General features: G+C 42.9%; 2 protein-coding genes across 5 annotated transcripts; one reads left to right on the top strand and one right to left on the bottom strand.

The window, feature by feature from the left end:
• Nucleotides 1-297: 297 nt before the first annotated feature.
• LOC103286032 (nuclear envelope pore membrane protein POM 121C) lies at nt 298-49,924 on the top strand. 2 transcript variants are annotated; one of them, XM_054714850.1, is made up of 13 exons: nt 298-312; nt 31,678-31,893; nt 32,219-32,377; nt 35,918-35,998; nt 37,812-37,983; nt 42,165-42,256; nt 43,088-43,161; nt 43,627-43,751; nt 43,874-43,976; nt 44,212-44,385; nt 45,276-46,925; nt 48,375-48,497; nt 48,946-49,924. In XM_054714850.1, exons 2-13 carry the CDS (start codon nt 31,829-31,831, stop codon nt 49,041-49,043), a joined length of 2,916 nt encoding a protein of 971 aa, XP_054570825.1. In that variant the 5' UTR covers nt 298-312; nt 31,678-31,828; the 3' UTR covers nt 49,044-49,924. The 2 variants fall into 2 exon arrangements, with proteins under 2 accessions (XP_054570825.1, XP_008139689.2); XM_008141467.3 differs by lacking the exon at nt 298-312 and adding an exon at nt 29,697-30,256.
• Nucleotides 49,925-51,173: 1,249 nt separating this feature from the next.
• Nucleotides 51,174-60,207, bottom strand: NSUN5 (NOP2/Sun RNA methyltransferase 5). 3 transcript variants are annotated; one of them, XM_008141469.3, is made up of 11 exons: nt 60,084-60,207; nt 59,870-59,992; nt 59,190-59,364; nt 58,998-59,106; nt 52,976-53,114; nt 52,772-52,887; nt 52,272-52,450; nt 51,860-52,070; nt 51,638-51,778; nt 51,445-51,568; nt 51,174-51,315 (listed from the first exon to the last, which is right to left on the bottom strand). In XM_008141469.3, the coding sequence occupies exons 1-11, from the start codon at nt 60,174-60,176 to the stop codon at nt 51,304-51,306; spliced, it is 1,422 nt and encodes a 473-aa protein (XP_008139691.3). In that variant the 5' UTR covers nt 60,177-60,207; the 3' UTR covers nt 51,174-51,303. The 3 variants fall into 3 exon arrangements, with proteins under 3 accessions (XP_008139691.3, XP_054570826.1, XP_028001124.2); XM_054714851.1 differs by having other exon boundaries at nt 51,445-51,563; XM_028145323.2 differs by having other exon boundaries at nt 51,860-51,948; nt 52,312-52,450.
• Between the last annotated feature and the right edge of the window lie 741 nt (nt 60,208-60,948).

Genomic DNA, 60,948 nt, shown 5'->3' with positions numbered 1-60,948 from the left:
ACCATGCGTTCCTCCTACCCTGGATCAGACTCTGGGTCCCACCCGCAGCGGGGAGCAGCCTCGCCTCGTTGCCCAGCAACCAGCTCCCCTGTGCCTGTCTCGCAGGATCACCCACAGTGACGCTAGATGCGCGAGGTGCACGTCATCAGAGCAACGCGGTTCCCACCTGCTCCAGGCAGGCGGGCTGGCCAGGGAGGTCCGGCCTCGCGCCTGGGCCGGCTCACATTGGGGCCTTGCGGGCCGCAGCCGCTGAAACTGCCTGGTTGTTGGGCCTGACCAGGCCACAGTCTGGAGATGCGCAGTCGCAGTCGGGTAAGCCCTTTCCACGCCCTTAGGTCTCGTAGGCCTCGCACGTCACCCAGACACTTCTGGGCTGGTTACCAGCTTCTTCCAACTCAGATAAAGTGATGAACGCAGTTCCCCACGTAGTAGGTGCGCAGTATTTGTTGCTTAGCATAGCTCCAGTAGTTCATTCTTCGCCTTCGTTGGTTCCTGTGCTCTTGTATGGTGGGTCCCACGAGGCCACTCCTTCTAATGACATCCAACCCCTCCTCTCTGCCTGCTGCTCCTTTCCTGGTTTCTACTCCTCAGCTCAGCACACGCCCCTGTTCTGGGTTTTGTTCTTCCCACTCTTAACAGATGTTGGTCTACTACACCATCTGCTCAATTATCAAGGTTGTTTAGATGGCTCCTAATTGCTCTCCTCTAACAGGACTTATGAGCTCTAGGACTGTGCAGGGCAGTATTATGTGATTTTTTTTTTTTATCCCTCTGACTCTGTCTAAATCTGAAGTCATAATATACACTTCCTCTCTCAGTCTCTCGCCTTCTGTGTGCTCACTAAATTTACCAGAATCACTAAAGCATGAAACTGTCAGATTTGACTCTTAACCACCTCTTCTGCCCCAACATTCTATGAGGTGCCAGGCCCTATAAAGCTGTCTCTATCATTCTGTCCTTTGCCTTCTTACTGCCTTTCTACAGGTCCTTCAGCCTCTGTTCCATTTATTTTCTGTTGTTACTTTTTTTTTTAGAAAGAGAAATATTGATTTGTTGTTCCACTTATTTATGCATTATTTGGCTGATTCTTGTATGTACCCTAATGGGGGAATGGAAACCACAACATTGGCATATCCAAAAAGTGCTCTAACAGGGCTCTCTGTTCCATTTCTTCATTTAGTTTCCTTTCTGCTCCTTAGACTGGATAATTGCAAAGGACCTGTCATCAAGTTTGCCGATCTTTCCTTTTACTTCTCAAATCTGCTGTTGAACCCCTCCAGTGAATTTTTCATTTCATGTTCAGGTAGTTTTCAGTCCAGAATTTCTGGTTGGTTCCTTTCTATAACTCTTTTTATTGGTATTCTCATTTTGTTCATCCATTGTTTCTCTAGTTCATTGTCCACGGTTTACTGAACTCATTGAGCATATATAAGATAGTTGATTTAAAGTTTTTATGTAGTAAGTCTAATGTCTGGGCTTCCTCAGGGATGGTTTCTGTCAACTTTTTTTCCCCTCTGAATAGTCCAAACTATGCTGTTTCTCTCTCTGTTTTATATTTGTTGTTGAGAACTGTACATTCTTTAAAAAAAAAAAATTTCTAATTTATTGATTTGGTGAGAGGAAGGGAGAAAAAAACATCAATTTGTTTTCCACTTATTTATGCATTCATTGGTTGATTCCTGTGTGTTCCCTGACCAGAGATCGAAACTGCAGCCTTGGTGTATCAGGATGACACTCTAACCACCAGGGACGAGAACTGTATATTTCAAGTGTTATAATGTGGTAATTCTCAAAATGTGATTCTTAGTCATTGAGGATTGCTTATTTTTTAAAATTGATATTGAAAGAGAGAGATGGATTTGTTGTTCCACTTTTCTATGCATTCATTGGTTGATTCTTGTATGTATGTGCCCTGACCAGGGATTGAACTCACAACCTTGGCATATTGTGACAATGCTTTAACCAACTGAGCTACCTGGCCAGGGAGGCATTGCTAATTTTTGCTTTTTGAGCGCCGGAGCTGTATATTACTTTTCCAAACTATTTTTGCAAAGTGTGTATTCCTTGTTTTTTTAAATTTTTATAGTTATTTAACTTAATTATATTTCAAAATCTGAGACTGTAAAACAATATTTATACAAACACCTGAGAACTGTTCAACTGGGCACAGCATCTTCACACAATTTGAAAGAAGATTAAAAGTGTAAATTAAAATCTTGTCTCATAACACAAAAGGAATAACACAGATAAAACAGCTCTTTAGATTACATATGCCCAATAAATAGTTGTATTTGTTTATAAATATAAAGGACACTTGGTTTTCTAAAAAGAAAATGTACATTTTGACCCCTGGTGAGCATTTTATTGACATTTACAACAGATCACCAATATAACTAGCACCAGTTCTCATAGCTTATAAACATTATAACAAATGTTATCTATATAATAAAAGCCTAAGCAACTGTTACGGCGAAACAACCAGAACAACCGGTCACTATGATGCGCACTGACCATCAGGGGCAGACACTCAACTCAGGAGCTTCCCCCTGGTGGTCATTGTGCTCCCACAGGGGGAGCACCGTTCAGCCAGAAGCCAGGCTCATGGCTGGCAAGCGCAGCCATGGTGGCAGGAGCCTCTCCCACTTCCGCGGCAGCACTAAGGAGCAGCGAGCTGAGCAGTAAGGAGCCTGCCGCTAAGGAGCAGTGAGCCAAGGGGTAAGGAGTGAGCAGGTGGGTGGTAAGGAGCGAGGGGTCCTGGACTGCAAGAGGACACAGGCTGGGCTGAGGAACACCTCCTCCCTGCCCCCCCTCAGTGCACAAATTTCGTGCACTGGGCCTCTAGTATAATATAACAATGGAATAAATAACAAAATAATAACATATACTGCTTAAAAGTTCTCATTTTAAAATAAAGTCCAAAATGACAAATCAGAACTAATATACCTTCCAAAGTTTAGTAGAATAAAAGAATCAGCAAAAAAAAATTAACTAGAAATATTGCAAAGGATAGAGAACTTTCCTGTAGGAAAACCCTGAAGAGTGAGCTGAGATGTACTAGTGATGATAAATTTTTTTACAGAATAAAAACTTCTCACTATATAATGGTTTAATCTTTACCTCTGTATAAGTGCAAAGTGCCGTTTTTAATTCAAAAAGAAAAGATTTACTTGTGTGTATGCTTTAAATATAGAGTAAAATATAAATATGAAAGAGTATATGAGGAATAAACACAAAATAGAATATACATCTTTTAAAATTTTGGACATAGGCATCTTCACAGAGAGATGTGAGCTATAAATGGCTAGTTAAATATCTGAGCTTAGGCAAAATATTTAAAAAGTTTTAAATAATAGGTATTTAATATAAAAGAATATACAGACTCCACCCAAACCAACCTTGTAATATAAAACCTATTGCATAAAACGATTCTATCTATTTTATAATTTATTTAAAAAAATGGTAAGAACACTTCATGAAAGCTTATAAGGTTGCTTTTTTCTTTAAATAGGAACAAATACAGCATTCAAAGAAATAATAACAAAAAGAAAAATAATTTATATGATTATTCCATTTCAGGAAACTGGTAGAACAAGAATAGAACACTGCAGTAACAGACATAAAATATTTGAGAAAGATGATATCTATAGTTGTATCTTTAAATTCTCTTCTAAAGAAAACTTCTCATGGATTTTATTAGAGAACTTGTCAATCCCTGATACTTTCTCTTTGGGATTTAGCTGTTTTGGTTGTACATATAAATATTAACCGAAAGCAAAGGTGTTTCTCTGTTTCTTACATGAAGTATATTTGTAAACTATGCAATGACAACAACAAAAAACAGGCTGCCAATTTGAATATGCTAATGTTAGCATGTGAAATAGTTTCTAAAGAAGTAGACTGGACTGTGATGTAGTTCTGCAATTCTAGATATAACATATTTTTAGAGGAACCTTCTACAACACAAACATTTCTAAGGACAGCAAAGTGATTTTACAACAAAATGGCATTGGTCTTCCCAGAATTAAGTCCAATCTAAATCTACACAAATATTTCCCTAGCCAGTTTGGCTCAGTTCGATTCCAGTCAAGGGCACATGCCCTGGTTGCGGGCTCGATCCCATTAGGGGGTGTGCAGGAGGCAGCTGATCAATGATTCTCTCTCATCATTAATGTTTCTATCTCCCTCTCCCTTCCTCTCTGAAGTCAATAAAAATATATTAAAAAAATAAATCTACACAAATATTTTTCAAATGTCAACATATTTTTCTCCTTTACACTTTTCGATGCAGTGGCACAACTTCAGAGCTGTCCCTGGCTTAAGCCCATATACTTCATCACTAGTGGCCCGATGCATGAAATTCGTGCACATTAAAAGGGAATTAATTAGAGGAAATCTTTTAATATTGTTATTTGCCCTTTCTCTGTAATAGAAGTGTCCGGCCAGCCCCACCCCCATTGGGCCACACCAAGACCCGGCTGGCTCCACCCCTGTCAAGCCCCGCTAGGCAGGGGACGCAGCCTCCCATCCTGGCGCTGGGGCAGGGGGCGCGGCCTCAGGCCCCCTGGCCCTGGCCCACGCCATGCAGCCTCACCCAGACCCACAGTGCCGAGAGACCCCAGATCTGCCGCACAGCGGGACCCATCAATGCACCTTCTGGTGACTGGTCGTTTGGTCATTACAGATGAAAATAAAGTCATGCACTTAAGCATGCATATTCATTTTCAATGCCTGATTTGTCTACGTTCTCTAAATTGCAAAATAAATAAGATCTTCAGCCAGATAGCATCATAATGCCAAGTTCTTTATATAATGACACATACCATTCTCTCCACTCAGTATGCTCCATTTGAATGGATTAAATGTATGTGACTCATATGAAAGGCACTGCTGCTTGCTCTTAATAGAGGAAGCATTAGCTCATTACCTAATGCCATAAAGTGGTTTAAATGGCATATGCTGGCTTGAAGAACAAAAGGAAAAATAACCACACAAAAAACAATGTTCAGGCTGTGGATGGCAGAATCCTCTCTCTTTCCTTTTGTTTTTTCTGCTTTTCCCATAAACCTATTTGCGTTCTGCCTCAAAATCAACACTGAAGACAAAATCAGATGCTGTAATGTGCATTTTATAATGCCATTTGAGTACAAAGAGGTGTTTTCAATCTTTACCTTTTTTTTTTTTTTTTAAATTAATGCAGCTCAAACTTGCTCCCAACATTCCAGGAGCCAGGCCAACATGGCTGTGCGGACACACCTTTGCTAGGTGCTGTCAGGCTTCAGGGCTGGGGCAGGGAACATGCCAGGTGTTGCTGGAAACAAATCAGCTCTCCTCTCTACATAGCAGGAGTCTTTTCATTATAAAATGCAAAGCAGCAGCTATTTTCCATTACCCCCAACCCCAGCCCTCCTCACCCAGGGGCGTAGGAAGGGGCTGGGAGGATATTTCCTCTTGGCTCTTTGATTTCTCTTATTTAACTGAGCCCAGTGACAGCTGCTTCTCTGAGTGCAATGCCAGCCGGCTCAGGGCTAGCCACACCTGGAAGGCAAGTGGCAGAGCTGACCAGGGGCTTTGACCAAGCCCAAGCGTGAGGGTCACAGCAACCTTGGCAGGTGGGCTGCTCCCAAAGACTCTAAGACCCTCCCAGCTCTGCACCCCAGCTCCCTGCTCTTCCCCTTTCACCCACAGGTGCCACTGGCGTGGTGTGCGCCAAGGCTTAGTGTGCAGATGCTAGGGTTGCAGATTTAAGACGCTCTGCCTCCTCCTGGCACTTTGAGCCATAAGTGCCGGCAGGGACCTTTCCACTCGGTCTTGGTCTTTGGTCACTGCTGAGGTTTTATGGTCTCTCTAAGGCCAGGGAAAGCCAGGACCTTTGACTCTGACCAACACTGTGCCTGCAGCCTGCCTGGGGTACCCCCAGCCCTGGGAAAGCGTGGGGGCTTGGCCGGCCTGGGTGAGGGGCTGTGGGGGGCCACCCCACCCTCAATTGGGGTGGGAGAGGCTGATCAGGGGTGGGGCCGGAGGAGGGGGCTAGGCAGGGCAGCCATCTTGTGACGGCGTTATGGTGTGAGGGTCAGTTTGCATATTACCTCTTTATTATATAGGATAATGTCACTCTTTTCTTAAGTAGTAGCAGAGCTTTCCCATCAAATGTCATATTGCCTGAAGAGGTCCATGAGGGGGATTAGTGTCTGAGGATCTATGTTTCAGAAACAGGATCACTTCCTCTACAGATCAAGTTGAAGGGTCATCAGAGAAGTTTTGTTTTAGCAAACCTGGGTCAGTACCAACTGACGAACTTATAGTAAAGCCAGCCAGGATGCAGAGATGAGGTCATATAGCTGGGGTTCTTCTTTTCCAGCAAAGTTGAGTAAGCCATCATCTCAGGGTTGTGTGCTACACTGGATCTGTCTTGGCCCAGCATGGCTGTAGGTGCTGATGTAGAAGCTCAGGCAACTGAGAAGATACTAGTGTTGCTGCCAGCCCCTGGGCTGGCAAAGCAAGGCATGGAAAAGGAGCCCTGCACTGGATCATTGGCTCTGTAATATGACTGATATGAGTGTGAAGATGGAACAAATCATGGGACTCTGTTTGAGGCAAGGCTCCTGCTCCTGGTAGAGTAACTCCTGATCCTGTCCTGGGAATCCTCTGACTGGTAAGATGTTTCGACAGGGTTGCTCTGGGAATAATTTTCTGGCCTTTCTACTGGCATAGCTGGGCTCTCATTTTCAGGGTAAGACAATGAAGAGGGAAGAGGCTCCCTCTTCACTTTCTGCAATTTGATCTTTCTAGAAAGCAGGTAATTTTAATTTTTGTATGCATATCCAAGTGGGTGGTTTTGCCACATTGATTTAGCACAAAAATAGTACATTTTTGAAACCTTTCCATTAATGACATCAAACTTCTTATCTAGGTTTTGAATAGCTTTGTGGATGATCTGGCAGTTAGAGGGCATTCAGAATTGTTTTTTGTTGTCCTTCATTACAGGATGTGTCAGACAGGATACTTTCCTGCATGTGGATTTCATTACTAGACATCTTTGTGCAACAGGAGCAATTCCACTTCCTCTGAGTTGGGCTGAATTATTTTTAAACTTGCTAGAGGGTTTATGTGTGAAACTGCTTGGTAATCTAGAACTGGTAAACCTTCTACTCCTTTTCTGGTGACAGATTCTGCAACATCGGCCTCCAGGGGATACAGGAATCAGCTAGTGGTGGCCCATCTCCCCTAATGGCAATGGCAAAGTATATTCCTTGTTTTTGTGAAGTCACTGTTTCTGTAAATCTGATTGATTCCTCCTCAGGAAGCCAATGCTGATGAGAGGATCAAGTGCAAGGCAAGCATCTGTGCTGGTCCTCAAGGATCCTTAAGACTGACCAAAATATGTAACCCCAAATTTTGGAGGTCAGGGTTTCTACTGCCTGCAATGACATCAGCCAGCTTCTTTAGGAATGCAGGCTGCTATTCATACAGGTGCAACATGTCTAAGAAATGGGGGATAGATATTGTCTGGTTGTGAATGCTGCTTACTTGTGAAAGAGCAACAACCTCGCCCTTCAGTCTTTATTCTTTTTTGTTTTGTTTTGTTAATGCTCACCTGAGGATATTTTCTCCCCATTGATTTTTAGAGACATTGGAAGGCAGGGAGGAAAAAGGAGGGGAGGAGGAGGAGGGGAAGGGGGACGGAGAGGGGAGAAAGAAACAGAAACATTGATGTGAGAGAGACACATTGATTGGTTGCCTCCCACATCTCCCACATGTGACCCGACAGGGGCCAGAGATCAAACCTGCAACCAGGTACAAGTCCTTTACAAGAAATCAAACCTATAACCCTTTGGTGCATAGGCCAACACTCTAACCACTTAGCAACACTGATCAGGGCTCCCTTCACTCTCACAAGAATTCCTCTGGTTGTTAAAAATTTCTGGTCATGTTCCAAAGTTCCAAAATAGTTTATTTCAATCATTTTTCCCTGCTCAGTGGTTGCTTTGATGATGGGACCAATTCCTACATTTTCCTACTCTGCCACTTTGTGTGACATCTGAGTCATGTTTTTTAAAAAAATGTATTATGACAATGTCTGTTTTTTTAATTGGCCTGTATAAATAATTTACATTTAATATAGTTTAATATTTTAAATGTTTTTAATATTTTTATTTATTTTTAAAATCTTTATTGTTGAGAGTATTACAGATGTCCCTCTTTTTCCCCCATTGCCTCCCTCTACCTAGAACCCACCCCGCCCCAGGCCTTCACCACCCTATTGTCTGTGTCCATAAGTAATGCATATATGCATATAAGACCTTTGGTTAGTCTCTTCCTACCCTCCCCTCTCTTTCCCTCTGAGATTCATCAGTCTGTTCCATGTTCACATGCCTCTGATCCTATTGTACTCATCAGTTTATTTTGTTCATTAGATTTTCATTCATTTTGATTTCTAGTTTCAATTGTTTATATGTATTTATTGACATTTTATTATTCATATTTTTTATATTTCTTCTCCTCCCCCGCATCCTCCTTCCTCTTCTTAAAGAATACCCTTCAACATTTCACATAATACTGGTTTGGTAGTAATGAACTTCTTTAGCTTTTTCTTGACTGTTAAACTCTTTATCTGACCTTCAATTCTAAAGAATAGCTTTGCTGGGTAGAGTAATCTTGCTTGTAGGTCCTTGTTACTCATCACTTTGAGTATTTCTTGCCACTCCCTTCTGGCATGCAAAGTTTCTGTTGACAAATCATCTGACAGTCCTATGGGTGCTCCCTTGTAGGTAACTAAGTGCTTTTCTCTTGCTGCTCTTAAGATTCTCTCTTTGTCTTTAATTCTTGGCATTTTAATTATGATGTGTCTTGGTGTGGGCCTCTTTGGGTTCCTCTTGCTTAGGACTTTCTGCACTTCCTGGACTTGTAAATCTATTTCTTCCCTCAGTAGAAGTTTTCTGTCATTATTTCTTCAAATAGGTTTTCAATATCTTGCTCTCTCTCTGCTCCTTCTGGTATCCCCATAATGTGAATGTTGGTATGCTTGAAGTTGTCCCAGAGGCTCTTTACACTATCTTCATATTTTTGGATTATTTTTTTTTTTCTCTTCTAATTGGGTGTTTCCTGCTTCCTTATATTCCAAATCATTTATCTGATACTTGGAATCCTCCACTCTACTGTTGAATCCTGTAAATTATTCTTTATTTCAGTTAGTATATACTTAATTTCTGACTAGTCCTTTTTCATGTCTTTGACATTATCACTAAGATCCTTGAAAGTTTCACTAAGTCCCTTGATGATCTCATTAATTCCCTTGAAGCTCTCATTAAGTCCCTTAAAGCTCTCATTAAGTTCCTCAAGTAATCTTATAACCATTGTTTTGAACTCAGTAGTTTGCTTGCTTCTGTTTCTTTCACTTGTGACATGTTTGTCTCCACATTTTGGCTACTTCCCTGTGTTTGTTTCTATGTATTAGGTAGAGCTGCTATGTTTTCTGGAATTGGTAGAGTGACTTTGTGTAGTAGGTGTCCTGTAGGGCCCAGTGACTGATACTCCCCAGTCACCGAGCTGGACACTCTAGGTGCACCCTTGTGTGGGCTGCATGCATAGTCTTATTGTAGTTGAGCCTTGCTTGCTGTTGGTGTCACAGAAGGAATTGACCTCCAGGCCAATTGGCTGTAAGGACCAGCTGTGTCTACAATGGAAGAACAGCTGTGCAAGAGACACCCCTATGAAGTAGGACTTGCTTCAGTGGGGCTTTGGTGCTCACTGAGTCTGCCCCTTGAGTGTTTCGGATGGGTAGAGTTGTAATTGTAATCTGGTATGGTCTGAAGCTGTGCACTGGCTCTGGAGTCTCCCGGGAGTTGCAAAGTCAGCCACTTCCAGGGGCCACCCAGCAGGAGCTACAGAGAGATCTTCAGATAGCTGCTACTTTAATGGGCTAAGAAGTACCCAGGCAAGCAAGGCCCAGCTGTGTAGCAAGGCAGGCTGGTGCTAGTGCTAGGTTTTGGGCCTTTTGTTGATAGGTTTGGGGCATGCTGACTCCAGCTGCTACTTGTTTAAGAGATTTTAGCAAAGTCTGAAGCCTGAGCCAGCTCAGGCCATTTATATGGAAAACCAGCTACAAACTACTTAGGTGGAGCTGCAAATTGGATGGGGCTGGGGCTCAGGGAATCACCAGGGTGGAGCCAACAGTGTGGGCCATGCTGATGGACAATCAGATATGGCTGCCAGTCAGCTCTGTGATGGGGGAGGTCCCTGCACAGGAACAATGAATGACCCCTGGTGTACCCCTATCTGGGAGAAAGCCACCCCTGAGTTTCTGCCCCATGCCAGATAGTCCAGTTCTTTCCTACATGTCCCTGGATTCCCCCAAAGCCACTGCCTAGCACTGGAGCTCAAATGGAGACTATGTAAGTTCATGCACGGGCCCTTTAAGAGGAACATCTGGTAATCCAGCAGCCTCCATGTCACTCAGCCACAACCCCTGCTGGTTTTTACAGCCCAAAGTTACAAGGACTTCTCTTCCCAGCTCTGGAACCCTGGGCGGGGGAGGGGGGGGGGACTGGTATATGGCAGGGACCCCCTGCTTCTCATGGAAGGCCTTGGAGATATCCCTCCTGATTTAAAAAAAAGCCCTACCTGGTTTGGCTCAGTGGATAGAGCATTGGCCTGCAGATTGAAGGCTCCTGGGTTTGATTCCAGTCAAGGGCACATGCCCTGTTTGTGGGCTTGATCCCCAGTAGGGGGTGTACAAAAGGCAGCCAATCAATGCTGCTTTTTCATCATCTATGTTTCTCTCTCTCTCTCCCCCTCTCTGAAATCAATAAAAATATATTTAAAACAAACAAAAAAACAGCACATGGGTGCCAGACCAGCCCATTCTGCACTTCCACCCCTCCTACCAGTCTCAATGTGTTTTCTTCTTTACTTCTCTAGTCGTACGACTTCCATTCAGTCAGATTTCAAGCCCTTCCAAATGATGGTTGTTCTGAATTTTAGTTGTAATTTTGATATGGTTGTGGGAGATGGTACGTATAGGCAGTTACCTACACCACCATCTTGGTTCTCCTAATATAGAATCCCTGAGAATATGTTTTATGCCACTACACTTGGTTTCTTATGCTATTAGTAACTGAAACAGTCTTTACTACTCCAGTACTTTTAGCACGTTTCTATTTGTTTAATGTTTGGCTTCTCTGGTAAACTGTATGCTCCTTAAGAGCTGGTACAGTGTCTGTAGTGCTCATTTCTGTATCCTGGGTGGCACAAAGTAGGTAGTGGATGCACAATAAATAGTGAATTAATAAATAGAAGGTATGTATTTCTTTTCTTCTTTTAATATGGTAGACACCCAATTATGGTAGACACCCAATTTGGTATCTGTGTGTTTTTGCTTCCCAGTTTGCTCCTGGCCTACAGTTCTGCTTCCCAGGTTGCACCCTCCATCCCCAGTAACCACCTCTCCCTCCTCACCCTGACTGATCTATTGATTAGAGAGTCACCTGCCTGTTTCTCCCAAATGTTTTACTTACAGGTGTAAGTAAATACATCACTCCACCTTTGCAGGGAAAAGAGTAGAAAAGATGAAGAAATAGGAAGCTAGAGGTTCCAAAGACAAACTGGACTCATTTTATAATTTTGTTAACAATCTTGAAAGAATAAATACAAACCTTAGGTAGTTTGGTATTTTGTCCTTCATGACAGTTCTTTCCTGATAATATTACTATACCATTATGGGCAAGCTTCAGGCTGCCCTCTAGTGGGAACCAGCACAATAAAGTCCTACTATATTACACCCTGAGGCAACCTGGATCCCAGGGACAAAGAATATTAAAGTGCTGGGCACGGCTCTGCTGTCCTCTTCTATCTATCTACCTATCTATCTATCTATCTATCTATCTATCTATCTATCTATCTATCTATCTATCTATTTATTTTAGATATTTTTTCTTAATTCTTACCCAAGGATATTTTTCCATTGATTTTTTAGACAGCGTGCAAGAGAGGGGGAGACAGAAAGAGACAGAGAAGCATCAATGTGAGAGAGACACATAGATTGGTTGCCTCCCAACCAGGGGTGAGGATCAAGCATGTGTGTCCTTGACCAAAACTGAACCTGACACCCTTCAGTCCTCGGTCTACACTCTATCCACTGAGCCAAACTGGCTAGGGCCCAGCTCTGTCTTCTTGACTATATATAATCAGTACCTATATTACCTGGCATTTAGTAGGTACTCAATATTTATTAAACAAAATAACCAACACGCACTGTTTATGAGCACTTAGCACATTTCTTGAAAGCTCTCTCTGTTTAAGACATTGAGCCAAATACCATAGATTATATAAATCAGGGATAGGTAGAAAATATTTTCAGCTTAGAGGCCATATGGCCTCTATCAAAACTAGTGACTGCTATTGTGGTAGGAAAGCAGTCAGGAACAATACATAATCTAATGTGTGTGTGTTCCAGTGAAACGTTATATACAGAAACAGGCAACCTGCTTGCAGGTCATAGTTTGCTGACCCCATTCCTTTAAAAATGTTTTTTAATCATGAAGTATTTCAAACCTCAGAATGTACAGAGAATAATATAATGAACACTTCATGTATTTATCACTCAGATTTACCAAATGTTTATATTTTGCCATGTTTCAGACCTTTAAAAATAACAGTACATTACAGATACAATTAAAATCTCTTTATGTACCCCACCTGGATGCCATTCCCCTCTTTCTCTTTCTCTCCAGACAACACAATGCTGAAATTGGTGTTTTCCCCTGCACACATTATACTTTATATTTATTCTTAATATAATACCCATTTTAGGTATATTATTCTTTAACTTTGCATATATTATTACACCACTTCCTTTTTCTACACAACATTGTTTTTGACATTTACACATACTGCTATATATATACAACATTGAATTTTTTAAACAGTGCTTTTGTGTACTAAGACATCTGCCTTCCCCAAGATTACAAAGATTATCTCCTGTTTCCTTCAAGAAGTTTTATACTTTTACCTTTTAGTGCTCTGACCCATTTTGAGATAATTTTTATCGTTTGAGGTAGGGGTTGAGATTTATTTTGTTCCATATGGATACCTAGTGTGGCATTTTCTAATATTTCCATAAATTCTTTGACACTCCTCTCTTCAAAAAATTCCTCTCCTTTTAGGTGTGGGCTATATTAAATGACTTGATTTTAATGAATAAAATATGAAGAAATGATGGTGTATGACCCAAGATTAAGGCATAAAAGGCACTGTGGTTCCCCCTTGCTTTCTCTTCCTTGGATTATTCCCTCTGTGGGAAGCCAACTGCCATGTGGTGAGGACACACTTAAGCAGACTTACGTAGATCGACATGAGGAGGAACTGAGGCCTTCTGCCAATAGCTGGCAAGGAACTGAGGCTTCTTCCAAATAACCATGTAAGTGAACTATCTTAGAAGCAGATCCTACAGCTTTAGTTGAGCCTTTATTAGTGACTGGAGCCCTCACTGATTGATGTCTTGACTGCCACCTCATGAAAATCCTGAGCCAGGCCCTGGCCGGCTTGGCTCAGTGGATAGAGCGTCAGCCTGTGGACTGAGGGGTCCTGGGTTCGATTCCAGCCAGGGGCACATGCCTGGGTTGCGGGCTCGATCCCCAGTTGGGGGTGTGTGCAGGAGGCGGCCAATTGATGATTCTCTCATCATTGATGTTTCTATCTCCCTCCCCTTCTCCCTTCCTCTCTGAGATCAATAAAGAAATATATATTTTTAAAATTAAAAATTCCTGAGTCAGAACCACCTATCTAAGCCACTCCCAAATTCCTGACCCTAACATAAGAAATTTGGGTTGATTTAGGACACTAAGCTGTGGGGTAATTTGTTATGCAGTAATAGATAACCAATACATCCAGTGCATTACAATGCTGCCAATATAGAACATCAGTTGACTACATACGTATTAGTCTTTTTCTGAATTCTCTATTCTGTTCGATTGAGCTACATGTCTGTGTTTATGTCAACAACATACTGTCTTGAATACTATGATTTTTACTGATGCCTTGAAGTCTGGTAGTGTAAGTTCTCCAATTTTGTTATTGTTATTTTTTTAATCCTCACCGAGGGTATGCTTTTATTGATTTTTAGAGAGAGAAAGGTGAGGGGAGAGGGAAGAGAGACATTGACGTGAGAGGGAAAAATCAATTAGTTACCCCCCACATGTGCCCCAATCGGATCCAACCTGAAACCTAGGTATGTGTCCGGACCAGGAATCAAACCCATAACCTTTTGATGTATGGGACAATGCTCTAATCAACTGAGCCACCCACCAGGGCTATTGTTATTACTTTTGTCAAAATTGATTTGACTATTCTGGGTTCTCTGCATAGCCATGTAAATTTTAAATCAGCTTGTTAGTTTCTAAAAAACACGCAAACAAATGGGATTTTTCATTAGGACTCTACTGAATAGATAGATCAATATGAGGATAATGGCTACCTTAACAATATTGAATGTTCACTCTGGTCCTCTTATTTAGATCTTTAATTTCTGTCAAAAATGTTTTGCAGATTTAGTGTAATATTTTAATGTAGAAGTCTTACACATATCTTATTAAAATTATCTCTAAGTATTTCATGTACTTATGCTATTATAATTGGTATTGTATTTTTAAATATAAAATCTCGATTGTTGCTAGCATATTGATTTTGTATGTTGTCCCTGTTTTTCCTGTAATCTTGCTAAAATTCATTCATTAGTTCTAGCAAGGTTTGTTTTTGTACATTGCTTGGGATTTTCTGTGAACAAAATCATGTCATCTGCAAATAAAGAACATTTCTACTTCTTTTTTAACAATTTGTATGTCAACTCATTCTTTTTCGTGCCTTTATTGCCCAGGTAATGTTGAATAGAACTGATGAGAGTAGACATCCTTACCTTGTCCCGAACAGTTTTTCCTCAGCTTTCTAACTTGTCCTGTATTAGGTTAAGGAAGTTCCTTTCTTGTCCCAGCTTGCTGGGAGATTTTTTTTTTTTAATATATTTTTTTATTGATTTCAGAGAGGAAGGGAGAGGAAGAGAGAGATAGAAACATCAATGATGAGAGGGAATCATTGATTGGCTGCCTCCTGCACTCCCCCCACTGGGGACGAGCCTGCAACCCAGGCATATGCCCTTGACTGGAATCAAACCCAGGACCCTTTAGTCCACAGGCTGACGCTCTATCCACTAAGCCAACCAGCTAGGGCTGGGAGATTTTTTATTTAATCATGAATGGGTATTCAATTTTGTTAAATGTTTTCTACCTTACAAAGGCTGTATATTGGGTGTTTAGATCATTAACTTTTTAAAAAATAATTCTTTATTGTTGAAAGTATTACAACAATAAATGTCCCCTTTTTCCTCCCATTGACCCTCTCTAGCTAAGATCATTAACTTTTAATGTTATTAACGTTTTAAGTTTACTTTTATCATTTTACTATTTATTTTGTATTTGTTTTTTGTTCCTCTTATTCTGCACTTTTAGATTAATCCAGTACTTTTTGTTATTCCATTGTCTCCTTTATTGACTTAACTATGTCTTTGTTTTGTTATTTTAGTGATTACTTTAAAGTTTATAGTATACATCTTTAACTCATCAGAGTCTACCTTCAAGTAATAGTAGGCACATTATGTGTAGCATAAGAATTTTATAATACCGGTGGGGCAAAAATAGGCTTTCAGTTGTGAGTACACAAAACAGAGTTTATTTTTATGTTATTATTTATCAACTAGTGGCCCGGTGCACAAAATTCATGCATGGGGGGGTTCCTTCAGACCAGCCTAGACCCTCTCCAATCGGGGACCCCTTGGGGGATGTCCGACTACCAGCAGCTGGACATCCCTCTCGCAATCTGGGACCGCTGGCTCCTAACCACTCACCTGCCTGGTCGCCTCTAACTGTCTTCCCCTGCCAGCCTGATCTCGCCCCCAACTGCCCTCCCCTGCTGGCCTGATCTTGCCCCCAATGGCCCTCCCCTGCCAGCCTGATCTCACCCCCAACTGCCCTCCCCTGCTGGCCTGGTTGCCCCCATCTTCCCTCCCCTGCTGACCTGATCTCACCCCCAACGCCCCTCCCCTGCCAGCTTGATCACTCCTAACTGCCTCTGCCTCGGCCTCCCCAGACCATGGCTTTGTCCAGAAGGAAGTCGGACGTCTGGAAGATGGCCGATCAACCCGGTCTAATTAGCATATTACCCTTTTATTAGTATAGATTATATAGGATAGGATTGCTTAAATGCGGGGGGAGCCTTTTTCAGCAGGAGGAGATGCTCCTGGCAGACAAAAATACATAATCCCTATATCTGGACTGATAGCCAGCCATATGCACTATACTGCCAAACCGGTCATTAAAAAATTGAACTGCTTTCTATTTTTTTTTTATTTTTTTTTTAGAGACAGGGTCTTGCTATGTTGCCCAGGCTGGAGTGCAGTGGCTATTCACAGGCGCGATTCCACTACTGATCAGCATGGGAGCTTTGACCTGCTCAGTTCACCCAATTGGCATAGCACACTACAGCCCAGAACTCCTGGGCTCGAGCAATCCTCCAGCCTCAGCCTCCCGTGTAGCTAGGGCTACAGGCGCGCGCCACTACGCCCAGCTTGAACCACTTTCTTACACCTTACACCAAACAGCTGTTGCCCTTAAAAACCCTCCTCAGCCCCCACCTTAGGTTCTGCCTTCATAGTTTACCCAGATTAGGTTCTGATTGGTCAGTTTCTATGCCAGTCAGTGTCAAAAGCTCCGCCTCCTAGGTAGCCATTGGCTCCTCACAGTTCACCCAGATTTGGTTCTGATTGGTCAGTTTCTATGCCAGTGTCAAAAGCTCCGCCTCCTAGGCAGCCATTGGCTCCTCACAGTTCACCCAGCTTTGTTTCTGATTTGTCAGTTCCTTTTTTTAAATATATATTTTTATTGATTTCAGAGAGGAAGGGAGAGGGAGAGAAACAACGATGAGAATCACCATTTGGCTGCCTCCCGCATGCCCCCTACTGGGGACTAAGCCTGCAACCTGGGCATGTGCCCTTGACCGGAGTCAAACCCGAGACCCTTCAGTCCTCAGGCTGATGCCCCATCCACTGAGCCAAACCAGCTGGGGCTGATTGGTCGGTTTCTATGCCAGTCAGTGTCTCCGGGCCTATCTCCAGGCCTGATCAGAGAGGTGGGGCTGATCAGCAGCCCCCAGGGCTGCTGGTGTTGCCCGGAGAGAGGCAAGGGCTGATCAACAGCTGCCACGGAGGCTACAGATCAGACCCTGCTTCTCTCTCCGGGCCTAATCTGCAGCCCCCTCTGCAGTCAGAGCTGGGTCACCATGGCGCCTACAGCACGGTATCAGTGCTGGATTGCCGCTGTGACCCAGCACTGACTGCAGGACTGACTTCCGGTGTTCAGTCGTTTGTTTGGTAGTTTTAGACGTTACGAACCCTGGCTCTTTATATAGATTACTGTATATTTTCCATACAAACAACTGTAAACCTACTTTTGTCCAACCCTTCTGTTGTTGTGTCCTTCTGTTATGTATTTTAGTTTTACATATGATATAAGCCATACACTACATTGTCATTTCCCCCTGGCTTTATTGAGATATTATTGATATACTAGAGGCTTAGTGCACAAAATTCATGCATGGGTAGGGTCCCTAGGCCTGGCCAGTGATCAGGGCTGATCGGGACCTTCCAGCTGCTGGCTGGGGCTTTCCTTCGTTCCGTGCTGCCCCCCTAGTGGTCAGTGCACGTCATAGCAAGTGATCAAACTCCTGGGCTCCTGGTCGAACTCCTGAGGGGACACTTTGCATATTAGCCTTTTATATATATAGATAACGTAAATTTAAGGTTTATAACATGTCTTGATATATATATATATGTATATATATGTAAACATACATACAGTAGGTCCTCGGGTTACATCAGAGATCCGTTCCTATGGCGCAGCGTAACTCGATTTTCGCCATGTCAGAACTCACCTACATAAGCACCTATGTCACTCCCATGGAGCACATACACAGCAGTAATGAAGTGAAACAGTAAAAAAAATTTAAAAGAAAGATAACAAATCCTGACCTTTACTTGTGGTAAATAAATAATGAAAAAGCACATATGTACATTCGTCAAAATGATGGAACTTTTTCTTTTTATAAATAAATGGGAGATGGCGACATAATCAGAAATGATGTATGTCAAGTCTGATATGACCCGAGGACTGCCTGTATTATGGAATTATCACCACAATAAGGTTAGGTAACACTTCCATTTCCTCACATAATTACCATTTGTGTGTCTCTGTGTGCTGATAACATATAAGATCGATTCTCTTAACTTTCAAGTATATAATACAGTACTGTTATAGTCACATTATGTACATTCAATCCCCAGAAGTCATTCATCTTAAAATGGAAGTTTGTACCCTTTGACCAACATATCTCCGTTTCCCTCAGCCCCTGACAACTACCACTCTACTCTCTATTTCTATGAGTTTGGCTTTTTTAGATTTCACATATAAGTGAGAACATACAGTATTTGTCTTTCTCTGTTTGACTTATTTCCCTTTGCATAATTCTCTGAAGGTCCATCCATGTGGTCAAAAAGCCAGGATTTTCTTTTTTTATGGCTGAATATTTCATTGTGTATACCTTCCACATTTTCTTTATCCATTCATCTATTGGTAGACACTAAGGTTGTTTGCAAGTCTTGGTATTGTGAATAATATGGCAATGACCACGGAGATGCAGCTATCTCTTCAAGACAGTGATTTCATTCCTTCAGACATATATATACCCAGAAGTGAATTGCTGGATATCTGGTAGTTCTATTTTTAATTTTGAGGAAACTCCATACTATTTTCTGTAGCACTTGCAACATTTTACAATCCTACCATCAGTGTACAAGGATTCTAATTTCTTCATATCTCACAAACACTTGTGTTTTTTTAATATTAGACATCCTAATGGATGTGGGACAATATCTCACTGTGGTTTTAACCCTACCAGACCGCTGTACCGATTTTTCGGTAATTTCCGAATCTGCTGCTATACCACTGTACCTAATTTTCGGTACTTTGCCTAGTACATGAAAAAAATGCGTCACAAACTAAAAATAACCAACCAATCATGATCAAACCTCATGGTTAGCCATTGCAAATGTCTGCCCCCATGTGTTTGAATTGACTTTGTGTGGTTTAACGTGAAAAAATTCTGAAAATTCACAATGAAACAAGCGGCTGATGAACCAAGCACTTCAACAGGAAAGCGAAGTAGGTCTAGGCTTATCACAGTCCAACAGGTGATCGATACTTTGGTTGATTCAGACTCTGAGGAGTCAGAATTTCATCAAGAATACGTTTCCAGTTCAAGTGACACAGACAGTGAGAGCTCAAGTGATGAGGAGAATCTTGAACCTTATAGATCTAGAGCTAGATCAATAGTAAGAGAAGGGGGGCGTGTCCCTCAAACAGCTGATGGGGGAGATCTAGGTGGTGTTGAAGGTTGAACAAGGAATTTTGTATCACCAAATACAGATCTGAATTTCAATGAGGATGGAAAAGGCCCAGTGAACATTCCTGGATCTATCACAGAGGAGAGTGAACCGATTGACTTTTTATCCTTGTTTTTGGATGATACTTTCTGGCAAAATTTGACAGAGAAAACCAACCTCCGGGCCCACCAATTGCATATAGCAAAGCCCACCTCCTACAATGCCAAAAATTTCAAGGATGCCACAGTGGAAGAAATGAAGGCTTTTCTTGGACTGAGGATCTATATGGAATACTTATGTATGAAGCCCAGCTATTGGGATTATTGGACAAATGAGGGCTCTGACTTTGTTGGGTTTACTCCCGGATTTCGAAATGTTATGACTCGAGATAGATTCTTGGCCCTTTGGAGTTTTTTACACATAATTGATGAGGAAGACACAGATATCGATAAGACAGATAGAATATATCAAGTTAGGCCTTTCTTGGAAAGTCTGCTCCCCAAGTTTCTCCACTTCTATCTGCCAAAGCAACGTTTGAGCCTAGATGAGGGGATGATCCTGACAAAAAACCGCTTGGCCATCAAGCAGTATATCAAGGATAAGCCCACAAAGTGGGGCATCAAGTCTTTCCTTCTCTGTGAAGGTGAGACTGGCTACATTTTGAATGCAGAAATCTACACTGGTGCTGCACCAATGCCTATAAAAGATTTGGGCGCAGTAGGAAATACAGTTGTTCGTCTCCTGACCTCATGTTCAATGGAAAATAAATCTCATGTACTTGTCATGGACGGGTTCTACAACTCTGTAACCCTTGCTAAATATGCACTGTCAGAATTACACACAGGAATTGTGGGAAACCTGCAGCAAAACCGGAAGCAGTTTCCTAAGTCGCTGAAAAGTGTAAAAAAAAACTTGCTAGGGGTGACTGTCGCTATCTATGTCAAGAAAGTGTAACATGTTTAGTTTGGCAGGATAGAAAGCCCATCACATTTATTTCGAACTACCACGATCCAGCCCAAAAGGTAGTAATAAACAGAAGAAATAAAGATGGCAGTGTGCAAGAAATACAGATGCCACAGCTGGTGAAGGACTATAATAAATATATGGGTGGCTGTGACAAAAATGACCAGATAACCCGCCTTCACCGGTCTCGTCATCATTACCGCTGGCCCTGGCGGCTTTTCATAAAATTTTTTATGTGGGCCAGTTATAATTCTTATATCTTGTATGCTTCAAAGCAGCAAGCGGCTTCAAAAAAGCCAGTTTATTTCACCAGATATATTCAGAAATTGTGCCTGCAACTTATTGGTGGATACGGGACATCAGCCCACCGCCACCCACAAAAGGAACCCTGCCCTCAATGGATGACCCCAGGCAATCATTTTCCAGAGATTCCCCCTGGGACATCGTCTAATCATATCTGTGTTGTGTGCATGGAAAAGCACTCCAGGTACAAGCAAAATCCTGGAGTGTCTTACAAAGACAATCCATGCAAGAGGGTGAAGAGCAACATCTGGTGCTCACTTTGCAAGAAGTACCTCTGTGTGAAACAAGGCTCATCCTGCTGGGTGGATTGGCACACAAAGGTGGAATATTGGCGCTAGATGAAAGGTAGACCTATTTTCTACAATGTCTCCAAGTTCCATCTTATTCTAACCACTTGTTTGCATGTAACTAACATTTTTCTATATCATGTTGGTTTTTTTCTCTTTAATGCTCAGGAGCCCAGGTATAGGGGACAGTTAGGTTCAGGGCCTCAGGTCTGGTAGGGTTAATATGCATTTCTCCAATGATTAGTGATATTGAGTACCTTTTCACGTTTGTTGGAAAAAAATCAAGTCCTTTGTTTTTTGATGGGCATATTTTTAATTGGCAATCTTTTCAAATTCTTGCTTTCCATTTTTTGGGAGTGAAATTTTATGGGTCATATAGTAATTCTATGTTTAATTTTTGGGGAACTGCCAAACTGTCTTCTACAGCATTATTATATGAGGGTTTCAATTTCTCCACATCCTCACCAACACTTATTTCCTTTTTCTTTAATTACAGCCATCGTAGTGGGTGTGAAATGCACCTCATTGTGGTTTTGATTTGCATTTCCCTAATGAATAATGATATTGAGCATCTTTTCATGTGCTTGTTGGCCATTTGTCTTTGGAGAAATGTCTGAGTCCACCGCCCATTTTTTAATTGGACTCTCTTTTTGTTGTTGTTGGAGGTATGCTATAATATTCTGGATATTAAACATTTATCAGATATACGATCTGCAAATATTTTCTCCCATTCTGTGGACTGTCTTTGCACTTTCTTGATAATGTCCTTTGATGCACAGTTTTAAATTTTGTTGAGGCCAGATTTTTTTCTTTTGTTGTTAATGCTTTTGGTATGAAATCCAAGGTCATGAAGATTTTTACCTGTGTTCTCTTCCACAAGTTTTGTGATCTTAGTCCTTATATTTTTTTTTTAATGAATCTTTATTGTTCAGATTACAATTGTTTCTACTTTTTCCCCACATATCTCCCCACCACCCAGTTCCTACCCCCCCTCTTCCCTTACCTCCCCCCCCCCGCTGTCCTTATCCATAGGCATATGATTTTTGTCCAGTCTCTTCCCATACTCCCCACACAGACACCCCTTTCCCCCTGAGAATTATCAATCCACTTCCATTCTATGCCTGATTCTAGTAAGTTCACCAGTTTATTCTGTTCCTCTGATTTTTAATTCACTTGACTTTTAGATTCACTTGTTGATAGATATGTATTTGTTGTTCATAATTTTTATCTTTCTTCTTCTTTTTCCTCTTTTTAAAGAATACCTTTCAGCATTTCATATAATGCTGGTTTGGTGGTGATGAACTCCTTTAGCTTTTTCTTATCTGTGAAGCTCTTTATCTGACCTTCAATTCTGAATGATAACTTTGCTGGGTAGAGTAGTCTTGGTTGTAGGTTCCTGCTATTCATCACTTTGAATATTTCTTGCCACTCCCGTCTGGCCTGCATGGTTTCTGTTGAGAAATTAGCTGATAATCGTATGGGAGCTCCCTTGTAGGTAACTAACTGTTTTTCTTTTGCTGCTTGTAAGATTCTTTCTTTGTCTTTTGCTCTTGGCATTTTAATTATGATGTGTCTCGGTGTGGTCCTCTTTGGATTCCTTTTGTTTGGGGTTCTGTGTGCTTCCTGGACTTGTAAGTCTATTTCTTTCATCAGGTGGGGGAAGTTTTCATTCATTATTTCTTCAAATAGGTTTTCAGCATCTTGCTCTCTCTCTTCTTTTGGTACCCCCATAATTCTGATGTTGGTTCGCTTGAAGTTGTCCCAGAGGCTTCTTACACTATCTTCAACTTTCTGAATTCTCTTCTCTTCATGCTTCTCTGGAAGAGTGTCCTTGGCCTCTTTGTATTCCAAATCTTTGAGTTGATTCTTGCGATCCTCTAGTCTGCTTTTGGGTCTCTGTATAATATTTTTTATCTCAGTCAGTGTATGTTTAATTTCTAGTTGGTCCTCATGGAATTTATCGGCCTTTTCCATGAAATTCTTGAAAAACCTTATAACCGTGGTTTTGAACTCTATGTCCAGTCGCTTGTTCTCCTCCATTTCTTTGGTTTGTGATCTGTTTCCTTGCCTTCTCATATTCTCTGCTTCCCTAAGTTGGTAGGGTAGTTTTGTGTACTAGGTGTCCTATTGGTTCAACGGGTCAGCCTCCCAGTTACTTGAGGTGGACACTGTTGGTGTACCCTTGTGTACTGTGTGTCCCCCAGCAGGAGCTACAGTAAGGGCTAGTTTTCTCCTCCTTTGCTTGGGTGGTTTTGGAGCAGTCTGACTGGAGCTGCAGTTGGTTAAGCTGCTCCAGAACAGGCCATTTATATGCAAAAGCCACTGTGTGGAGCTGGGGTGGGTTTGTAGAATGTGCGGGGCGGGGCCTCAGGGGGGGGCCTCTGGGCTGGGTGGGGTCTCAGGGCGTCACTAGGCTGGGGCGTGGCCAACGGCAATGGCTGCCGTCAGCTGTCTCTGCCTTTCCACGTTTCCAAGTCCCTGCGCCCTGCGCTCCAGCGCAGTAAAACAATGATTGCTGGGCGCACCACTGCAAAAAAGTCACTCTCACTTTCCGACCCAATGGCCGAGAGTCCAGCTTCTCCCCGTAGGTGCCTGGGTCCCCCGAGTGTCCCCAGAAACTGGATTTCAGAGTGATCGGGAGCTTGTCTCCCTGCGGGTTGAAGAAAAGCCGCGCACCCAGCCGCCCGCCGCCGGCCCGATTCGCGTGCCTCCGTACCTCAGCTTTTCAGCGATTGTGCTTCTTTCTCTTCTTAGTTGTAAATCTTCCACTCAGCCAGCTTTCCCATGGTTCTGGGTGGTAGATGTTTTTGTCTTTTAGTTGTATTTTTGAAATTGTTGTGTGAGGCAGCAGATTAGTTGTTTAACTATGCCGCCATCTTGTGATCTTAGTCCTTATATTTAGGTTACTGATCCACTTTGAGTCAATTTTTACATGTGGTATGAAGCAGAGTTTCACTTCATTCTTTTTCATGTGGAAATACAGTTGTCCCAGCACCATTTGTTGAAGAGACTCTTTTTTTCTCTATTGAAGGGACCTGGCACCCTTGTTCAAAATTAATTGGGCATAATTATATTGGGACTCTGTTTGTTTCCACTGATCTATGTATCTGCCTGTATCCCAAAAGCCACGCTGTTTTGTTTACTGTAGCTTTGTATAACTTTTGAAATTGGGAAGCATGAGTCCTCCAACTTTGTTCTTTTTCAATACTGTTCTGGCTATTTGGGGCCCAAACTGCCCCTCACAATTCCATGTGAATTTGAGGATTGACTTTTCCATTTCTGCAAAAAAGGCTGTAGAAACTTTAACAATCCATTGAATCTTTAGATTGCGTGAGTAGTATTGCCATCTTAGCAATATTAAGTCTTCCAATAAATATGGTATGTCTTTTCATTTGTTTAGGTCTTCTTCAATTTCAGCAACATTTTGTAGTTTTCAGTGTACAAATCTTTCACCTCTTTGGTTGAATTTATTCCTGGGTATTTTATTCTTATTTTACATTTTATTATAAATGGAACTGCTTTCTGAATTTCCTTTTTAGATTATTTATTGCTGGTGTTTACAAACATGACTGATTTTTGTGAATTGATCTTATACCCTACAATTTTGTTGACTATGTTTATTATCTGTGATGGCTTTCTTGTTAATTCTTTGGGATTTCTTTTATACATAGGATCATGTCATCTACAGAAACAGATAGTGTTACTTCCTCCTTTGGAATTTGGATGCCTTTTATTTCTTTTTCTTATTTAACTAACATCTCTGACTAGAATTTCTAGTGTAGGGTTGAATTGCAGTAGTTAAATCATGCATCCTTGTCTTGTTCTTGATTTTATAGGTACAGCTTTCAGTCTTTCACCATGTATGCTTAGCTGTGGAATTTTCATAAATACCTTTTATCATGTTGAGAAATTTCCTAGTTGAAAATAAATATAATGTTTTTATAAATATACTTTTATTGATTTTAAAGAGTAAGGGAGAGGGAAACATTGATCAGCTGCCTCCTACAGGCCCCCTACTGGGGATGGATCCCACAACCTGAGAATGTGCTCTGACCAGGAATCAAACAGGCAACCTCATAGGATGCTCAACCAACTGAGCCACATTGGCCAGGGCAAAAATACGTGTATAACTTTAATTTTCTCTCTGCATATGCGGATTCCCAACTGCAAATCAAAGATACAATTGACCCTGAACAACTCTGGTTTGAACTGTGCAAGTTCACTTATATGCAGATTTTTAAATTTTAGTTTCTACTTATCTGTCTTTTAAGTTTCCTGACTTTATTTTTCTATCTCCAATTTGCGATTAAGCCTATTCAGTGAATTTTTCAATTATTTTATTTTTTAGTATGTTTGTTTCCAATATAATTTTCATTTCTCTGTAAGGATTGTTTACATATTCACTCATTAAAACCATGTTTTCCTATAATTCTTTGGACATATCTACAGTCTTGGTTGGCTAAGTGTAACATTTGGATTCATTTCTATATATTGCTGTTTTTCTAGACTATAGGTCATATTTTCTTGTTTGTTTGTATTTTTGTCTAAATGACTTTTTATTGAATATTGTGCATTGTGAACAATACACTGGAGTCTGTTACCTCTCCATGAAGTACCATACATGAATCCTTATTTTAGTAGGCAATTTTATTACTGGCTAATGATCTTACACTTGTTTAGGCTTGGTTTTGTTTTTACAGATCAGTGGAGAGCCTAAATGGTTTCCCAAGCCCCACTAACTTGGTAAGACCCAACCTCCAAAATCTTTTCCTGTGGAGCTTGTCATGGTTTGATTTTAGGCTTTATTAGGATCAACCTAGAGTAGCTCCTACTCTGCACTCTGGTCTTTAACCTAAGATGTAACCTTTCTGCTGTTTCAGCTGGATGCCAAGGATGTTAAAGATGCATTTATAAGATCTCTCCCCTTTGGCAGGACAAGAATTTCCCTGGCAATGCTCTTATCCCATGACTACTCTAACTCTAGGATCTCTGTTCTAATCTCAACCCCTTATAGTACCTGCTTTCTGGTAAGCCTCAAGTGATCTCACTCTGTCTATTTACAGCCTCACTGTATTTATTCAGGATTCTCCAGAGAAACAGCCAGTAAGATGGACACACACACACACACACACACACACACACACACAACCCTATATTTATTATTATTAGGAATTGACTCACTCAATTATAGAGGCTCAGAAGTCCCAAGATCTGTAGTCAGCCAGTGGAAACCCAGGATAGCTGATAATGTAATTCCAGTCCAAGGCCAAAGGCATAAAAAGCAGAAGAGCCAATAGTGTGAGTTTCAGTCCAAGTCCAAGTCTGAAAGTATGGAAGACCAATGCCCCCAGCTCAAAGACATTCAAGCATAAAGAATTCTTGCTCAGCCTTTTTGTTCTATTCAGGCCTTCAACAGACTGTTCGAGGCCCACTTATTGTGGAAAGGGCCATCTTCTGAGTCTACCAATTCCAGTGTTATTCTCATCCAGAAACACTCTCACAGACACACCTGCAAATAATGTTTAACTAAATATTTGGGCAACCCATAGCTCAGTCAAGTTGAGACATAAAATTAACTGTCTCAACAGCCTTCAGCCACAGATCTGAAGGGGACTCACACATAGACTTCTGGAACTCCCTGTCTGCATGGTGCCCTCCTTCCCCTTGCTCTGCCCAATGGATTCCAGCCATTTCAGCTATCCCAAAGTCTGATCTCTGCCTCCTTAGCCCAATAGAAATCCCTCTGCTCAGACTTTTGCCCTCTGTACTACAGTTAGGAAATTGTCCTCAAGTAGAGGATCTAAGTGATATTGGGGCTCACTTCATGAGTTTCCTCTCAGTGAGCAGTCTTGTGCTTCCTGTTGACCTCTGCCTGAAAGTAGTTGCCTCAAATATTTTGTCCATTTTTACAGTTGTTTATGATAGGAGGACTAGTTTGGTGTCTCTTAATCATGGCTGGAAAGGTTGTTAGTTTTCATCTGCTTTTATAGTATTTTATAATATGAACTAGAGGCCCAGTGCACGGATTCGTGTACCGGTGGGGTCCCTTGGCCTGGCCTGCAGGGATCGGGCCAAAAATCAGCTCTCCAACATCCCCCGAGGGGTCTCGGATTGCGAGAGGGTGGCTCTCGGGTGACGCATCCCAGAATTGGGCTCCCTCCTCTCTGCTTCCAGGTGCATCACCTGAGAACCACAGCTGCCAAGTCACCACAGCTTGGCAGCTCCTGCACTGAGCATCTGCCTTCTGGTGGTCAGTGCACATCATAGCTACCAGTCGAAGCATCTGCCCCCTGGTGGTCATAGCACTTCATAGCTACTAGTCAGACAGTCAGACGGTTGCTTAGGCTTTTATATATATAGATTATACCACTAATCATCCTTGCGTTGGTAGACATTAGATATTAGTGTGTTCAAATTGTCACTAATATAAATGATGCTTTAATGACTATCTTTGTACCTGGAAATGGAATTGCAGGGTTATAAGATACATATTTCTTCAACCTTACTAGGTACTGTCAAATTATACTGTTCTACAAACCCACAAACAGCATGAGTTCCATTTTTTCCACACCCATGCCAAAATTTTATCTGTTGAACTAATTTTTCTACTTCTGCAAGTGAATGCAAAATGGTATTTTGTTACATCAATAAACATTTCCTAGACTACTAATGAGGTTAAACATATATGTACACACATACACATATATATATGTATGTATTTATTTATTATTGGCAATTTGGGCTTCCTAGTCAATAAATAGCATTTTTTTTCAAAGTTGGGATATCTTTTTGTTATTGATTCTTAGAAATTCCTTAGAAATTCTAGTTACTAATCCTTTTTTGGTTATGTGAATTAGATCCTCCACCCCTAATCTTGGCTTGTCTTTTAGCTGCCTATGTTGTCTTCCCATACAGAAGTGTTAAATTTATGAATGTTTTATGAAATTATTTATGTTTTTGTGCCCATTTCTTTGACCTCTAAACACAGGGGTGCCCCAGAGTTCAGGCCTTGGAACTATCTGCATTAATTCCCAAGTAATCTTACTTAGTCTGTGGCAACTTTACACTGATGGCTTTTATATCTGGCTCCTCCCAATTCCAGTAATATATTATAACTTAAAGGACTCTTGCTGAGTTAGATATTATCTCTCTTCTTCTCCTATTATCCAAGTATCTTGAATGGGAAATCTGTAGTTACTGCCTCCATTTTCTCACCTTCCATTCACTGTTTAGCCTTCTGCAACTTGGCTTTTGTCCCAATGTTCCATTGACACTGATGATTTTTTTCTTAAGCAACACAGCCCATCCCCTTTTCTTTTCAAAGAAGAAGCAGAATTGCCCTGACAGTGAGTTCGGGAGGAGAATTGCTTGCTTTTCTCATCTTTCCAAGTTGCTCCAGATGCATTGTTACTGAGCCCTGTCTATCTTTTCAACCTCCCTATTCCCCCAAACATCCTAATCTCCATCCATACTTATCTACTTGGAGAACCTTGTATCAAAGTACTTGCCATCTCTGTGCTTCTGTGCAATGTTCTTTCATCTGCCTTAAACCTACTTTAACCAGTTTTCTCAGCTCAAGTAGCACCTCCCAGCCCATCTTACCCTTTATCATTCCTTCTCTTTTTGTGCCTCTATTATCACACCACATTGCATCTTAACTTTTTACTTACATGTCTTTCTTCCCTACTCACCTGAGGGCTTCTAGAGATCAGAGAACCTGTCTTTTCTCCATTAATGTTTTTAATGTATACCAATGAATAAGCTGAGCTAGAGTAAAGTCTGAATTGGCAGACCACCAAGTTTGTTTAACAGTGTTATTAAGATACAATTCAGAGTTGTGAAGCAATCAGTATAACCTAATTCTAAAACACTTTGTTTCCCCCCAAAAGAAAACTCTACCCTTTAGCAGTTACTCTCCATTTCCCCACCAAACACACTCCCCAGCCCCAGACAACCACTAATCTATTTCCTCAGGTCACCAAATTTAACCTGGGCAAATTGGTCACAAATCTTCAAAATTGATTCTGGACCTTGATGTGAAATTTGGTAGATAACTGTTTCACTTTGCCAACTTGTACTGCAGAACCTAAAATTATCTCGTAACTCCGGGTTGGATCTGCAGTTTATTAGACTACTTGATAGGGATTTTATTAAAACTAGACTAGATCCACATTTAACAATGGTGGTTGGTTTGGGTTGGTCTTTTCACTGTTTCTGTCGAAGTAAGCCCTCTTAAGCTGTTTATACTTTGGCAGAAAATAGGGTAACTGGAAAAAGCTCACGCTCTCGGGTAGCAATTGTGAAAAGTGCCTGATAATCTCTTCTGGAGAGTTTAGCCCCCACGAAGTTACCACGGATTAAGAATTACATGAATAGTCGCTGTCTGGAGCTTTTACTTTTAACCCGATTCTTCACAGGCTCACCTCTGGATGGGTGCTGTGCGGGTGGACTTGCCAGGAGGCCTGGAGAATCAGAACTCAGTTTCCAGGGAAGCCGCATTTTTCGAATTGGGTCGGGTTACCGCGTTGCCCAGCAGTAGCGTATCCCCTCCCGGTCTCGCGTCCAAGTCGCGCATGCAGTGACGCAACCGGCGCCCCAGTGACGTAATGCGCGGCGCAGTGCACGCTGGGATATTTAAGTCTTCTCCGCGGCGCGGAGCCGCGATGTCTCCGGCGGCTGCGGCGCCTGGAGGAGGCGAGCGGCGGCGGCCCATAGCGAGTGTCAGGGACTGTCGGGCCCGGGGCTGGGGTGGCGGTGGGGCGGCGCTCCTCGGTCTGTCGCTGCTCGGCCTCGTCCTGTACCTGGTGCCGGCAGCGGCTGCGCTGGCCTGGCTGGCCGTGGGGGCTACCGCGGCCTGGTGGGGACTGAGCCGCGAGCCCCGAGGTTCGCGCGCCTTCTCCTCGCTCGTTCGGAACGCGCGGCGTCAGCGAATACTGTTCACCTCGCCTCCGGCCAAGTCGGCAGTAAACGGAAACCTCCTAGAGCCGCGGACCCTGCTCGAAGGACCCGACCCCGCTGAACTGCTCCTTATGGGCAGTTACCAGGGCAAGCCCGGCCCCCCGCAGCCTGCCCCCGTTCCGGAGGCCAGGAACCTGCGGGAGAGGCAGATCCGTCGCCCTCCCACCCGCACCTCGCCGCCCGGTCACTCGGTTCATCGCGTTCATCACATTCACTCCTCTCACCCCACTCCTCTTTTTGGACCCTCCAGGAGGCCTTCCCACAGGTAAGATACGCTGATCTTCCCCAGACCTTCCTCTCTCTATCGACTGCCTTTGAATTGAGGACTTGACTTTAAATCAGGTTTTCTTTCAAGTCCAAGGTAGATTCTGTGTCGTTTGACCTCTTTTAAATATCTTGGTGCATGTCAACCGTCCCCCATCACCCCCTCCACCCTATTTAACCTTTGGAATGAGATGTGATGCCACAGCTGATCCCTTCCTTCCAATTCTTAAAACTGTCTGAATTTTAGTACAGTATAGATTTAGCAGAATACTTGTTAACATTAAGATACCCCTACTTCGGGGGAAAATATCTTTATCTTTCGAGTGTAGTCATATAGTAATATGTGTGTATGTGCTATATATATTATACATGTTATATATATTACATATATGTGTTACATACATATATGTATTATAAATATAGTATATATATTTTGGACTCATAGAGAAATTTTATCAGTTTAGCTGAGCTCAAAGAGGTATTCCCAGGAAACACTTCTTCCATTAATAAAATTTGATAAAGATGATCAAATTAACAAGACACTTTTATTTAATCTCAATAGCGGAGAATACAAAAAGTTTGATGAAAATAGGTTCTTTTTTTTTAAATGTTTTTTATTTTTTAGAGAGAGAGGGAGAGGGATGTATCTTCTATATATATATAAAAGGCTAATATGCAAAGTGACCCCTCTGGAGTTTGATCGCTCACTATGACATGCGCTGACCACCAGGGGGCGGCGCGGATTGAAGGAAGGCACCAGCCAGCAGCCAGCAGGTCCCAGTTGGCCCTGATCACCAGCCAGGCCTAGGAACACTACCCATGTACAAATTTCATGCACCGGGCCTCTAGTAGAGAAATAAAAATATCCATGATCAGTGGGCTTCCTCCTGCATGCCCCCCACCAGGGAAGGAGCCTGCAACCTGGTCATGTGCCCTGACCAGGAATCAAACCGTGACCTCTTGGTTCCTGGGTTGACTCTCAACCACTGAGCCATACCAGCCAGACATAAGGTTCTTGATAAGTAAATTTAGTTGGGAAGATGAACATTTGGGTGTTGAAAAATATTTAACTCTGGTACATTACTGATGATTTATTGAAAAGATTGAAGGGTATTTTAAGTTTCTCCCTGTGTGTCCTAATACACACTTTTCTTCCATTGTAGTTTTGCTCGTGTGGGCAAGGTTTTCAATTTCCCTCTCAAATTGTTGAAGTCCATGGTAGGGATGGCTTTTAAGCAGCTGCCACTTTCTGCCTCTAGATGGAATGGTGTGGGAAGTTACCATAAAAATTCTGTGTTTTGTATTGCTTAGAGGTTTAAGCTTTCTAGAAAATATCTGAACCCACATAGTTCTTTAGTCAGTTAATTTTCTGACATTCTTTTAAGCATTTTGGTTCCATAATATGTCTCCTATTCTCCACAGGGATTGTGGAACTTTATCAAATCGGTTTTTAATAACACCTCGAAGACAATATCCAATTCAACAGGCCCAATATTCCTTTCTGGGGGTACTTCCCACAGTGTCCTGGAATGGTTATCACAAGAAGACTGTGCTATCTCCTCATAATTCCAAGATGGTGTGCAGTCCAGTGACAGTGAGGATTGCTCCTCCTGATAGCAAATTGACTCGTTCTCCAATGTAAGTATTACTGTTGGAAAAATAGACTCCTTTTTGTGTCCACTTTATTCTTACATGGTTGTTTCTCTGACAAGACAACTATAAAGAAAAAAAAAAAAGTGTACCTGTGTGTTTAAATGAGAAATCTCAAATTTGAGTCATTGAACTATCTCTTATTTTCTAGTATTTTTGCCTCACATTGTAGCTTTAATTGCTAAGGGCATTTTCTGTGAATGTATAAATTACACTGTTGCTTGTTAGCTAGCTTCTGATTTTCCATGAAGACTGTGCTATATGACGTGGTAATTAAAATATCTTAAGGCTAGACTCTTGTCTTTCATTGCAGAACAGAGCAGTTAATTAGCTCAACACTGTCCTCACCATCAAGTAATGCTCCAGACCCATGTGCAAAGGAGACTGTACTGAGTGCCCTCAAAGAGAGGAAGAAAAGAACAGTGGAGGAAGAAGAACAAATATTCACTGATGGCCAGGAAAATAAAAGAAGGTAACAGGCTCAGCAGAGTACTAAACAGGCCTCCCACATAGATTCCTGTGATTTGTTGAAATGAAGATTACTCCCCAAAAAGATACAGAGGCCTGCTCCAGTTTGTGAGCCTTAGTAGGTCCCCTTCTTTGGCTTTCATGGAAGAGCTTAATAATGCTGACAGTGAGGCTTTAATGCTGTTCATTTCAGGTTTAGGCATAGGTTAGATAAATGTTATAATTTACCTTTCTCTAAGTCAGTGGTTCTCAACCTTTCTAATGCCGCGACCCTTTAATACAGTTCCTCATGTTGTGGTGACCCCCAACCATAAAATTATTTTCGTTGCTACTTCATAACTGTAGTTTTGCTACTGTTAAGAATCGTAATGCAAATATCTGTGTTTTCCGATGGTCTTAGGCTCTACAGCAGCAGGGTCGCTAGCAGAACTGCTAGCAGGGTCGCCTAAGACCATCGGAAAACACAGATATTTACATTACGATTCATAACAGTAGTAAAATTACAGTTATGAAGTAGCAACGAAAATAATTTTATGGTTGGGGTCACCACAACTTGCGGAACTGTATTAAAGGGTCGCGGCATTAGAAAGGTTGAGAACCACTGCTCTAAGTATTGGGATAAGACAACAACTATTCGTCATGTTAGCCTCATACTTTTGATATAGATGTGTTAAATTCTGTTTTTGAGAAAAAACGTCCAAAGGCTTACCCTCCTAATCTTGTGGTGTTTAGTTATCTGGGTAACCACCAGTTTAAATGTGTAATTGTGCTGAAGGGAATACTTGACAAAGAAAAGTGTAAACTAGAGTACGGTAGGTTTATCAGTAAAGAGAGTAAAACCGACTTCATTTTTTGGTTTTCAATAACTTAAGGAAAATGAAATAAGGACTCTTATTTCCTGAGTATGGTAAGAAAGGAGTTTGAAGTCACTAATGAGAATGCAGAATTGCTTGTGGCTTTCTAAGTAGTTAAGGATTCCACTCATTTTTTTAATATAATAAATTGAGCAACCACAATGTGCCAGAGCCTATTCCAGGTACTGTGGATAGAGCAGTGAACAAAACTAAGTCCTCTTGGGACCTCTTGGAGGGAAGAAACAAAAAGGGGGAGGATATTAAAACAAGGTTTAGATTATAAGTATACAGAAATTTTAAAAAATAGGGTGATAGGAATTTTAAAAAGGGGAGTGATATATATAACAGGGTAATGAGAAGGCAGCTTCTTTATATGAGGTGGTCAAGGAATTGCTCTTCTTTATATGAGTGAACCCTTGAAAAATATAATCATTGTCCCTATTACCTAAACCAAATTATTCATATCCTACAGGTTCAGGGTTGGCCATCTTTGCCACTTTAGATAACAAAATTAAGTAGAGAAATATTAATCAATGCAAGTGTATTTATGTAACACTAGGGACCCGGTGCATGAAATTCATGCACAGGGTGGGGTCCCCTCAGCCCAGCCTGCCCCCTCTCACAGACTAGGAGCCCTTAGGGGATGTCCTACTGACGGCTTAATCCACAATCTGGTCTCCCTCTGCGGGAGGCGACTGGGCTGATCAGGGGAAGGTGCCAGCCCCATCACCCCGCTGCTGCAGCCATTGCCAGCCATTGCAGCTACCAAGGTGTTTTCATCAACATGGACTCCAGTCCCTTCACCATGAAAAAATGACAACTTTTTTAGGCATTTTCAAAATGTGTCTTTCATAGGATATGACATTTCTTTCTTTTTTATCCTCAACTGAGGATACGTTTCCATTGATTTTTAGAGAGTGTTGAAGAGAGAGAGAGGGAGAGACAGAGAGAAACATCAGTGTGAGAGGGCCACTTTGATTGGTTGCCTCCTGCATGTGCCCTGACCTGGGCCCCAGCCAGGGAGAAGCCTGTAACCTAGGTACATGTCCTTGATCAGAATTGAACGTGGACCCTGTGGTCAGCAGGCCGAGGTTCTATCCACTGAGCCAAACTGGCTAGGGTAGGATACGACATTTCTTAGCCCCTCCAGCAGCGGACCTTCGTTTTTTTCTCCAGGAATGTGGTGGAAAAACCCTAGAACACCTTCTTGGATTCTTATTACCTGAGTTACCAAGAACACGGCAAGTGGTGGCATACAGGGAGCTTAGCCAATGAGCAGTCAGAAAAAGTGTTTATGCTCGAGCTGGTTTGGCTCAGTGGATAGAGCGTCGGCCTGCAGACTGAAGGGTCCCAGGTTTGATTCCTGTTAAGGGCATGTACCTTGGTTGGGGGCACATCCCCAGTGAGGAGTGTGCAGGAGGCAGCTGATCGATGTTTCTCTCTCATCAATGTTTCTGACACTCTATCCCTCTCCCCTCTTCTCTGTAAAAAGTCAATAAAATATTTTTTTTAAAAAAAGAGAAGGTGTTTCCTCTGCAGCCCATGTGCAGAAGATCCCCTGCATTTTGTCCACAAGGCTAGGGGCGTGCCCCTCACATTCGCTGTGTCCGTGGGCTCAGGGGCGTGGATCCTGCAGACAAGGCACCTGGCAGCCGCTGGGGACACGCTCCTAAGCCCGGTGGCCCCGCGTTTGCTGTGTCCACCAGGCTGGGGGGCGTGGGCCCAGGCCACTTGGCCTCCCTGGCCACTTGTCCCGGGACCCAGGCCGCTCGGCGCCCGCATATGCAAATTAACCAACAATCTTTGTCAGGTTAATTTGCATACTCACTCCTGATTGGCTGGTGGGTGTCACAGAGGTACAGTCAATTTGCATCTTTCTCTTTTAATAGTGTAGATAGGAAGATCAAGTTACGATGAATAGAAATGTGATTTATAAGTGAGCAATTTGAGCTAATGTTAACTAGCTAAGCAGGAGTGGCAGGAGGCAGGGGGTGTGGAGGTGGGAGAGGAAATAACCATTCTTATGGTCCCAGTAGGTTTTTCATGTTCTTAGGGATGGGTAGTTTTACTTGACCCTAGTGAGTCTATAACTGAAGATTCTATAGTTATCCTTCCCATAATTGGAATAATCAGTGATTATGTGCACCATGCTTAGGCCCTTCTTAAATGTGAGATGTAAAGTTTTTCCCTAACAGACTTGCCATATTAACCTCTAGATCAATATGGGATGTGTGGATTGGTTCCTAAAATGTTTTTTCTTTTGTTTTGTTTTTAATTTGTGAATAGTAGGGTGTTAAATTTGTGATTGTAAAATTAATACACTAAATAGTTCTAAAGGTCTTGATGTAGAGTAAGTCTTAACATTGTTGATAGGTTCTTAGAAACTGTGACAATATATAACAAAATCTATTTTCCCCTAGGCTAATTGATATAAACAATAGTTAAATTCTTATGGTCATCTCATCAACATTATAATGAAATGACATTGAATGAAATCATGTTATTCAAGGATTTTATACTTTCCTTATTGCCAGACAGTCTTAGAATAAATTTACCTTTTGGAATCTTTGGGATTTGAAGCAACCTTTTTCTTGTCTAGCATGGAATCTGTGCACATAGCCCCAGGAATATGCTTTAAGGGGGGGGAAAAAGTCATTTCATTTAATTGAGAGTTTTTTGGTTTATCACAGGCGCCATGATAGCAGTGGGAGTGGACATTCAGCATTTGAGCCCCTGGTGGCCAATGGAGTCCCTGCTTCTTTTGTGCCTAAGTAAGTGAAAATCCATTTGGTTGAGTTATACATTATTTAGAAAAAGGGCATTGCCAAAGTTATTGTCCTATAGATGTTCCTATTTGCTTTTTGTGTTGCTTTATTTGTTCAAGTTCAAATCTTTTAAATCAGGGGAACATTTGAGTAACTTGCCACAATAATGCTGTTATAATTCCTTTTAATATTTTTTAATAACCAAGTATGTAAATAGAAAGATCACAAGGTTTGCACAATGGATAACATACAAAACTGAAATTTAAGATAAGTGATAAGTTTCTACATTTGAGTTTAAATACATTTGAAGAAGAAATGGATTGGAGGGAAAGTGCCTCAGAAATATGTGTGAAAAGACTTGGGGTAACTAATATGCTTAATTTGAGCCAGCAGTGTAATACAGATGCCAAAAAAAGCTAATGTGCTCCTATTCTGTGTTGATAGAACAGAGACTAGAATGAGGCAGGTAAGTGGTAGTGCTGCTTTCCTTAGTTCTACTCAGATTGTGCATGGAGTATTGTGTTTGGTTTGGTGTACTACACTCTAAAAAAAGATATACACAAACTGAAATTCATTTTGAGTGAAGCAACTAGTATGTTAAAGGGTGGTGGTGGTGGGTAAGGAGGATTTTAAGGTACATAAGTACTAGCCCAGAGGAGAAAAACCTCAACAGGAATAAGGAAATGAGGAAGGGAAAGATAATGGCCTTCAAAAAACTGGAGCACTATCAAATGAAAGAATGAAAGCATTTTGCTTGGTATGGCACCAAATAGGATCCATGGGTGAAAGTTAGAGGAAATATTTTTCAACCCATATAAGAATAAACTGGTCCACGTTTGACATTCATCACTCTAGGACAGGGATGGGAAACGTTTTTTCTGCCAAAGGCCATTTGGATAGTTATAACATCATTTGAGGGTCCACTTAAAAAGTAGCCTGCTATATTTGGTCAAACATTTAATTAACTCACCCCTAATACCTTGGCAGGGCCAGACCAAGCGAATTTGTGGGCTTTATATGGCCCCATGGGCCGGACGTTCCCCACCCCTGCTCTAAGAGATAGTGAGTTATCTATATTTTAATAGAAGTTGGATGACTATTCTATAGGAAGGATGTACAGGAATTTCTATTTCAATTGGAAACTTAGAAAAAATGGTTGGTTCCTCTTAACTGATTTTTTTAATAGCTTTATTAAGGGATAACTGACATGTACTAAATTGTGTCTGTTTAAAGTGTAGTTTAATGCCAAAACCGGTTTGGCTCAGTGGATAGAGCGTCGGCCTTCGGACTGAAAGGTCCCAGGTTCGATTCCGGTCAAGGGCATGTACCTTGGTTGCGGGCACATCCCCAGTAGGGGGTGTGCAAGAGGCAGCTGATCGATGTTTCTAACTCTCTATCCCTTTCTCTTCCTCTCTGTAAAAAATCAATAAAATATATTTTAAAAAAAATAAAAATAAAAAAAATAAAATAAAGTGTAGTTTAAGTTTTGACATGTATACACCTATGAAACCATCACCACAGTCAAGATAATGAACATAACCATCACCTCCAAAAGTTTTCCAGTGTCCCTTAGTAGTTTCTCCCTCCAATCTTGCCCCATCCCCAGGCATTCAGTAATAATGCTTTCTATCACTGGAGATAAGTGTGTATTTTCCAGAATATTATTTAAGTGGAATAATACATTTAATTTTCAAAATATTTGGCTTTTCCTTCTTGACTTTGTCAGATATATTTAAGAAAGATTTTGTGACCATGGATGAAACCTTAAAAGAATGTTGCCTTCAATAGCACATCTAACTATCTTTTTCCCTTTTATTAGGCCTGGGTCTCTGAAAAGAGGTCTCAATTCCCAGAGCTCAGATGACCACTTGAATAAGAGATCCCGCACCTCCTCTATGAGCTCCATGACGAGCACATACACAGGTGGCATTCTTAGCTCCAGCCGCAATGCCATTACCAGTTCTTACAGTTCTACTCGAGGTTTCTCTCAGGTACATTATTCTTGTGGGTGGCATGGGCAAAATGGATTCCAAGCATTAATTAATTAATTGATTAGTCAGTGTTTACTAACTACCTTCTCTCTGTCAGACATTGGGATTACCTCTAAATTAACAGAAGATACAAATCCTTGAATAAAAACTATAGATCAATGGAACAGAAAAGAAAGCTGAGGAAGTAAGCCAGTGTATATGTGGGAGCCTGATACAAGACAGAGCCATTGCACATAAGTAGACCAAGGATGAATAATTCAATAAATAGTGTTAATTGGATTGAGGAGGTAGACTGAGTTCAAATTGCATTGGGTCATAAAAGAAATTTATCCTAGGTTGTAAATTTAGTGAAAGTTTAAAAATAAGAAGTGGTTGTATTTTTGGTATTGTTTTTTTTTTTTAGAAAGAGGGTGTTGTATAGCCTACAGCAGATCAGGCTTTTTTACCAGACAGACTTGGGTTCAATTTTGGCTCTAACATTTAGTCGCTATGGGGCCTTGGACTGGTAAATCACATAAATTCCTTTTCTCATCTCTGAAGGATTGTTGGAAAGATTGAAGGTAATGTTCGAAATGTACCCATTACAGTGCCTGTCAATAAGTGGCTACCCGATTACATAGTACTAGAAAAAAAAATAAAGCATGTGTGGAGGAAGATTTTTGAGGGGAGAAAAATTTTGAGATAAATTTATCCATAAGGCTCTTATAGTTAACATAAATTCAAGATGAAGGCCTAAGCCAGAGCAGTTGTGGGACTGCAAAGAAGAAGATAATCATTTATAATAACCTTTACCTTGAGCACTTATTCTTGGCTAGACCCTACCTTAAGCACTTTACGCCTATTTCCTCATTGAATCGTCACAGTAGGCCTATTAAGTACATAGCCATTATCCCTATATTTAAAATGGTTTTTACGTTAAATTTGAAATGTACATAGAATGAACCTCCATGTAGCTTCAATAGTTAGCATTTTGTCAGTCCTGTTCCATCAATACCACCCCCCACCACCACACCCACCACCTTTTGGTTTTGCTCTTGTGTATTAAAGTAAATTGTAAACATGTCATTTCACCTTTAGAAGTACTTCAGTGTGTTTTTAAATTTTCTTAACATTAACGGTCACTATTATACCATTACTAGAGGCCCAATGCACGAAGATTCGTGCAAGAATGGGCCTTCCTTCCCCTGGCTGCTGGCATTGCCTTCCCTCCGAACCAGAGCCGCCTTTCTGCCTTTGCTCTGGCCTGGAGCCGCCTTTCCGCCTTCCCATGCTGCCCAGAGGCCCGGAGCTGCTGGGGTGGTGCGGAACGCCTGCGTCATCGCCATGGCGACAACGCAAGCGTCCCGCCCCCGGCCGCTCGGTGCCTGCATATGCAAATTAACCCGCCATCTTTGTTCATTTACATACTCCTGATTGGCTGGTGGGCATCACGAAGGTACAGTCAATTTGCATCTTTCTTTTTTATTAGTGTAGATTCCACTCAAACAATAATAATTATTTAATACTAGAGGCTGGGTGCATGGATTTGTGCACTGGTGGGGTCCCTCGGCCTGGCCTGCTGGGATCCGGCAAAAACCAGCTCTCCCAACATCCCCAGAACGGGTCCCGGATTGCGAGAGGGCAGTTCTCGGGTGACACACCCCGGAATTGGGCTCCCTCCTTTCTGGTTCTGGTGCATCAACCAAGAACCACAGCTGACAAGTCACCGCAGCTCAGCAGTTCCTGCGTTGAGCATCTGCCCCCTAGTGGTCAGTGCGCATCATAGCTACCGATCGGAGCGTCGGCCTCCTGGTGGTCATTGTGCATATAGCTACCTGTTGGACAGTCGCTTAGGCTTTTATATATATAGACTAGAGGCCCGGTGCATGGATTCATGCACCAGTGGAGTCTCTCGGCCTGGCCTGCAGGTATGGGGCCAAAACCGGCTCTCCGACACCCCCCAAGGGGTCCTGGATTGCGAGAGGGCAAAGACCAGGTCGAGGGATCCCACTGGTGCACTATCGTGGGCCGGGGAGGGACCGCAGGAGGGCTCCAGGGCGTGTCTGGCCCGTCTCTCCCAGTCCCAATCAGCCAGACCCCAGCAGCAAGCTAACCTACTGGTCGGAGCGTCTTCCCCCGCTGGTGAGTGCACGTGATAGTGACTGGTCAAATGGTCAGACACTTCACGTATTAGGCTTTTATTATATAGGATTAGTTAATATCACTCCATGTTCAAATTGCTCTTATTACCCCAAACTGTCTTTTACTACTTTGTATCGGGGACCAAAAATCAATTCATTGCATTTGGTTCATATTTATAACTAGTAGCCCTGCGCGTGAATCCGTGCGCCAGTAGCTCTCTGCGGGGCCTGGCTGCTCTGTGCCCGCTGCCCAGAGGCTCTCCGTGGCCAAGAGGCCCATCCGCGGCCGGGCGCAGAACGCTTGCCTCATCGCCAGGGCGACGACGCAAGCATGTTCCCCTCCAAACCCCCACTCCTGGCCGCTTGGTGCCCACTGCCCAGAGGCCCTCCATGGCTGGGGTGGAACGCTTGCCTCGTTGCTGTGGCGATGAAGCAAGCATTCCGCCAGGCCACTCATGCTGCCCACTCTCAGCTGCCACACCCCTGGGACTGGGGGACTCTGGCAGGGCTGAGAGGACTGGGTGCCGCCATCTTTGTGATGGAGTGATAGTTAATTTGCATGTTACCCTTTTATTAGATAGGATTATGGAAACATTAGTGTCATTGAAAATACAAATGGTACAAAAGATACACAAAAGCTTCCTTCCACATGGCAATATTTTTATGTAGAGAGGTTCTTAGTTTTTATGTAACATTCTGTCAGTTTTCTTTCTTTTGTTTCTGGCATAAAAAGTCTTTTTTTCTACCCCATGTTATTTAACAACTCATCAATGTTTTTACAGTTCTTTTGTTTGTTACACTTTTTACATGTAAATTGCTATTGCGTTAGGATTATGTGTGTATGTACAGTTTATGAAGTAGAGATAAGTTTTTACCCTGGCGAAACATTTGAATCACCATTGGCACTTTATTAAAAATGCAAGGTGTGAGGCCCACGATTGATTTATTTATCCCAAATGACCATCCTTTCTTGTTCTATATCTGAGAATAACATTTTCTTAAAATGTTATTTCAGCATTTTTCTCAATCTAATTCTGAGCCTTGGGTTTTCTGATATTATTAGTTTATGGAACTCTTCTTCTATTTTATCACCTGTCTTTGATTTTTAAATCCTTCTTTTTAACTTTCAAGCACTGTTTTATTCCTTTTTGTGCTTATATCATGTAACTGTTACAGAGTAAGAAATCACTAGAAGCTTCTCAGTAAGAAAATGTGATTCTCAGAGTGCTTGCTTTTTGTCAGTTACTTTGCTGCTAGCCCCCTTTGAAGGAGGTAGAGATGAAAACGACCATCTTTGCCCTAGCCAGTTTGGCTCAGTGGATAGAGCATCGGCCTGCAGACCAAAGGGTCCTGGGTTTGATTCCAGTCAAGGGTATTTACCTTGGTTGCAGGTTCCTCCCCGGCCCAGGCCCTGGTCGGGCGCATGCAGGAGGCAACCAATCGATGTTTTTCTTGCACATCAATATTTCCCTCTGTCTTTCCCCCTCTCTTCCACTCTCTCTAAAAATCAATGGGAAAAATATCCTCTGGTGAGGATAAAAAAAAACACACAAGACTATCTTTGCTGCCAAGGGACTCTGCTCGGCAGAAGAGACAGATGTATAGATAATTACCATATAACGATAAGTACCATAGGTGTTGTAAAAGTCATAAATGTCATGACAATATTTTTAAAAAAGCTGAAAATTTAATGAAGGAAAACTAAAGTTTATGGGCTTTTCTTCACTAGAACAGTTTCTTAAGTTACTCTGATCATTTCTATAGACAATATAGAGTAAATTTATGCATCATAACTAAGTCATTATTGAATGTAATGTTCCTTTTTAATATATGCAAAAAGTACATTGATTCTTTCTACACTTATTAGCATTCCATTACTTTTCAGACTTTTTTATCCCAACTGACTTTCTTTTCAGGAGCCTTCCTTCACCAAGAAATATTTTTTAGTCACTTACAAAGGGGACTTTATATGCAGTATGAATAGAACCACAAAGTTATATTAAAGGTTGAATGCTGAAGTATCACCTAATGTCAGTAATGTTACTTTTATTTGACTTTTAGCTATGGAAGAGAAGTGGTCCGAGTTCATCACCCTTTTCCAGCCCAGCCTCATCCCGCTCCCAGACACCAGAGAGGCCAGCAAAGAAAATCAGGTAATCACTTACTTGCTGTGTGGATTATTGGTCAGGAAATTAGGGAAATTTACTTGGCTCTTAGGCTCTCTGATTTAGAGAATCAAATAAATTAACATCTAGAAGTACAGGTAAGTACCAAGCAGAATTGCTCTTATTTTTACAGTTCTTTATGCACTGAGTGTAGGGGCCTCTGGTTCTCTTCTGCTGTACGAATGACCAGGTGTAAAAGTAGAATAGAGTGAGCAGAGTGAATAATGTCAGTGGGCAATAATCTTCATGTTCTTGACTGCAGCTGACCCTCCAGGCCTACCTACAGTCGACTACAATGCCACTCTCTTAGGGATTATATCTGTGCCTAGAACACTCAGTAACGTGGGAGGTTGTAAGGAAGGTTTTGAAGATAATTGATTTGTGCTTGTTTTAAGACAGTGGTTTCTCCATGTTTCCATTAACTACCTCCCTTCATTTCTGTGGGAATTTTCTTCTGACTCCTTTTTTTTTTTTTTTTTTTGTCCTGGCATACTAAGATCTCAAATCATGGTTGTTCCCAGTGATGGTGAACCTATGACACACGTGTCAGCACTGACACGTGTAGCCATTTCTGATGACACGCGGCCGCTGAGGCGGCCGCATGCCGAGGATGAAACATTTGCGAAATAATGTTTTTTCCTCAAAGTGACACACTGCCCGAGTTATGCTCTGTTTTTTGGCGAAGTTTGACACACCAAGCTCAAAAGGTTGCCCATCACTGTTCTAGACTTTGGCCAGTTGGGAGTTGGGAAGATATGTTATTCAGTATTTATTGTCAGGAAGTCTTTCTAAACTTAATTTTGTGGTTTTCTCCTACAGAGAAGAGGAACTTTCCCATCATTCTAGTCCTTCAACTCCATTAGTAACCGACAAGGAGTCCCAGGGAGAAAGGGGTAAGTTAATAAATAGGCAAGAGTGGCTTGTGGTGATAGAAGTGTTTATAGAGGATGTATAGACTAGTATCTATTCAAATCACACTTTGAGCATTGCTGTATAGAGGGCCTGGTATATACAGAGACAGAAGTTCCTGTACTTCAGAGGTTTGTAGTCTGGTAGGGGAGGAAGGTGATAAACAAATGCAGTATAACCCAGGGTAACTGGGATGGGGATAAGCTTAGGTTGATGTATCTGTGAGCAATCCAGGAATTATTGCCCAGCAGTTGTATGCATGCATCTGGAGTAAGTCTCTCTGTACAGCCTCCTGACTATTAAAAATAATCTTGTAAACACTATCCACAAGCCCATACTATGGAAGATGAAATCTTTCAGAGATATCCAGTGAAAATTCAGTGTTACAAATCAGGGGGTATAAATACACCTATCCATTTCTGGTAGAAAACAAGACTATATTTCTTTAGTTGTAGATACAACCACATGGAAGAAACAGAACTTGAGGAATTCCCCATCTACACCTGGCAGCTCTGGGCAGCGTAAACGGAAGATTCAGCTGCTGCCCTCCAGGCGAGGGGACCAGCTGACCTTGGTATGGTCTTGTCCATTTACCCCTGCCCACCTTCTTAGCTCTTCTAAGTCTTAGGAAGGCTAAATACAGGTTTCTCCCCATTTCTTATGACTGACTTGACTTCTCCTTTTTCTGTTGGGTAGCCTCCACCTCCCCAGCTTGGTTATTCAATTACTGCTGAGGACCTAGACTTGGAAAAGAAAGCTTCATTACGATGGTTTAACAAGGTCTTGGAAGATAAGACTGGTAAGGAATAAAGATGTTTCACATTCTAGGGAGGATTTGGGGTTTTTTTTGGTCTATCCCTTCTGAGAAATCCATGTGGGTCCTCAGTAGAATCTGGAGAAAGTGAGCACTGAGGTTGAGGGGAAGCATTTCTAAATTAGTTATACTGAGACATTGAGCATTCCCATGCTCTGCGATATGCCACTGGAAAGAATTCCCAAACCAGGGAGGACAACTGAATCTTTTTCTTCCTTAGATGCTGCCTCGAGCTCAGTCACTGAGAACCCACCTACCACTCAGCCTTTTACTTTTACCCTGCCTACTGCTGGGACTGCTCCCTCCCCAACCTCTCTCCCAGCCCCAAGCACTAATCCACTGTTGGAGAGCTTGAAGAAGATGCAGGATTCCCCGGGCCTAACATCCTTCCCAGGTGAGTGAGAGAGCTTTCCTTAGAGCATATGACATCAATCTTTGTTGAGGTTGAAGTAAAAGCATTATGCCTGTTAGTCAATGGAAATTATAAGAATTGAACTTATTCTGGCTGACCAGACCTGAACTGGTGCAAGCTTAAGAGCTTCAGAATTCTGTAATCAGGAAATTTTAGGGAAGGGGAGCTGTAACATTTAAGCTAGTTTTGTTAGTCAAATGGCTCTTGATTTGAAATCTACTTCCTTAGCTGCTCTGAGCCTTGCTGCCATCTGTAAAATGAGAATAATGCTTACCTCATGAGGTAGCGCTGAAGTGTAAATGTGATTACATGGTTGAGATGTCTTGTCACGTGCTTATTAGACCAGAGGCACAAGATATGAATTATTTTTCCCTCTAGGTTTCCAAGGGTCTGTTGATTGTTCCAGCCCCCTGCTTTCATAGCACTTTATATACACACTCCTGTTATTTCACTTTATCATGCAGTAGTAGTATATGTTAGCTCTCAGCCTGTCCCAGGGCTCAGGGGCAAAGACTCTCATTCATTGTTATATGCTCTGCACTTAGCATATGGTAGTCAAGTATAGTAAATCTTTGTTAGGTGAGTGAAGTGTATCTAGGTTATTAACTGGACTAAGTTTCCACACATTTAACCCAATTAGGCCAAGTTTTATCCCCTTCTATATTCCTTATGACCTATGAAGAGTGGAAATAACGAACACTTCCTTGATTTTTAAGTAATGAATACTTTAAGGGTGATGGTATAGATTTAGTCATATTTGTTGACTGACCCTTAAATCCCCAGCACTGTGCTGGGCACAGGTAGATACAAAAGCATTGACTGTCATCATGTTTGAGATATTCAGAATTCACTCTCTCTACTCTTCTCCCCAGATGATGCAGCTGGAGTGGCAACTCCTGTGGCCCATTCGCCTCAGAAGACACCCAGCCTTCTGGGCCCTCTTGGCTCTTCACAGTCAACGCCCCTTCCAGGCACCTCCTCAGACTCCAAACCCACAGTATCTTTCTTGGGGCTGTCCCCTACTTCCACACCAGTCACTGACACCACCAAGTCACCTCAGGCTGAGACATCTGCCCCATCCCAGGCCCTGTCTGCCCCAGCCCCCAGCCCCAAGCCAAGTCTTCTGTTTGGAATGCTGAGCACTCCCCCTGCTAACCCTTCTGCCTCTGCAGCTCCTGCTGTGTCTTCAGCATCCCCCATGTTCAAGCCCATTTTTGCGGTCCCACCTAAAAGTGAGAATGAGAGCCCCTTGCCATGTAGCCCTTCCAAGGTCACAACCACAGCATCTTTTAGCTCTGCCCTTCCCACAACTACCAGCACCTCACCCATCACTTTCAAGCCTGTTTTTGGCAACATGGGGCCACCTACATCTGTGTCCTTGTCAACTCCCTTCTCCTTCAATCAGACAACTACTACAGCCACAACCACAAACGCCCCTCTCTTCACTGGCCAGGCCAGTGCCACCTCAACAGTGGCTTCTGCGACCACAGCCAGCACCTCCGCAGACTCAGCTTCGAAGCCTGCTTTTGGCTTTGGTGTGAGCAATGTGACCAGCACCATGAACAGCATGACTAGCACCACCACTTCCACCTCCCAGCCTTTCCTCTTTGGGAATCCCCCTGCCTCTGGTGCCAGCTTTACCCCAGCCATAGGCTCCATATTCCAATTTGGCAAGCTTTCTGCCATTCCTACTTCAACAACGACGACCACCACCACCACCTTTGGCCAGTCCCTACCCAGTGCCGTGCAGGCAGCCACCAGCAGCAGCACCACTGGCTTTAGTGGTTTTGGCAGCACCCTTACAACTTCAGCCCCGGTCACCACCAGCCAGCCTACCCTGACATTCAGTAGCTCTACCACCCCAACATTCAACATTCCCTTTGGCTCCAGCACCAAGGCCCCTCTCCCATCATATCCGGCAGCCAACCCCCAGCCTTTTGGGGCCACTGATGGGCAGCAACAGGGAGCTACCAAGCCAACCCTTGCCCCTAGCTTTGGCAACTCTTTCACTTTTGGAAACTCTGCAGCCTCAGCCCCAACTGCAACTCCAGCACCAACCCCAACCCAGCCAGCCTTTGGCAACACTGCACAGTCAGCTTTTGGTGGTTTGAAACCCACAGCCTCTGCCTTTGGCACCCCTGCCAGCACCCAGCCAGCCTTTGGCAGCACCACAGCTGCCTTCTCCTTTGGTGCAGCCACCACTTCTGGCTTTGGAGCTACAACCCAGACTACCAGCAGCGGGACCAGTAGTTCAGTGTTTGGCAGCACAGCACCATCGCCCTTCACATTTGGGGGCTCGGCAGCCCCAGCTGGCAGTGGGGGTTTTGGGATCAATGTGGCTACCCCAGGCACAAGCTCTACCTCTGGAGCATTCAACTTTGGAGGAGGACAGAGTGGGACCACTGGCAACACAGCCCCCTTTGGGGGAGCCTTGAGTCAGAACACACTGGGCGCACCCAGCCAGAGCACACCCTTTGCCTTCAATGTGGCCAGCACGCCTGAGAGCAAGCCTGTGTTTGGAGGTGAGCCTAGGAATTAATTTGGTCTGCTGGGCCAGGCAGTTTTAAGTGCCAGCATAGTCTCCACTCTTATGGAGCTTTACATAATGGTTGTGAAGAGGCAGGCTTAAATATGTAAATATGTCAGATAACAATGTCTTGATAAAATAAAACATGTAATTACTGACTGTAGAAGAGCTAATTAGGTAATCAAGGAAGGCCTTTCCGAGGAAATAAATTTAAGCCAAGACTATATTTGTGACAGAAAGTGGTTGCAAGTGCAGGTTAGATGTGTGTAAGAGAGCTTTGCAGGCACAGGAGATAGTGCAAAGGCCCAAAGGCAGAAATAAGCTTGGTATGAACAGATAAAAGCAAGGTGTGGCTAAAAGTTTAAAAGTGTAAATGGTGTGAAAAGAGGTTGAGAGGTAGGCAGAATTGAAGATCATCCATGGCCGGGGTTTAAATGTTTGGATTTTAAGTACTAAAGGAAATCACTGTAGAATTTCAAGCAGAAAAATGATCTTACTTGCCATATGAAAGATGAATTAGAAGTTTTGATCCTGATAGTTTGTTTTCTTCATTAAATGAGAGATCTTGGGGAGCAGATTACGGTGAAATATGTACAGAGGAGAGCCTCTTAAAATAGTCATTTTGGAGAGTGGAAAGGAAGGTACTGAGAAAGTGTAATAGAACTGCCATGCAATTTGAGGGCTGGAAAATTGTGGTTATGAATTTAAAGTGAGACCAGTTAGCACTGTTTTTCCCCAGCAACATTCTGTCATTGAGGTATAGATCTAAAATAAGAAGGTAGCTGGTAAAACCCCACCTGTTTAAACTCAAGCAAATATAGCAGGAGGGGCAGTGAGCTTAGAGGTCTTGATGAGATGAAGGAAATGCAGGACTACTAGAAACAGCTGGAAGAAAGAATGCAGTAGTTGTAGTTAAGCTATGGGAGCTAGAACAGTTTCTGGTGGTGATAGGTGTGGTGGTGAAGGTTGGATAGAGGAATAGATTGGAGTAGCAAGGTCTGGGCCTCAGGGATCAAGAAAGATACTTATACCACATCGGGTTGAGACAAGTACATGTGAGAGAGAACGCAGCCTTCCCTGAGGGGGGCTGTAGAGAAAGCAGAATCACTACTGAGAATCAGGATTCAGTGAGGGAGGGCAAGGGAGTTTGCTGATGACTGACCCCATGGGCAGATTAGGCGACCTACAGGGTGGATCGGAATGGTGGTGAGTTTGGTGGAAGGCTCTGGTTTCTGGAAGGGAGGGTACAACTGGTAAAACCCAACCTGTTTAACAGGGAGAAGAGGAATAACATGATTAGTCCTGATAGTAGTTCAGAGCTAAGATGGTCTGTGGGGGATGCCCATACAGAGAGCAGATCTCTGCAAGTTTCATTACCATCTGCTTTGATACCCTCTGCTCATTGGCCTAGTCTCTACAGTTCTCTGCTATCTCTTCATTATAGGCACCTCCACACCCACCTTTGGTCAGAACACCCCTGCCCCTGGAGTGGGCACATCAGGAAGCAGCCTCTCCTTTGGGGCATCCTCAACACCCACCCAAGGCTTTGTTGGAGTCGGACCTTTCGGTAAGCTTAGCAAGTCTCTCTGTTGCCAGCATGGCTTGCTTATTCTCTGAAGAGGGAGTAGGGTGGGGTGGGCTGGTAGCTTCCTGACTCTCTGAGGCCTTCTCCGGAAAGTCAGGCTGAAAACATGAGAAAGATGTGGCCAGATTGAGAGTCCAGCACAACCAAGGTTTGCAGTTGGCGGCAGACAGCAGAGGAGCCTTTTTGGGCTGCATTTCCTGGATCACTGGAAAGCCGGGTAAAATTGTTGTCCAGGGCCTCGCCCAGACTGTGATTCCGGGGGTTTTCCTTTTCAATAGGCCCCTCTCCCAACACAATTGATATAGTTTGGGAAGCCCCCCCTCTTCAAGCACCCACAGTCCTGTTGGCCTAACTTTCCAGAGATTGGGGCAACCAAAGAAATGCTTTCAGGTAGCAGCTGCCCTGATGAGATTTTGTTGAATCTTTCCAGGATCGGCGGCCCCTTCATTTTCCATTGGTGCAGGATCCAAGACCCCAGGGGCTCGACAGCGACTGCAGGCCCGAAGGCAGCACACCCGCAAGAAATAGCGTTTGTCCCTGCCTCCATTCCCCCCACCCCTTGCCCAGATCTGGACCTTGGTACCTGCTAGGAAGAGCCTCTAACCCTTCTAGTTCCATAAAGCAAACCTGGCTTCAGCCACCCGAGGTAGTAGCAGCCCTGGGGGCCATTTCCCTCTCTTAGAGGAAGCAGAAGCCTCAGGACTCTTGGTGGAGGGGGAGGCAGGATGTGGCAGGGCAGAAGCCTGATAACCTTTACTTGAACAGTTCCACTGGTGAGGCTGGAGAAAACTAAAGAAACATCTGTACATACTGTCCACTTACTTCCCTCACTTGTTTAGTATATAAGCTTAGTCAGGCAGCCTTCCTTCCCACCTTTTCCCCAGAGAGCTATCTTTGCTGGAGGGTAGTAGGTAGAGCCCTGCCCACCTCTCTCTCTCGTTTGCATTTGATGGGATTGGGGGAAATGGATTATCCCTAAAGCTTTACCTTGCTTGGCTTGGCTATAAAAAGTGGTTCTCTGGTCCCTTTAGGGGACTGTTTCCCCATTTCTTGCTTTGTCCCTCAATTGGTTCCTTGCAGGATCTATTGCTTTTTAAATGATCTTGAATCAAGCTTTGCCTTGAAGATCCCAGTGGATGCTGCTCCTGCTATTTCACTTCCTCTTGCCAAGTCTGAGTCAGTGTTTTGTCCCCAATCCTATCTGCCAGTTTGGCCCCTAAAAGCTTGGTGGCTCAAGACTGTTAGCCTGGCAGATCCAGGGGTGATCCCTCACTCCAGGGAGGAAAGCTCTTGGAGCAGACAGGATGCCCACCACTGCTTTCAGCTGCCTCCTCACCCACTATCCCTGCTGGCCTCATTGGGCACATCTGCCTCTCTGGCATTGTATGTTTAAAGCCTGTCCTGTGTTACTTTGTCTGATGCTCATGTCTATTTCTCTTTGAATCGAGTTTGGAGGAAGAATTGAATTGTATGAGTGGCGGCATGTTGGTAGTGCCGGACTTATCTGTTTCAAGTTTCTGGGACTTAGCTAATTGAATGTGGAAAGTAGCACCACTTTATGGCTACAAGTGCCAACTCCTGGATTTTCAAATGGTGTTTTGACTTTAAGGGCTGGCAGCCCAGGAGGATAGGGCCAAAGGGAAGCAAAGATCTCTTCTCTTCCCTCTGCTGTTTCTCTCTCCTACCTACCTGACCTTACAGGAGGCTAGAACACCCCTAGTATATGTTAGAAAACCTAAATTAATGAACCACACTTTCAAATTCTTAGTCGCCACCCCCTGTCCCCTCAACCCTTCTTTTCTTTGTTTCAAAGCCACATACCCCAGGCCTAAGAGCCTTGCTGCCATGCCCATCCTCTTTGGGAGAAGTATGAATGCGTGTGTCTAAATTAAAAGAAAAAATATTTAAACATTTTTTAACAAAATAAAAATTTATTTTTGTATTTAAGCTAAATTGCCTTTTAAATTCCTTCAAGCTTGGTTCATTGAGGTGGTTAAGTATAAATGCTGTTGATTAGGAATTAGCTGTATAGTTAAGTTATGCCTGTGTGAAGAAGAGGCTCTAGTGCTGTCCCAGGCAGCTTTCCTGAGGTGACTAGAGCTCCTTCTGGACACATTATGTAAAATGTAATTCTTTTTTTTTTATAAATAATGTGATGTAGATGTAACTAGTCCCCCTCACCCTTTTGTGACTGAGGTTGAAAGTTTTGTGGCAGGGGAGTGACTGCTCCCCACCTTAGAGGAGCTCTGTTAATACTTAACTGTCTGTGGAGCTGAGGAGGGAGCCTGAACCTCAAGTCTCAAATACCTACTAGAATTGGAGGGGTGTGGTGGGGCACGGGCCTAGAAATCAAGCTTCTACCTATACCTTATGTAAGGTAGACCCTCTTAGTTTTAGTACTCTAAGCTAGTTTACCTCAGTTCCACAGGCAGGACAGTTGGTCCAGGAGCCCCCTGAAGAGGGTATCCTGGCATGGCCTGAGTGTGAGAGTGTGTGTGTATGTGTACATGTACGTGCACTGGACAGGAACGGGAGGCTGGGACTTTCCATTACAAATAAAGACTTAATTCCTGTGAGTCTAGTTGGAATTTTTAGTATGAATGTGAGATTTTTCTCCTTGCTTATGTCATTAAGAATAATAAAAAAAAAAAACTGTGATCTATCGTAGACCATGTCCTGCCTTTTATTTTTGTGGGTAGCACTTCTCGCAACAGCAAGAACATGGCTCAGGGAAGGTACCCAAAGGACGAAGCAGTCCGCTCTGTCTTCCCAGCTGGAGAAACGACTATCAATTTCCTTCCTATAGCAACAAAAAGAACAGAACCTTTCAGAAACTAAACTGATGCCAGGGGCTGAGGGCCCAAAGCTAAGCCGAAGGGAGAACCAGTGTCATCCCTTCCTCCACCCAAGAAGTCAAAGTTTTGAGCACCTGCTTTGTGCAAGGTAGTGTGCTAGGAGCAGCTGCTGCGTTTCGCCGCCGCCTCTTTCTCTTCGGAGCTGGGCTGGGGCTGGACCCAAGTTCTGGTGCTGATACTTTGGCCTGTGAGACTGAGCTAGAAGAAAAGTATGAAGTTAGATGTGTCCCAATCTTCTATCATCTTCCCAGCAGGCCCCCTGCTCACCTTGGCACCTCTACCCGTTCAAGTACAGCAATGAAGAAGCCACCAGTGAGTGTGGTCTCAGGGGAGGCCCGGAGACAGTGTTCTGCCCCTGGAAAGATGTTAAGGCCTCGGTGAGGCCAGGAGGGTAGGACAGGAGCTAACCTGTGGAGAAGAGCACACAGACTCTAGGTAAAAGAGAGCAGCCCCCTCCCCTCCCCAAGACCCTAGTGGAAAGCCAACTACCTAAAGGTTCCTGAACTCTGCTGTAGGGCCTCCTGTACCACATCTTCATTCTCCTCTTGACAAAGGGAACACGTGGAGTAGACCAGGCGCTGCAGGGAGGGGAAAGTGAGCGCATGGCACAGAGCTCGCTGCTGGAACCCTGCCAGGGCACGCAAACGTTCCTTGCTAGGTATACCTGTCCCAGGCTCCTCCAGCTGTCTAGTCAACATACCTAGGGAAAAGAGTGTTTTAATTAAACTGCCTTGTTTCATACTGAAATCCCCACTTTATAAATGAGAACATTTGCCCAGGGTCACAAGACAATTTGAGTCAGAACTAAATAAACCCAAGACCTAAATGAACTGCTACCACTTCCACTCTAAGGCTGCTCTTGATCTGTTGGTCCCTAGGCTATGAATTCTCCCCATCTCACCAGAGCCACTACAGGAAGGATCCAGCAAAATGTACTGGACCTGCCGATAACGCTGGTCTGAGGGTGAAACTGCCAGAAAGTCCTCTTCGGCTAGCTGGCAGCAAGAGACTCCAGCCCGGGCCAGCAGAGTAGCCATAGACGCCAACCGCTTGGCATCCAGGTCAAAGGCAAAGATCTTCCTACAGACAAGGCCAGAGTTGAGGTTAACTTGAGTTTATACACCATCTAATGGACATTAAGTTGGGACATGCAGAAGATAACATTTATACAGCCTGCAAGGACTAAGGAATTCACTTCTCAGGAACCGGTGGTTGGGACCTGCAACCCACTGGGAAGCTTAGTTTGGGGCTATATCAGGAACTGCTCTAAGTCCAGAATGACATATTTAAAGGAAAATCTTCCTTTCAGCCTTCAGACCTATTGGGAAAACGAGTTCCTTATTTCTCTCCAACTACAGGATCCGACCCCATTCCCTCCCTTTGTGTGACCATGGCACTTACCCTTGGTTCTTTAGAAGAGCAGCCAAGTGACTGGTCTTATTGCCCGGGGCAGCACACGCATCAATGACATGGGAACCTGGGGGCGGGGCCAGCAGCATGGCTGGGAGACAGCTAGCCTGGCAGGGCAAAGCACAACTGCTGGGTGAACAGATTCCAAGCTGGTCACTCCTACACATTCTTTCCTTTTCCACCCACCTTCCCTACCTTGTCTTGTAAGATGAGGTGACCAGCTTGGTATAGTGGATGTTCATGCAGATCTGTTTGAGCAGGAAACACAAGCAGCTCTGGCAACAAGGGATCCAGAAGAAAACACTTCCCTTTGAGGGCCTTTAGGTCCTCAAGGCTGTCAGGGAACAAGAACCATTCATTCAACGTTTCTTGAATTGTTCCATGCCAGGCACCAGGCTGGGCATTTTACATGTTACCTAACATGTTAACCATTCATGCAACAAATGTTTAAGGCTGAACTAAACAGGATAATAAGACAGAGTCTGGGTTCTCAGACCAGACTCTGATTTCAGGATCCCTCAGCCATTTACCAGCAGTAGAAGCATGAGCAAGTGCCTTTATCTCATCCTGTTTGCACTTCTAGAAAATAGTACCGGTGATGATTAAATGAGTTAACACATGCGAAATACTAGGTGTATCGGTTAATAATGCGGATTTTTTTCAATAGATGGCGTTACACATATGTTGATATATATGCGATTTGATATGTACCAGGTGTACCGGTTAATAATGTGGATTTTTTTCAATGGAGTTACACATATGTTGATATATATGCGATTTGATATGTATGCTATTTTGTTGTATTGACAATAAGCTTCAAAACTTCATATGTCAAATTTGCTGAAGGTGTTAACATCATAGGTATTTTTACACTTAAAAATGTCGAATTTCGTGCCCAAAAAAGAGCATTTGCGGGAAGTTTTCATTATTTTGAAGAAAAGTGCTGCTGAATACTTTGGGAAGCTTATGGTGAACATGCTCCATCTCAAGATATTTGTGAACGCTGGTTTAAACACTTTAAAAGTAATGATTTCCATGTGAAAGACAAAGAATGTCCGGGTCAACCGAAAAAGTTTGAAGACCAACAATTACAAGCATTATTGGATGAAGATGTGTGTCAAACTCAAAAACAACTTGCAGAAAGATTAAACATTGCTCAGCAAATAATTTCCAATCGTTTACAAGCAATGGAAAAGACTTTAAAGGAAGAAAATGGGTGCCACATCAACTGAATGAAGGACAAATGGGAAACCGAAAATTCATCAGTAAAATATTGCTTCAACGGCAGGAAAGAAAGGCTTTTTTGCATCGAATTGTGACTAGTGGTGAAAAGTGGATTTTGAGAATCCCAAATGCACAAAATCATGGGTTGATCCAGATCAACCATCAACATCCAATGCAAGGCCAAATCACTTTGGAAAGAAGACAATGTTCTGCATTTGGTGGGATCAGGAAGGTGTGGTATATTATGAGCTTCTAAAACCAGGTGAAACCGTTAATACTGATCCTATACCAACAACAAATAATCAATTTGAACCACGCTTTGCTCGTAAAACGACGAGAACGGGCCAGAAGACACGGTGAAGTAATTTTGCTTCATGATGACGCACCATCACACACTTCAAAACCAGTTAAAGACACGTTAAAAGATCTTGCCTGGGAAGTATTAACCCACCCGCCATATTCACCAGACCTTGCTCCTTCAGATTACCACTTGTTCTAATCGATGGCACACACACTTTCTGAGCAGCACTTCAAAACATATGAAGAAGTGGAAAATTGGGTCTTTGAATGGTTTGCGTCAACACAAGAAAAGTTCTATTGGGACGGTATCCACAAATTACCTGAAAGATCGCCCTAACTGGTTTGGCTCTGGATAGAGTGTCGGCCTGCGGACTCAAGGGTCCCAGATTCGATTCCAGTCAAGGGCATGTACCTTGGTTGCGGGCACATACCTAGTAGAGAGTGTGCAGGAGGCAGCTGATTGATGTTTCTCTCTCATCGATGTTTCTCTCTATCCCTCTCCCTTCCTCTCTGTAAAAATTCAATAAAATATATATATTTTTAAAAATTACCTGAAAGATGGGGAAATGTGTAGCTAGCGATGGACATTACTTTGAATAAAGCATTTTTGGTGTTTCTCTTGAAATTATCGTTTTCTTTGATTACAAAATCCGCTATTATTAACCGATACACCTAGTACTTAGAAAAATATATGGCACAAATTAGGCACTCAATAAATGTTAGCCATTACTGCTAAAACCTTAAGGAGAGGTTATTTTGGGGGGAATTGGATAGAGAAGGGTAGCTGTAGGGGAGATAAGTATTGAGCTGACTCCTGATGGATGAGTTAGTAATGTGAGAAGCTAAGATGAAAACTAAATTCACTAAACTCTGTAAAGGAGCACTGTCCACTCCACCCTGACCCACATAGAAACAGGCCTAGAGAATAGTGTCTCAGTTCAGAAAGCTATCAAGCAGCAGAGCTGGAATTTAAACCCACACACAACCATTCTCTACTCTACCTCCCTGGTTTCTAAGCAACATGCTCCAGGCAGAAGGGAGAAGACCTAAAACAGATGTGGGGGAGGGGCAGAGGCGCGTCCCAGAGCTGTCAAAGGACGGGAGAGGTGGGAAAGCATCAGAGCAGAGAGCGGCAATCATTGTGGGAACAACAGGTGCACAGAGTGCCATGGCAGATGGGCCTGGAGAGGAAGCAGGGGACACAGCACAATGGAGAGTCAAGAGAGGGTTTTCAGCAGGGAAGTAACACGTCGGATATGGTTTCAGATCTTTCGGCAGCCAACCAAATTAGGATGAGTGCCTAAACCTAGGTAATGTCCAGGAGGACAAAAAGAAAGGAGCAGATTTGAGAAAAATGCTGAAGGCAGAGTAGTGAGTGACTGGAGGGAGAGGAAGGAAGCATCTAGGATGACTCAGTGTCTGGTTTGATCAAATAAGGGCATAATTATATCTGCTAGGTTAAAATAAGGAATGCAGAAGGTGCAAAGTTCAGGGACACAAGGATGGTTCAAATTAATGATATAGCACATTAACAAAATGAAGGGTTGCCCTAGCCGGTTTGGCTTAGTGGATAGAGCATTGGCCTGCGAACTGAAGGGTCCCGGGTTCATTTCCGGTCCAGGGCACATGCCCAGGTTGCGGGCTTGATAACCAGTGGGAGCCGTGCAGGAGGCAGCCAATCAATGATTCACTCGTCACTGGTGTTTCTCTCTCTCTTCCTCTCCCTTCCTCTCTGAAATCAATAAAATTTTTTTAATGAAGGGTTTATCACAAAAATTCTAAATAAAGTTGGTATAGAAGAAATGTATTTCAACATAATGAAGGCCATATAGGATTAGCCCACAGCTAATATCATATCAATGGTGAAAAGCTGAAAGCTTTTCCTCTAAGATAAGGAACAAGACAAGGCTACTTTTATTCAACAGTATTGGAAGTCCTAGCCAGAGCAATTAGGCAAGAAAATAAAGGCATCTATATTGGAAAGGAAGAAGTAAAATTGTCATTATTTGCAAATAACATATATATAGAAAACCCCAAAGACGCCACCAAAAACATCTTAGAATTAGTAAACAAGATCAGTAAAGTTACAGGATACAATATCAATATGCAAAAATATGATGCATTTCAATACACTAATAATGAACTATCAGAAATTTTAAAAGAAGCCCATTTATAATTGCATCAAAAAGAATAAAATACTTCAGAATAAATTTAACCAAGGAGGAGAAAGACTTGTACACTGAAAACTTTATAAGATATTAATGAAAGATATTCCATGCTCATGGGTTGGAAGAATATTGTTATAATGTCCATGTTACCCACAGCAATCTACACATTCGATGCAATCCCCATCAAAATTCCAGTGGCACTTTTCACAGAAATAAAACAAATAATCCTAAAGTTTGTATGGAACCACAAAAGACCCAAATAGCCAAAGCAATCTTCAGAAAAAACAAAGCTGGAGGCAGCATGCTCCCTGATTTCACATGATTATTACAAGACTATAACAAAACAGACACATGGATCAATGAAACAGTACAGAGGGCCCAGATATAAACCCACACATGTGGTCAATTTATGACAAAGGAACCAAGAATATACAAAGGGGAAAGGGACAGTCTTTTCAATAAATGATGTTGGGAAAACTGGACAATCACATGCAAAAGAATGAATGAAACTGGACCATTCCCTTATACCATATACAAAAATCAACTCAAAATGGATTAAAGACTTGAATGTGCTGAAACCAGTTTGGCTCAGTGGATAGAGCGTCGGCCTTCGGACTCAAGGGTCCCAGGTTCGATTCCGGTCAAGGGCATGTACCCTGGTTGCAGGCACATCCCCAGTGGGGGGTGTGCAAGAGGCAGCTGATCGATGCTTCTCTCTCATCAATGTTTCTAACTATCCCTCTCTCTTCCTCTCTATAAAAAAATTAATAAAATATATTAAAAAAAAAAAAGACTTGAATGTAAGACCAGAAACCATAAAACATAGACAGTAAGCTCCTTGACATGGGTCTTGGTAATGATATTTTGGATTTGACACCAAAAACAAAAATAAACAAGAAGGACCACATCAAACTAAAAAGCTTCTGTACAACAAAGGAAACCATCAACAAAATGAAGGTGCAACTTACTAAATGATAGAAAATAGTATATGCAAATCATCTATCTGATAAGGGGTCAATATCCAAAATATATAAAGAATTCAATAGCAAACAACAATAACAAACAATCCAATTAAAAAATGGGCACAGGATAATAGACATTTTCCCAAAGAACATATACAGATGGCCAACAGGTACATGAAAAAAGGCTCAACATCATTAATCATCAGGGAAACCCAAATCAGATACCACCTCATATCTGCTAGAATGGGTGTTATAAAAAACACAAGAAATAAGGATTGGCAAGGATGTGGAGAAAAAAGAACTCTTGTGCACTGCTGGTGGGAATGTAAATTCCAAATGGGAAACAATATAGAGGTTCCTCAAAATTTTAAAAACAAAACTACCATATGATCCAGCAATTTCACTTTTGAGTATTTACCTCAAGGAAAGCACTAATTTGAAAGATATATGCACCCCCATGTTCACTGCAGCATTATTTACAATGGCCAAGACATAGAAGCAACCTAAGTGCCCATCAATAGATGAATTAAAGAAAATGTGACACACAGTGAAATATTATTCAGTCATAAGAAATACCTTGCCATTTTCTTTCTTTTTTTTTTATTTAGTGTAAGTTGAAATCTTGCCATTTTCTACAAGATATATAGACCTTAACGGCAAAGTCAGACAGAGAAAGACAAATACCGTTATGATCTCATTTATATGTGGAATCCTAAAACAAAACAAAAAAACCTAGAGCTCATAGATACAAAGAACATATCTGGGAGGTGGGGGACAAAATGGGTAAAGGGAGTCAAAAGGTACAAATTTCCAATTATTAAATAAATCATGAGAATGTAATGTGCAGCGTGCTGACTGTAGTTAATACCGTACTGCATATTCGAAAGTTAAGAGAATAAATCTTAAAAGTTTGCATCACAAGAAAAAAATTTTTGCAGATGTTAACTAGACTTGCTGTGGTGATCATTTTGCAATATATACAAATATCAAATATATACATTTCACTGTACCCCTGAAACTAACATAATGTTATATAGGTCAATTATACCTCAATTTAAAAAAGAAATACTGCAAAATAATCCAACAACTTGTTTAAGCATATTTTTTGGAAAAATTACTTTTAAATTTTGAGTGTTACTGAACAACAACAAAGGTGCAAAGTTCAGAGGATGGATGAATTCAGTTTGACATATGCTGTGACTGTGGTATCTGTAAAGCATTGATATGAACCTGAGGGAATGAATACAAGAGAGAAGTCTAGACTGGGAGTCAGAATCATCAGGTGAGAATTAGGAATTAGAGCTAGAGAAGAAATTGAAGGATAGATACATTAGAAGAATGTCAATGGGACTCTCAGAACAATCAATGTTTAAGGAATGGAGGAAAACAGGCCTTGGAAGGGGATGGAGAAACTGCTGTAAAAATATGAAAAAACCAGAGTGCAGTCACAACCACCCCACCTCTCCCCATCCATTTCCCCAGCGCGCCCCGCCCCCCCATCCCTCCACCCCACCCCCACCCCCGCACCTCCCGAGTTCAGGGCAGCTAGGGTTCTATGCTCACCTGGAAGCCCGACCCTGGTAGGAGAAACCCTGTCTCTTGAAATAATCGATTGCATCATCAGAGCAGGTCTTGAGAGTGTTCACCCGCACAAATCGAGGCACCTGGGAGGCTAGGAAGCAACCAGCCATCAGTGGGCAGGAACATGCCATTTGAGGGCCCGATGGCTATCCCCCACCCCCCAACTCAGCTCACCTGCGCCAGGCCCACATCCCACTTCCAACAAGTCCTCATTCCGGCTCACGCCTCGATGAACCTTCAGCCGGGCCAACTCAGCCTTCAGCCTTGCCTGGTGACGGTTCAGTAGAGGCTTCCATCTGCCCCCACCCCCTCTGAAGCCTCTCCCCAGCAACAACTCATACACCAGCACCTGGAGATGGAGAGATCAAGAGGTAAAAACAAAAAAAAAAAAAAAAAACCCTAAGCATTAATGCCTCCCAACTCCACAGTGTTGGAACTGGAAAGGCTAAACAGACCACCTGTCGAGACAGTAACAGGGGAAAGTGAGGAACATTGTGCAGATCACACTCAATCAATGGCAGATACAGGATTTGAACCTGGAGTCTTGCTTCCCCAGTCCTGAACCCCTCCGCTCACCAGCAGAGCTCAAGATCTCAACCCTCCTCCTCGTCAACGTCACCCTTTTGCTTTACCTAAATCGCCCCTGCCATTGCTCCTTTGTACTTTTGTTCTTATTTAATCTTTCACACAAGCCTTGCAGTTAAAGCATTTTCATCTCACCTCAATTCATAACTCAGAGGCGGGCTGCGCGTCCTCATTTCAGAGGAGCTACCTTCACCCGGCGGACCGTAGGGAGCTAGGACCAGGTTAGGAGGGACTCTCTGCCCGCCCCCGCCCCACCCCTCGCCCGTCACCTTGGCCAGGTGCGGCCGGAGCTTCTTCTCGGCGCGGAGGAGGCCGGCGCTGGAGATCACCGAGTCCAGCACCGCTGAGTAGCGCTGCGTCTCGCACACCAGCGCGTACAGCTGCTTCACGTTCTGCGCGCGGCCAAGGAGACACAAGCTGAGGCGGGGCCCGGCCCAGGCTAGCCTCCCGCCCAGCCGAACCCCGAACCCCGAACCCCGCTACCTGGAAACTGCTAGCGTACACCAGTCCTTTGATGGAGCCCTGGCGGCTCTCGACACCAGCCAGCACAGCCGCCGCCGCCGCGTACAGCGCCATGCTCCACTCACGCGTGCCTTTACGGTTCTGTCGCAACGTCGCGGCCGCCCAGACTTCCGGGGTTAAAGGGCGCAGAGGTGCGGCACCGGAAGCCCCAGTGCCGTCTGAGTCTCCCAAGGCGGATGTCCGTTAGGTTAGAGTAGGGAGGCGGGCCGTGGGAGCGCCTTTCTCCACTTCTTAGGTTTTCACTTTTTTTCTTTCCATTTTTGCCGCTCTATTAGCAAACAGTGGGATTTTACTGCTGTTACTAAGGTTGAATGTCTTCATACTTATTGGTCATTTGTACTTCTGTTATCATAACACTAGAGGCCCGATGTCCGGAATTCGTACAAGGGGCTCGGGCCCTGCCCCGGAGGCCACCTCTGCCGTGGCCCACCGGCCCCAGCTTTGTGAGGAAGGTCGTCAGGTCTAATTAGCATATTATACTTTTATTATTATAGATTATTATAGATGTTAATGTGTTGCCCTGGAAGTCAGCTCACTTGTTTTTTCAGCTCACACTTATGCCATCTTTCTCTTAGTGCCTTTTATATATTAACATTATATACTGCCCACGTAAAAAACATTCAAGCCTGTAGAGAATTTTCGTGAGTTTATTTGAGCCAAACTGATGACAATTGCCAGGAAGCAATCTCAATGGTTTGAGAATATGCTCCAGAGAATGGCAGTTGTGCAATTTATTTTATAATAATCATAAGAGGAACTATAAGTGGTTTACATGAAATCCATTGATGATAGATTAGGGAGGCAGGAGAAAGCAAAGTGGGGAGAC

This window comes from Eptesicus fuscus, chromosome 4, assembly GCF_027574615.1.
Source record: "Eptesicus fuscus isolate TK198812 chromosome 4, DD_ASM_mEF_20220401, whole genome shotgun sequence".
NCBI lineage: Eukaryota > Metazoa > Chordata > Mammalia > Chiroptera > Vespertilionidae > Eptesicus > Eptesicus fuscus.
This window is presented reverse-complemented; position numbering and strand designations above follow the sequence as displayed.

What these genes read in the sequence shown, in the direction of transcription:
- LOC103286032 (XM_008141467.3), top strand. Translation starts at nt 29,697, where the DNA reads ATGTCTCCGGCGGCTGCGGCGCCTGGAGGAGGCGAGCGGCGGCGGCCC. An exon ending in GGTCTTGGAAGATAAGACTG is followed by an intron (nt 43,977 to 44,211) that starts GTAAGGAATAAA and finishes TTTCTTCCTTAG; the next exon opens with ATGCTGCCTCGAGCTCAGTC. An exon ending in TGTTGGAGTCGGACCTTTCG is followed by an intron (nt 48,498 to 48,945) that starts GTAAGCTTAGCA and finishes GAATCTTTCCAG; the next exon opens with GATCGGCGGCCCCTTCATTT.
- NSUN5 (XM_008141469.3), bottom strand. Translation starts at nt 60,176, where the DNA reads ATGGCGCTGTACGCGGCGGCGGCGGCTGTGCTGGCTGGTGTCGAGAGC. An exon ending in TCCTTCCTGTAGTGGCTCTG is followed by an intron (nt 52,071 to 52,271) that starts GTGAGATGGGGA and finishes TCTTTTCCCTAG; the next exon opens with GTATGTTGACTAGACAGCTG. An exon ending in CAGAGTTCAGGAACCTTTAG is followed by an intron (nt 51,779 to 51,859) that starts GTAGTTGGCTTT and finishes TCTTCTCCACAG; the next exon opens with GTTAGCTCCTGTCCTACCCT.